General features: G+C 43.8%; 1 protein-coding gene across 1 annotated transcript; it reads left to right on the top strand.

The window, feature by feature from the left end:
- Positions 1-1,137: 1,137 nt before the first annotated feature.
- svila (supervillin a) lies at positions 1,138-39,988 on the top strand (the record flags this gene model as incomplete). Its single annotated transcript, XM_079489818.1, has 27 exons — positions 1,138-1,687; positions 2,553-2,700; positions 7,143-7,275; positions 9,433-9,486; positions 11,232-11,288; positions 11,816-11,981; positions 13,224-13,310; positions 15,683-15,769; positions 17,395-17,572; positions 18,072-18,244; positions 20,036-20,191; positions 21,672-21,808; positions 24,134-24,281; positions 24,711-24,856; positions 26,474-26,649; positions 27,678-27,831; positions 28,249-28,528; positions 29,515-29,669; positions 30,480-30,585; positions 33,271-33,478; positions 34,327-34,460; positions 34,887-35,042; positions 35,544-35,687; positions 36,165-36,286; positions 36,802-36,957; positions 37,769-37,792; positions 39,157-39,988. Coding segments are annotated over 27 exons (4,122 nt in total), but the record flags the coding sequence as incomplete, so codon positions are not given.
- Between the last annotated feature and the right edge of the window lie 16,176 nt (positions 39,989-56,164).

Raw genomic sequence — 56,164 nt, 5'->3', positions numbered from 1 at the left:
GCATTGTAATCTCCATAGGGGGATTTTAGATCGCCTCATATAAGAACTGTTTGAAAAATAAACTGATCACCCCGGCCTTTTCACTCGTATGGATATGAAGCATCGACTGAAGGTGGAAATGTACAAATATACCCAAAGAGTAACAAAATAAGCGTTAGAAACGAGTCAAACAACCCAGAGACTACATTTCCGGTTATGCGGGTGGCTGCATCTGTCCGTCGCACAACAGAAACTGAATGTCAATTACGTTTATTTTTATTTTTATTTTATTGATATTTAATGTTTCGTGGTTCGAGTCACCACCAGCTGAGCTTACGTCAACGAGGAATCTCAGGAACGCAATGCGTTGACAGCTGGGCGTGACATATATTAGCAGCGACATTGCCTTCATATGTAGTTTCAAGCAGTTTCAAGGCTTTTGCGGCCACATTAATTCCATTTTCTCCAGAAACTGGCTGTATCAAATATGAATGGACATCATTAACGACGCACAGCCACTCCCCTGACAGAAAGGCCGGGGGGGTCGGTTTATTTTTCAAACACAGTTCTTATATGAAGCGACCTAAAATCGCCCTATGGAGATTTCAATGCAAATAAAAGAATACATGAACCTGTGTGTTGGTGCCCTCTACTGAAAGTGACGTCAGACTTCGGTGCTCTATTGGAGTCATTTGGCTATATCTGGATGCATTGTGGCCTGTTGGAGTTGTGTTTGTGTGTGTGTGGAGGGGGGGGGGGGGGTGTGTGTGCTGGCATGGCTATTTGTCACGTGGGCTACGATTGACCCGAGTGAACAGGCAGCCTTTTGATGCACAGGAAGTGCGGTGAGTCAGTCAGGCAGCGATTACTCAGCGTGATTCTGTGCCATTGTCTGTCTGCCTTGCCTGGCCCTTTTCTGTGTTCGACAGGATGGCTCGCTGATTAGGCTGCTTCCACCTCCCCAAACTGACCCAGTTCTCTCTGTCTCTCTCTCTCTCTCTCTCTCCCTCTCTGTGTCAGTCGTTCTTTCTAACACTGTTATTCTTAATTTTGTTCTTATTCACTCTCCTCTCTCGTTCTGTCTCTTTTCTCTCTCTCTCTGTCTCGCTCTCTCTCTCTCTCTCTCTCTCTCTCTCTCTCTCTCTCTCTCTCTCTCTCTCTCTCTCTCTGCTACACACTACACAGCTTCACAACGGAGCAGGTGCCAGACTTGGCCACCACCTCCCTTCCTCGTCCTCTTCCTCTGCCTTGAGACAAGGAGGTACCGTCTCCACAGACCACGCTGGGGACATCCACCTTGCCCAGCTCGAGCCCTCCCCTTTCCCTCACAGCAGCAGGCCTCTACCCCCTCAGACCACAGACGGCCCAGGGTGGAGCTCCGTGGACCACCAGGGGGGCCACATCAACCGAGCCCTACCTCAGGGAGAGGAAGTGGACCTGGCAGGGGGGAAGAGGAGGCTGCCCTCCCCTGAGAGTGCGGTGAAGCAGGCCCCTCTCCCTCACCCCCAGGCGGGACGAGTGAGGGGAGGAGAGGAGGAGGAGGGGGAGGAGCAGCAACAGCTCAGGGGGAGGGCGGACGGTGCCGTGTATGGCTCAGAGAACCAGCCTCTCGTGGACAGACAGGAGCCGCGAGGCCATCGGAGGGAGAGGTATTCCTCGCAGGAACTCCATTACCCAGACATCCACAGGAGCAGGGCGGTCACTGAAGGTAAGTCTATCGGACAGGTGGGAGAGTTGGAGGGATTCAGTTCAGTGACGTCTGCTGTTATTTGTGTTCTAGTTCTACCAGCTAACTTTATTCATCTCTCTAATCTCCCTCTCTGTTTTTGCTATCATAATTTGAACAAACTGAACTAGCTGAATATATTTACTCCAATATTATGCTACCTTTACCTGACTCTTCAGGGGGGAAAGAATGCGGTGTCAAAATTGTGAAAGTGAAAATGACAGACAATAGCTACTGTACTATATTTCTTTTGAAACCGAATTTCCTCTTCTGTGAGAATGTTTACACGGACGTCAGGTTGCGGTTTGTGGGCAGACGTGACTAGAGTCCCATCCTAGGTTTGTCTGTGTGCATCGTCCCCTTTTGGCTTATCATTAAGCATGACACAGTCAGATGAAATATGTCACACGCTAGGGAGAGGGCTAATTCTATCCTCCACACGTTGGCGAGCGGGGAGGGACAAAGACCAAGAGAGGTTGAGAACAGTTTTAACCACTGCTGCTGTCTCACAGGGCCGTGAATTGCATGATTTGCATCCCTACTTTGACTTATTAAAAAAAGTTGTAGAAAAGGCTTCCCATTCTGTTCTGTATGCTGCTGAGGTTGTGTTTCTGAGCTGTGTGTGTGTGTGTGGGGGGGGGGGGGGATGTTTGTTGGTTGCTTGCTGCTTCAACCTGCTGCTAGTCTAGGTGTATTGATATACTGTTATTCTCCTCATTATATTTCTCACTGTTTCCGTCTTTGATTATCTTTCTGTCCCCTTTTCTGTCTCAATCTTTGCCTCTCTGTCTCTCTCTCTCTCTCTCTCTCTCCACCTCTCTCTTTCTCTGTGTATTGCACTCTACAGATCTGCAGGAGTCCTCTAGGGCAGCATCTGGTTCACCCAGCAGAAGTGTGTCTCATCCTGCAGCGTTGGACACATACATTGACGACATTGGACAGGGAGAAGAGCTAACAGACGCAATGACAGCCCGACAGATGTCCATCAAAGACAGGTGAGCCTCTTCTCGGGTGTCAGCAAAGCTTCAATCAGCTTGATGTTTGTTTGTTTTTGAGAGAGAGAGAGAATTGTTTTAAGTCGTGTATTTAAAAATATAGGTTTTACTTTTTCAGTTACCATTATTATTTGTCCCCCGGCCATCCTGTGCCTTCCCTTCCGCCCTTCTATCGCTGTGTGATCTCACAATACCACTATACTACTACTACTACTATACCAAAGATGACCAAACTTATTAGGTTCAAATCTAGTTAAGCAGTGTGTGTTGCACCAAAAGCGGGTCACTGTGAACCTAAAAGCCCAATCACTGCTTTTCCTGATGGGGGACTATGGATTGTCCTGCAATCATTTCCCTTGTTATTGCAGCTGTTTATATTAATTAAGGTTCTCGGTTCATTCTGCAGTAGACCAAAAAAAACACACTGGGTGGAACAGGAGGCTGAACCTCCACCTCAACTCTTCTCGTGAGAAGTAGGTTAACAGGAGAATGAGAAGATTTATCACAACGATAACAAACCGTTTAGTTTTAGTCTCAGTAATTGTGGTCAGTGACGGCAGGACAGAGCATTTTATAGTAGAGAACTGGAATGGATGGAACAGACTTTTCCGTTCAAACATTAAATGCTGCTTGTGCTTGAACTACAGTAGGAAGGAAAGAAGCGTTATATTTGTGACAGGTGTGTCCAATTGTTGTTCCCTTGGTAATTATGCAGGTCTTTTCACTTTTTTTCCCCATTGTCATGCATTGCATGTCACTGCAGTTAATTCTACGTGTTTGGATTCTATTATAGTTCTATAGTCCCAGTTTCCTGCACCCAGCTGGGAGCAGAGAATCTGGGTTAGCTTGTCAAGTTGCCTTATCTGCTGCCTGCTATCCCAGAATACTTCAAATACAAATTGTGGTACAGTAGCCGGTGGTACATTGTTAAACACAGGCTTTAAAAAGCTTAATCCTACAGTACAGTATGTGTTCCATGATCTCTGTCGTGTTTGCTAGTATACTAATCAATAAATCCTTAACTGGGTGTGTTGGATTTAGCTGCTCATGCACCAGCATTGATTGCATAAGTACAGTTATGTCATCTCAACAATGTTACCAAGTACAGTCTGCTGGCTGAGCTATTAAGCTACACTCTGGCTGCAAATTGATTGATGTAATGGATTTGTGTGTGCTACTACAGAGACAGGCACGCACACATGCAGCGCACGCTGGCACTGTTTTTCTTTTTTTCTGCCCAATACACATTGCATTGCATGTCTGTGTAGCATGCTGGTCTCACATCTCTCACATTCTTTCGTGGCGTTTTCATGTGTTAATAGATCTCTCTGTGTGTGTGCGCGCAACAATCCCCCTCTTATAGCGCTGTCTCAGATATACAGCTGGCTATGTCCAGTCAATGTCCTTTTTATCCTGTCTTTTGGTACAAAAACAGTCGGAACAGCATGTCCCCTCACTGGGACAGTGAGGCGGTTGTACGATGGGGAGAGAGAAACCCATCAAAACATGCGTCCCCCTCCCCTGATTCTCTCTGTTCAAGCTGGTCTGCTTCCCACTATTAAGAATTAGTGCTCAATGAGTGAACCTCTGTTCTTTAATTATGCAACATGTTTTAGTATGACTGTCTGTGATCCTCATCATGCATATTCAGCATACTGTGTGTAATTACATTTTGCCAGTGTAAGTGCGTTAACCTTTTTTGGGCGGGAACCCCATTTGGTGTTTTAAGCATTGTTATACTTTAGCTATTGAAAAATAGCAAGGTCTGCTATTTTTGTGGCACAAATCTTTGAATATATATTTTTTCATAGAGAACGTTTTTAACTCAAATCATCTTGCTTCTGGGGAGGTCCCTGGAACAACATATTTTCAGATGGGGTTCGGCGGCCACTTACATATAGTTTTCGGGGGTCCTTGACATGAAAATGTTTGAGCACCACTGACATAGAAACATGGGTTTTTCAGGAATTAGAAGACATTTGTAGAATCGTCCTCTGGTTTAAATGGGTTAATCATACCCAGTATAGTGCTTTAATCACATTAGCTCAGTGTAGTGCTTAGAGCTTGAGTTATTAAACTTTTTAAGCTTGATGCCAAAAGTAAAATCCGTTATCTATCTCCCTGGGACCCAAATTGGACAAAGATACTCTACTGTGCGTACTTTATGTTCTATAAACGCATATAACTGGATATTGAAATGTCCATAAAGGATGGATTCATAAGTCTAGTAGTGGACTCAATATTCTAAACTATAAAGCTTAGTACTAACCAGTAGCCTACTGCTTTACTGTTAAAGCCTTCTATGCTTAAATGTACTGCTTTGTCTGTCTGTCTGTCTGTCTGTCTGTCTGTCTGTCTGTCTGTCTGTCTGTCTGTCTGTCTGTCTGTCTGTCTGTCTGTCTGTCTGTCTGTCTGTCGATATACTTAATGTGGTTAACCAGGGTGTAGGAAACAACCTCCTCTTCTGGACAGTATAATGAAGGGACCTGAATGAACTGAGGGCATACTCCCAGCTCCAGTTACACTGACTGACATCTCCAAGTGATGTCTGGTGTGAATGAACGTGCTCATGTGTCACTAGTGTTTAGCTATATTCCAGACGTTCACAGTATTTGTAAGCGTGGCTGCTAAATGACACGCATGCTGGCTCTGTTTAGCGTCCTGTTGCTTCACTGCAGAGAGCCTGTGGACACGCTTGTTGGAAGCCAAACTTGGAAGACCCTGTTCTGTGTTCACCTCAGTGTTGTGACAGAGTGAGGTAGAGAGGCTAATGGGAAAAGAGATTCTTGTTGCAGTAAAATGCAAGCCTAGTTGTGAAAGAGATCCCCTAGCTGTGTAAAGAGATGAACCGTGTGTATAGTATAGACTCTGTCTGTATTCTGGTAATGTACTGTGACTTTGTCTCATTAAATTACCTGATGTACTCCTGTCCTCATCGAGGCCAAAATGTCCACAGTCTTACAGAAACATGAGTGCATCCCTCAAAGTGAAGACATCTTTTTGGCCTTCACTTCTAAGTAACTGTGTTAGGGTTAGGGAAAATTCAATTTAGTACTAGAGGCAAGGCTAGCCAATGTTTTTTTTCTCTCCCATAAATTACCTTGTTTTGTTAAAATGTCATGTTAAATACAGTAGGTCTATATACTGCTATGAATCATTTTCCTAGTGTTTGTTACTGAACAAACACTAGAACAACGATTCCTCATCAGAGGTCTGCGCCTGTCTCTCCATCTCTTTACTAAACAGAAAGTACGTGTTCAGGTTACGATACCAATTTCATACAGTGGGGTCCCATATCTTTCTTCCTCAATCTCAAAATGGTCTCTATGGGTCCCCAGAGGTACCTCTGTTAGACACACCCACAGAGTGGCCCCCAAAGGTACCTACGAGCCAGTGACATCCATGTACCTCTCTGGAAGGAAGGAATGGAACCGGACTGTACATTCAAGATACAGTAACTCATACAGGATAAACAAGTGAAATAGGAAGTGATGAAACACGGAAACAAATGAGCAGATAAATGGAATTGGAACACTATAAAATTGAAGCTGATAATGGGTTCTCTCTCCTGATTAGATTAGATTCACTTTAGATGCTCTTTATTGTCACTTAGTAGATGGTACACTGGTTAGGTATATAGTACATGTGAAAGACTTGCCTCGGAAGCTCCACTACGTATATCCGATGGATGAGTAAACAAGCACAAGTCGTTATTTCCTCTTAGCGTGGCTCCTCATGTGGGAGCGTAGCCCTATCCCTGGGACACAGTCTTCCACAATGCACAATTCCACTACAATAAAACATAATAAAAACAACTTAAATCACTGAAAACATAACCGTGAAAATAACAGTGAAAGTGCATAGTGCAACGTGCCGAGGGTTATTGCACAGTCACTCTTTCCTATTATTTACTGTAAGTGTCTGATGGCCTGTGGGAAAAAAAACTCTTCCTTTGCCTGCCGGTGTGTGCTTTGAGGCTCTTGTATCCCTTCAGCCTTTTGCACCGTAGAGGGGTGAACAGGCTTTTGTAGTGGTGGGTGGAGTCTTTAGTGATCTACAGTGATTTGTAGAGGCAGCGTGGATGTAGAGGTCCTCTAGGCTAGTAGGCAGCTCACACCGATGATGATCTCTGCGGTGCGAATGACCCTTTTCAACGCCATGCGTCCGTACTCTCAGAACTGTCAAATTCATCCTGATTTGGAAGAAATTGGTGACCCACCTGAAAATGTTAAATGATTTCTGTTAAAGAGCTGGGGTGACGAGGAGACCCCTTGCTGTTACGGAACACTCTATAGAGCAATGATAACTATCAGAATATATAGTTTTGCCCTTTTTAACGAAATACTTTGTTTTTACAACCTTACACCACCTTTTAATTAATATGCGGGTGCTGCTGTCTGTCTGTGAGATTTCTCCATCTTCACGTATTCTTCCCTGTCTAGGCTGGCACTGCTGAAGAAGAGTGGTGAGGATGACTGGAGGAACAGGATCAACAAGAAGCAGGAAGGAGTGAAGTTGGCAGTGGCCGAGCGCCACGCTCAGCTCTGGGAGGTGGAGCAGGGCTTCAACAAGAAGGTAACCGCCTGATCCACACATTCAGCCTTTGACTGGGAACATACTGTACAGTATAACAGCAGTGTTTCTCAACGTTTTCACGCTTTTCAGGCCTCATAATAATGTGATTTGAAACGGGAACCTCCTGCCCGGGTCAAGCACGTGGAATCATAGGCAGGAGTTGAGGCATAACATTTCGTTTGGCTCGGTTCCACAGTTAAATATTGTGAAAATAAGCGATCTTCTGCGAGCACGTTGATCGGCCATTTTACAAAAAATGTGCCTCGTTCATAAGTAATTGGGCCAATATTTTACCATTCTTTGTTATAGTTTGTTTTCTTTTTTCCCTGTCCTTTTAGAGTTATTTAATAGGTCTCCTTAACTCATTAACTGTCACTTTAGAAATGTGCAGATCCCCTGTATACACTTATATATTACTGTATGTAGTTGTGTTTACTGTTGAGTGAGAAAACAATCTTGAAATTAATTTGGGGACCCCCCTGGGTCCTGTCCCCCTGGCTGCAGTTGTGGATATATCTAAACAGAGAGGTTGTGTTGTCTTTTGTCCTGATCTGTCTTTCTGTTTCTCTCTTCTGATCTGCACCTTTTGCAACACCTATTTCATGTGCTTGAAGTTGTATTACATGTCATGTGCATGTTCTTGAACAGCAGACATTTAGTATCTGGTAATGGTTTCAGCATTCAGTAGCATTTCGTCGCTGTCGGGCAGAATCGTTGATTCTCTATATTTCATATTTTTATTGTGTTTTGTATGTTGTATGGTAGTGTTGTGGAAAAGTTGCTAAAATAGCCAATTTGCAAGCTCTGTTCGAGGGTTTTATGAATATTTAACTCATGAAAAGTATTAACATGACATGTTAATGCCCAACAGCAATGATTTGATAATCCTTCATAGTGCACCATTCAATAGTATACAGTACTCTTTAATGTGGGTTCTGAGTTACGTACTTGGTTTCAATTCATATCTTTATAAGAAGATATGGCTATAGGCTATACTTAATTTGCTTTTGTTTTGTTTTTCGCTAACCAACTGTATAACTGCTAACTCTTCACCCAACTTAAGCTCTATATTTTCAGTCAGAGCAGACTATAATTTTAACCTTACATCTCATTAGACTGCATGTTTTCTGTAAACCTCTCCATCATTTTTGTTTGCCTTTTCTCTGTTTGCATGTCCTATTTTTCCTTTCAAAATAAACCTCATTTCCATCCCTGCATGTGGAGTGTGGTTCTGTTTCTGAAAGGGCGGGTTGGATTGTGACTACATGACACCTCTCTGTTTAGAACTATTCACAACAACGCCTACTGTATCTTTCCATCCACGACTGTTTTGCTTGGCATTTTCATTATCCGAGTTTGTTCAGCTTAGCTTAGAGTCACAGTGTTTTCCAACCATTTTTCCAACTTCTGTTTTTACTTTGTATAATTAATTTTTGGGCTCCGAAACATGTTTTCCGATGGGTTTTTTATTGTTGTCAACTCCCCTTTGTGGAATATCAGACACATTGGGCTTGGAGCAGCCCTTTCCTGGCCATGATTAAAAAGACAAAGTGCAGGGGGAATAGTTCACAATACTTTAATCAAAGAGCATAAGAAAAGTCTCCTTAATCAAGTTCAAGGCTTGGCTTAGGGTTCAAAATTAGATTAGGAAGTTGTTGTTCTACTTTCTCATCCTCCCATTCAGCGGAGCCAGTGAACCCAATCACTTCCATTTCCTGCGATGCATCAAAGGAAAGGGACAGTAAGGACAGGCTAATGAGACTGGAACAGAATGCTGAGAGGTTACAGTCAATAAAGTCATCTGTTGTTTTGCCCTAGTAGTGTAATGGGCATTCAGACGAAAGGGAACTCATAGTGAGATGAGTGAGATGTTTCTCTAGCAGGGACCACACCAGCGATCAAGATGCGTTTAGTAGATTTTATTGAAAGAAACGTAGATGAATGCAATAGCAAACGGGAGGGAGAGAGGCTATAGGAGAACAGAAGTGATTTGTTTGAGGTGTGGTCCTGCTCCCGAAATTCTACTAATTAGCTGCAAATAGAGATGATGAATGATGATGGTGAGTTTGGGGGCGATCACTCCACGGTGCTGTTTGTTTGGACCGGCTCTTCAGAACATTATGTACCTTTTCTCCCCACCTGGTCACGTGTCTGTAGGACGATGAAGTGCCCATGATGATCGATGAGTATGATGTGTCCGATCAGCATTGGGTAAGAACTTAAGAAGACCAGTCACCAGTATAATAAGGCCACAACACACACACACACACACACACACACACACTCAACACAGAGGAAGGGTATTTATCAAGTGGCTCAAAGTCAGCAATCCACAATCAATAGTTTTCTGTAGAGCATACATCCCTTGATAAATACAACCCTCAGTGTAACACGGGTAGTGATACCCACCGACAGTGGTTTGTGTGTGTGTGTTTGTCTGTAGATAAGGTATTGCAACTAAGTCGTGCTATGGTGTTTGTGTGTGTCCCTTACAATCATGGTGATGGTGTTGTTGCACTGACTGTTTGTGTGAGCTTTTAAGTGCTCTAATCAAAATGTAAAAATCAGGGTTGTATCAAGGCTTTCTCGTCATTGTCTTTACTGTGTGTGTGTGTGTGTGTGGGGTCTGTATCCATGTGTGTGTCTGTGTGCGCGTGCGTTTGAAATAAATGGTCTTAACACATCTTGTGTCCAAGACGTCTGTGGACGTCTTTGGTATTACCGCACGTGCAGTGCCCTTTTTTTTCTTTTTTTTTTAAAAATACGTGGTGCCAAAGTTTGTGTTATTGCCATTGAGAATGCATTGGGCGTTTAAGTTAAATAACTCAGAAACTATAAAACATTTCAAAGTAAAAAGTTCCAGCATGTGTCTCCACAGTCAGCTGAATTAAAATTAATTAATTGATTTTCTAGGTGAAAGTGATTTTCACCCACTTTTGCGTGGGCACACAAAGTGTTAAATCAGAGTTTCAGTGGTGATGAGATTTAGCTCTCATACTATGGCCAAGGCTATCTCTGTCTCTGTTCAGATTTTCTCTTAACTGCATGACTTTGATAAATATAAAGAATGTGGGTGGTGTTGTATGAGACTGGATACACTGACGGCAACGTTCCCTTCTTTCATTAACACACCTCAAGGACTTCTTCCCTACCTGCTGTGGATCAGTCTGGCACACTTGTGCTTTCTTTCCTGTTCTGTTTCCATTCCAGCCACTTCTACTGTTTATTCCGTCCCCATTTGTGTGTGTGTTTTGTGTGTGGGTGTGTGTCTGTGTGTGGGTGTGTGTTATTCCACGTTCTATGGCCGTGCATCAATAGGAGCCAGTCTTTGCCTGTACTTTTTCTCCTGAGCCCCCTGTTCATATGTCTCTCCCTGATGAGCCTTTGAGCCAGGTAGGCAGTTGGATCAGGTGTTGCTGCCATGTGTAGTCTGCTGTCTGCCTGCTCGCTTTCTTTCTCGGACCCCTAATAGTTCACAGCTTAGTTCCATAGATCATCCCTTATTATTAACATGCTCTGTTTATTTATTTTAAGAAACAAAATGGAGAGTATAGGCGTGTCTGTAGAATTTGAAATAATGGGCACATGTCAAGGACAATAGATTTGACCTTCCTGATACAAAAATAGTGAAGAATCCACGTAGCAGCTCCTTTTGCTTATTTTGGTCAAAATATTATGAAATGCCAAAGATGTCTTTACAATATAGGGTGTTCTTGTATATTTTACCACCCATACTATACTTCCTCACCAGCCTGCTCACTGCTTTCCTCACTCTTTCAAAGCTCTGACACATGCCTATATGAAGCTACGTAGCATGACAGCCCCATGGCTTCATGGCCTATATAGCCAACGATCGACATATATGGCTGCTCTCTCATCTCTCCTCCTTATCACTCTCTATCCTGATCCCTCTCTCTTCCATCCCTCATCCCGTGTCGCTCCCTCTGGTCGTGAAGGCCGCCAGCTCCCCCAGGCAACCGCAGGTGGATGAGAGGCATCCCTGGAGGCGGAAGGTGACCGACCACACCTGTCCAAAACTCAGCACTGTATTTAACTTAACAAGATTTAAGTTAAACTATGTTAACACCCCGCCCTTCTTGCAGTCCAATTGTCCAATTAATACAATGAATCGAAAATCCCTAGCTGCTCAGCGATTTGTGTTGCACACTGTGTTACTAAATTACGTTATTGTCACTCTTGTCAGAACTCGTCTGCTTGTGTCATACTTGTCTGCTTGTCTCACTTAAAAACTTAACGTGAAGCAATAAAACAGCAACTTGTACAATTGGTGTGACTGAGTGCTTTTCCATTTTACGTCTGGCTCTGGTGTTGTGAATGACCTCACCGGCAGAGAACTCAAACCAGGCGTAATGCTCTGAATGTTGGGAAGGGACTGCTTTTGTGTTGGGAAAGATGTGTTTAATGCCCTTGTGATGCTTGGCTACTAGTCCTGTGATCGTGGCCCACTTTGGAAGTGTTGTGCCGTCTCTTCCGGAGGTTGTTTTGTAATGACATCGCCTTGTTCTCTGCTCCTCCTCAGCAGAGGATAGCGGAGGACGTGGAGAGCCAGCACATCGAGGCCCAGATGACCATCCAGGACCGGAAGCAGCTCATAGGGTCCCGAGAAGAGTCCTGGAAGTCCAGGGGCAAGGGAGCGGCCAATGACTCCACGCAGTTCACCGTGGCCGCACGCATGGTCAAGAAAGGTCAGTGGTGGTCAGTCATTCCAGTCTTTGATGACAAAATGTATATCTGCTCCACTGCCCCCACGCCTGTGGAATGCCCTCCTACCGACCACTTGAGAGCCCCACAATCTACCGATGCTTTTAAAATCAGACCCGTCTGAAGTGAGTGGTACTGTACTGTGCTGTACTGTACTGTACTGTACTGTACTGTACTGTACTGTACTGTACTGTACTGTACAAGCCCTCCTCCCTGGCCTGTGTTTCTGTGTCTGACTGTGTTATGCTGTGCAACAGTGACACTTGGTGGTGAACAAATGCTATAACGCTATTTTCGTGCTCGGACACAGCCGGACACAGACCCAGGGACACAGCCACACACATAGCTGTCTATAGGAGTGGTTGCACCACTCAAAAATGGACTTAAAACATACATTTTTTTTGGTCCATAGATCAGTCATATTACCCAGAGACCCCCTTATCAACTGCCCCCCTCCAACCCCTCCAACAGGCAGCTCGAAGTGGTCACTGTGTGGTCTTTACTCAGACAGTGAATGCTTTCATGGCTGGCCTGTTATCCTATTAGCGAGGGTCCCGGAGAGAAGGCCAGCTGGTGGTGGGTTTTGTGTTCACATGAAGTGAGAGAGGGTGTTTGGTTTGTGGGCTTAGCAAAGGAATTAGCAGCATGCATGGCTAATGGAAAACTGACACACTTGTTCAATTCCGGGCTGGCAGGATCCGCTAAGGAGCTTGGCGTTTTAAAAACATGTTAAAAACATCTGCAAAAATAGCCTATCTACAAGCTCACAACGCACCACATTGTGGTGACGCGGCCAACGACCTCACGCAGCTCACTGTTGCAACCTGCGTGCGTGGTCAACAAATGTCAGGGGTCACCCCAATCTTTTAACTCATTTTGGGTGGGAACCCCTTTTGGTGTTAGCATTATGTTATGCTTTAGCTATTGAAAAATAGCAGATCTACAAGCTCATAGCGCGCCACCGAGTGGCGCGCTACGAGCTTGTAGGTCTGCTATTTTTGAAAAATCGAAGCGACTGACATAGAAACATAGCTTTTTCAGAAAACTGTCAGGATGTAGAAGACATTTTTAGAATCTGATCTCAGGTCAAAATGGGTTAATGACCCTGTCCGTCCTAATTCATTAAACTTAATTCTGAGTGACTTTTGTCATCAATGATTGTATGAAATGTTATACACAGCAGCACATCGTAGTTATTTGTTTGCGTGTATTTGTTTGTGTACCAGGGTTGGCTGCCCCCTCTGCCCTCCAGCAGGCTCCCTCACCATCCAAACCCAAGACCAACACGCCTGCCATTTCCAAGCCTCAGGAGGGTCAGTAGTATCTCTCTCTTCTTCTCTTTAACTTTCCCACACTGTCTATTTGTAGCTATTTATTTATTTTACTTCCAACTACGTCACATGATAATTGAATACAGGGGGACAGGTTAACTTGTCCCTCCCTTAAGCACTTGAACTCTTTTTTTATTTTAACATGGTTTTTATTGAAGGAATGCCACGGACAGTTAGTCAGCAGTAGAACTCTAATGTGCCATAAAAGGCAAATATTTCATGGAAATAGGCCAACAATTCAATTACGTATATAGGGTTTAAGTGGTTAACCATTATGACTTTAGTACTTCACTGTCACCATTGGCCAGAACAGATTTTACACACAGGTCCCTAATTCAATCTTCCAATTTGATTTATAATTGTCCACAGGTTTGGTGTGCCTCTGATGTACTGTGTGCTCTACTGAATGGGCCTCATTCACAAAACCAATTTCTTTCAATTATTTTTGTTACTTTTGTTAGAAAAGGAGTATGAACCCTAGGTGGACCAGATTATGAATGCCAGTTGCTCCTAAAATGGATACGCATGCCTGCTGATGTTGATTTGCATTAGTGGACATCCTTTCAACACCATAAAAGGCAGAGAAAGCCAGAGACGGAGGTCTCCGCCTTATTAATTAATTATGTTGGATGCCTGGGACGGAGATTAATCTAAAAAACATTAGCACCATAGCAACAGAGCGCACCGCTCTACAGGCTGGAAGCGCCTATTGGGCAACATAGCTACATCTAAGACGGTGCCATGCCACCTTGAAATGGGCTCTGAAGCTGCAAATCGCTGGGCGCGCTGATTTACTGTTTCCAACTACATCCGGGCATTCAAGGTGTTAATGTTTTCAACGCTGACAGCGGAAAGATGCACCATTGTTGAAGCACTAAAAATATGGGTTGACTCATTAGGTGGAGTGCAGGAAACTGGAGCTTTGAATGAGAGATTGGTTAGACTGGCAGTTGTCGAGTATTAGTAGAGTAGATGGAAAATAATTACAGATTCAGATTACACAGCAAAAATGGGGTAGCATTCTTTGGCTACTGAATTCCGTTCTAGGACTAAACAGGAATGTGTATAGTATATTTGATTTGCATTTCATATGTTGTCATGTGTGTACAGGAGCTTTCCACCTGCTGTCTCATCAGCACGCTTAGGCCTCACTCAGACCTTTACTGCATTGCTGTATGCTTGTTGGATGAATGTTGTGTAGTGTCATGGCCGCCCCAGTGCATTTCCAATGGGAGTCGCATGGTTTGACACAACATTTGTGTTGTATGAGGGGGAGGGGCGCAGTCGAAACAAAGCCGAAAGCCATACAACAGCTTGTAATCCAAAATGTGGACTACAAACCATGTGACTTCCATTGGAAATGCATTGGGGCGGCCATGACACTACACAACATTCATCCAACAAGCATACAGCAATGCAGTAAAGGTCTGAGTGAGGCCTTATGGTGTGCTGAAAGACACAGCGAGTGCACACATGGTGCTGTTAATGTGAATATAATAGTTTGTTTAGGCCTACAAACATTCTGAAACATTGGCCTTCGGCACTACTGTAAATTATTTTGCACACAGAAAAGGCAATTCTACAGTAAATCTCATATCTCATCAGCATAATGCCTTCCCATTTACAAACACGTGTACTTTGTGATTGTACCAAAGGAAAGTACTTAAGTATAAGTAATTGATGATCAATCTGATGGTACGCATGCACATTTTGTGAATGAAGCCAATGTCTTACAGTATGTTTGTGGTTCCTAAACATTATTTTGGCACTATGTAATGTGTTGTCTTTGCCCTTTTTTGTTTAAGATGTGGACGAGATCTCTCAAATTGAAGGTGTATTCTAATTTCATTTGGTGTTGTACCGTGTGCATTTTACATCATCATTAAAGTAATGAAACATCATAATCACTAATAGTGATATTTCTATCTGGCTACTAATGTCTGATAGAATATTAAAGCTGTTGGTCTTGCCTATAAAAATGCATGAGCCAGCAAATGTACTATATTGAATGTAAAGTGATTAACTGTGACATGCTTGTGGCTGTTAGCAATCGCCTGCAGATACAATTTGATCTTATTCATTTGAATGTAAGTGGAGAGTCTACCCAGTCGACCCATTCTCAATGCTTGTTCAGAAGTCATTGCTTGGTGAAGCACTAGTGTCAAACATGGCTTCTAAACAATCAAATATCATACCTGTGTGAGGTCCGAGTGAAAAAAACAATGTGTTGCACTAATGTGGGTTTAACGTGTGCGTGTGTGTGTGTGTGTGTGTGTGTGTGTGTGTGTGTGTGTGTGTGTGTGTGTGTGTGCGCGCGTGTGTGTGTGCGTGTGTGTGTGTGTGCGTGTGTGCAGAGATCATAGCCTTACCAGACTTAAACCTGGAAACTGACAGAAAGCTGGACAAACTGGAATCCTTCCTGGTCAAGATCAACAATAAAGGTCAGTAATGTCTGTGTAGTGTAAGTTGATATCATGTGGTAAAGCTCCTTGCTGGAAAGGTGACCCTTGGTTCAAATTCCCACATCACCATTTGTCAGGTGGTGGAATGGATGTGATGGTGAGTGTCTGACATTTGTGATCATGTGGACTTGGTGAGCAGAATGTTCTTGGTTCAAGTCCAGGCTGTGCCAACGTGTAGAATGTGACCACCATTACATTTGTTCCCTCTGCAGTCTGAACAGTCTCAACCTTGAGATTGGGAGGTCGGATTCAATCGTAGAGTCATTCCAAAGACTATAATCTTTAAGAATGGTACACAATGCTCCTTGCTTGGCACTCAGCTTCAAGGGTTTGATTGGGCGCAACAGTTGAATGGGGTGCTATTCTTTGCCTATCGGGACGTAACTCAGACGCGGAGTCGGGTTTGGTCTGGTGGCCTTCGCAACGCTCTGCACGGCGACTCGCTCGGCTAGCGCCTCGCTTGGCGGTGCCTCGCGTGGCTCAAGGCCACCAGACACGGTGCGCCTCCGTCATTGACATCATTGACATAAAAAGCAAACGCTCCCATAGTTTCTCTTCCCTTATTTCCCAGTATGTTGATTATCACATACTGGGGGTATTTCTAAGGTGCTGATTACGAACATTTTCTTGATTATCGGGTGATAACAGTTGAATGGGGTGGCGCAAGTCCCTGTGACATACTAGGATCGTGTCCAGGGGATGTACTCGTACATCAAGTTGCCTCAAACTACAAAAACCGGAGATGGGCTCCTGACCTCCTGACTTACACCTCTGGTAATTAGGATCATGTCGAGACACACGCACACACACACAAATGGTAAATGGAAAATGGTGCATTTATATAGCGCCTTTATCGCTATTAGCGCTTTACATAGATTGTGCATTACATTCACCCATTCACACACACCGATGGCGGCGGAAACCATGCAAGGCACCAACCAGCACATCGGGAGCAATTAGGGGTTCAGTGTCTTGCTCAAGGACAAACAAGTTCAAACTGGCAACCTTGCGGTTGCCATCCAGCCACTCTACCCCTGAGCCACCACCGAATGTAGAATGTGACCACCATTACATTTTGTTCCCTCTGCAGTCTCAACCTTGAGATTGGGAGGTCGTCATTCCAAAGACTATAATAAATAATCTTTAAGAATGGTACACAATGCTCCTTGCTTGGCAACAGTTGAATGGGGTGCTATTCTCTGCCTATCGGGATGTAACTCGGACGGCGCTGGGTCGGGTCTGGTGGCCTTCGCAACGCTCGGCACACACACACACACACACACTCACTCACTCACTCACTCACTCACTCACTCACTCACACACTCACTCACTCACTCACTCACTCACTCACTCACTCACTCACTCACTCACTCACTCACTCACACTCACTCACTCACTCACTCACTCACTCACTCACACTCTCTCTCTCTCTCTCTCTCACACACTCACACTCACACTCACACTCACACTCACACTCACACTCTCACACACACACACACACACAGCGCAATGGTTGTGCAGAATTATGTATTTACTGAGAGGCACTAGTGGTGGTAGTACAGGTACTGTCATTCCACTGTTTTAACCGTATTTTCTATCTCCAGTTCCAGGACTGCCTGAGGCCACCATCACAGTGACTGAGAAGAAGGTGAAGGAAGTGATGAGCCTGGAAGATGAGAACTTCTCCAAGTTCTACCGCCACGTGGACGAGCTCCCCACCCTCACCAGCAAGGTGCAGATAGACGATGACTTTGATGCTATCTTCGGTCCTCAGATGCCAAAGTGAGTACTCGGGACTAAAAGCTGAAGATGTGCTCGCATGCTTTGGCTATACCCATTAAGATCTGGAACGCATCTGTGTCACCTTAGCTTTTGACCACTTTATTATTTTAAACTTTAGCTGTTGAAAGCTAGCAGATCCACAAGCTCATGTGTGTGCCGCGCTACGAGCTTGTACAGTAGATATGCTATTTTTGAAAAATCGTGAAAACGTGTGCAAATCTTTTAGGCTAATATATTATTTCATAGCAAACGTTTTACATCATATCTTTGGGGTCCTTGACATGAAATAGTTTGAGAACCACTGATATAGAAACATAGGTTTTTCAGAAAACTCATGATTTAGAAAACATTTGTAGAATCTGGTTTCAATGGGTTAACAAATAAATACAATGTTGTGAGGTATTCCAAGCGTACGGTATGAGTCAATGTCCTTAAAACCCGCTCTCTGTCAATGATGACCTTCTTCACCCGACTCTTTCACCTCTGATCCCATTCACAGGCTGACCTCGGAGATGGTGCAGCACAGGCGAGCGGTGCGACCTTCCCGCAATGTCCAGGCATCCAGGAACCCTCTGAAGAGTCTAGCTGCCAGGGAGGACATCAGACACGAGTACGTCGAGCAGAGACTCAACGTCGGTCTGCTGGAGAGCAAGAGGATGAAGGCTGAGAAGAGTGAGTGAGGATGGATGGGTTCTTGGGTGGAGTTGGCCTGCGTGTGATTTCTGGTCTAGAACGGCGGGTGCCGGCGAAAACAGCTGGTGTATTCTATTGGTTCACCGATCTGAAATTCTCTGCCATGTGATTTAGCTTAATTTGATCAAATGACTCTCAGCTTTTCTTCTAATCTAATGACACGTCTAATGATCAAGTCTAAAACAAATTTATGAATGAACACGCACAGTTCATTCATGTATAGTAGCAATACTCAAGTTTACGTTTAATTTGCTATTTGTTTAGTATAATAATATTTTTTGACAGAGGACACTGATCTCATCATGGTAGGGTAAATGAAAAGCAGGTGGTCTTTTCAAACTGCTTGAAAGCACTGCCAGAGTTGGCAAAAAGCAATCTTGTGTAATTAGAGAGACGTTTTTGATTGTTTACAGCTATTGTATCTGTCAATTACATCACCCGCCACAGCAGAACCTGGAAATATACCTTCTATGAATACCTCACATACTATTAATCAATTCAATGAATTTGGCCAAATTATACAATCATTCTTTATAATTTCGTTTTCCTACTTCATTCATTCAATTCATTTCCAGTCAAAAGGGAACAGCATTTGCACATTTTCAATAAACTGTAACAGATGTTTTGTTTGCATTTGGCTTTTAGTCAGTAATTTTCCGTTTTTTGATGCTCTCTGATGTTCACTCTGTGTTTTGGTGTGAGAGGTAACTCACACCAAAGCATTTGGAAATGTTGTTTAAGAAACGTCTGCTATAGAGATTTGACACAGCACAAATAAGATGATTGAGAGCCTTTGTTTTTCCTTGATCAGGTTCAGAATCATGCATCATTAAATACAGTAACTGTGTGTATAGCACAGTTACAACGTTTTCAGAGTGTGGCCAAGGGGCCTATTGGAAAGGAGAGGAAAAATAATTAATTAATTAGTTTCCTGCCATTATGCAGTGCAATCCTCAATAGCTTGCTGTTGGTGTTCGACCATTGTGAGCTGCACATGGTCTGTGGGTTTGTTTTGAGAGTGACATCATCACTAGAGTCACTAATGTCAAAGGCGTGTTGCTCACAATTTCCTCTAACATCTCCGGTGAGAGCAATAAAAAACACTGCTCCAAACGACTCTGCAGTGACTCTAGCTGACAAAATGAAGACCGAGCTTTCTGGCCTGAGAGATTGTTGTGCTGGCTGTGAATTACCACACTTTTGTGCAAAGTTGTATCTGTTGGCTGACTGTTACCTTCCATTGTGTAGAGGTGATAGCATGTGGAATGTGGAAGTTTGTTTAATCTTATTCACCTTGGTGTGTGTGTGTGTGTGTGTGTGTGTGTGTGTGTGTGTGTGTGTGTGTGTGTGTGTGTGTGTGTGTGTGTGTGTGTGTGTGTGTGTGTGTGTGTGTGTGTGTGTGTGTGTGTGTGTGTGTGTGTGTGCGCGCGTGTGCGTGCGAATGAAATGAAATGAAATGAAATCTATATTTACCCAGGGTATCTGGGCTAAGCTCAAGAACTTGTTTCCAGCCAGGCCCTGCTCATAGAACACATATTTCATCGTAGTGGTTGATGCCTTGTTCAAGGGCACTTCAGCGGTGGTAATTTTTAACCGTGTCGGACGGCTGATTCGAACTAGGAACCTTCCGGTATCAAGACCGCGCCGCTATCCGTTCGGCCACCGCTGCCACTATGTGCGTGTGTGTGTGTGTGTGTATCTGTGCGTGAATCTGTGCGTGTGTGTGATTTTATCTGTGCATGACCCACTCTCTCTCTCCCTGTGCTGCAGTGAACAAGAACTCGGGGTTCTCCGAGGTGGCTCTGGCTGGCCTGGCCAGTAAGGAGAACTTCAGTAGTGTCAACCTGCGCAGCGTCAACATCTCCGAGCAGATGTCCAACAACAGCGCCGTGCCCTACAAGAAGCTCATGCTCCTGCAGGTCAAAGGTCAGTCGACAGACGTGTCGTGTAACAACAAAGGGATCTATAGAGGTTTTTTCAACCCTTTTCATATCAAGGCCCATTATTTATTTGACATTTGATGGGATGCACTTGATGGGATTTAGCCTCGCAGACCCAAAACTAAAGAACTGAAGATAAGATTTTGTCCAAAATTCCATGCTGTGTTGATGTCGGATAGGATAGATCACAGGCAAACTTTGATCAAAATAACAATTCTTCTACATTCTCTAATTGTGTTAGACCTCTTGTAAATTAAGTAATGCAGATGTTTAACAATAATTTCACTCTTGAGAGCATATAATGGGGTCCATTTGGTTTCATTTTACACTCAAGAGTTAGAGATCTCTAAGGGTCCATTTGGTTACCAACTCCATCATTTAGCTAGGGACCACCTGGAACTCCTCAAGGACCACTGGTGGAGAACCACTGCTTCAGGATAAAAGATACTGTAAAATAGGATTATTCCTTCTGTTGCTATGGGCATAAATCAGTCAATGATGACAAGCGTGATCCCTTCTAGGAGTATGCTGTAATTCCAACTGTTGTCACCTCTTCTATCTTGCCAACAGGCTGTCTTTTCAGGCATGGATAATGCCTGAAAAGACAGCCTGCGCCACTCGGTGGTGCGCTATGAGCTTGTAGATTTGCTATTTTTCAATAGCTAAATTATAACAATGTTTGAAACACCAAAAGGGGTTCCCGCCCAAAATGGGTTAAAGAAGCAGTTGTGTACGATCGCACGCCTTACCGATTGTTGTTGCAACACACTCAGAGGACTGAGTGCTAATTATCTGTTAGCTGCATAATGATAATGGCTGTCACACACTGCTGAGAAATATCTCCTGCACTGCCCTAGAAAAGTCCCCTGGAAGAGACACAAAAGGCATCTTGTTGTTTGCTGTATGGATCAGTAGATTTATGTAGTCTAACCAAGCAGATCAGTCCGCTAATTATCTGTTCACTTCATGCTGATGTTTTGGATTAGTTTAATGTCCCTCGGATGTTTACAAGGATTCCCCTTGTCTGGCAAATCCAAGCTAGTCTAGCAAATCATACTGGGCCTGTTGCTTATAGGGGTCATCAAGCTACTTGTCGCAAACCTGGTAATTGGCATTTTTACAAAGCTGTGGAGGATGCTGCTTCAAGGGTGTGCTCTCCAGAGGATGTCTAAAATGGTAGATGAGAGAAACGGTCTATTTTTGTCTCTCTCCTCTGTGGGTGACAGCTGCAGTCCGATATCATGCCCACCACTCCTGGATCCTGGCTGATCCATGCAGCCTCTCCAGGCCTGCTATCTATAATCCCAGACGAAATCCACTAAATCGGGGGGCTACCTCTTTATTGTGGGGGTTTAACTATTGTAGTAAACAGTGACTCCTGACTTGACTCGACATGTGATGATGATCCATCAAGTGCTAAGCCACCCCGTCTGTCTCTCTGTTGTTGTTTGTCTGTGGAACACCAGGCCGACGGCATGTCCAGACCAGGCTAGTGGAGCCCAGAGCGTCATCCCTGAACAGCGGAGATTGCTTTCTGCTGTTAACCCCGCATCACTGCTTCGTCTGGACGGGAGAGTTTGCCAACGTCATTGAGAAGAACAAGGTCAGTCTGACTATAGAAGTAGGCGAACAAACATTCTGTGAAAGTAGCAGATCTACACATGTTGCAACGGCGTTGCAACATGTGTAGATCAGTGTTAATTTTTTTAATTAGTCTTAGTCTTTTGAATAACACACCATTTAGTCTTAGTCTTTTGAATAACACACCATTTAGTCTTAGTCCTATTTAGTCTTCTGAAAAACCTTAGTCGACTTAGTCTTTAGTCTTAATGCAATGTTAATTTTGCCAGAAAAGATTTAGTCTTAGTCTTTTGAATACCACACCATTTAGTCTTAGTCCTATTTAGTCTTCTGAAAAACCTTAGTCGACTTAGTCTTTAGTCTTAGTCTTAGTCAACAAAATTAACACTGGTGAAAATCTGCTATAGGGCTGAACTGGGTCAAAAATGCGGCCCTGACATTTGGGCCGAGACCGGCCTACCACAACCCCCACGCAGATAGCACATACTCTACCGCCGTGCTCCATCGAGGCACACACACACAAACAAGCCCTAATACCACCACATTTACTGAAAGACATCCCACCATGTTCTGATAATTACTGTCTTTGTATTTGCTCCAACACACTTGGTGAATAGAAGGGCCCTGTGAACGTTGCTTCACAGCCTTGTGACCATGTGTGTTCAATGCCGAGGCACTCTGACACCAGCTTTAAAGGCTCTGTTGTTGTTAAGGGTGGGCTTCACGTGCAGGAAGTGTGTGTCTGTGTGTGTGTGTGTGTGTGTGTCATGTGGAGGGAAGTGAACAGCTGCAGGAAGCTCTACTCGGTCACAGTGACCAAGGCTATTGTTCAATGTTTGCCTGGCTGGCCCGATGGCCCCCAGATGACTGAGAGGGTCATTGACCTCTATCTGAGCGTAAGCCTCTTTTCCACTGCACCATAGAATGGTTCTGAGAACGGTACATAACTGTTGTATTTCTATTTACACACCGTTTGCCGCCTGAACCAACTGAACCCCAACATGCCTATTCTGGGGCTAACTAACATTCAGCAAAGATATTTAGTGTAGAGCGAAAACAATAAGAGACGGCCTAGTATAGAGAGCCGTCGGGAACCCGGTCAACTTTATGTATAGGGTTTAAGTGTTTTAACGATCTGGTATTCAATTAGGGCCCTAACAAAGTCAACTTTATGTATAGGGTTTAAGTGTTTTAACGATCTGGTATTCAATTATTGGTTTTAGGCCCTGCGGTGGAAAATCACTCCAAAGGCTTTTCCAAATGCATGTCTGAATATTTATTACTGCTAGACAGTTGAGGAGAGACGATACATTTTCAAATCCGCCTCTATTCATATTAGAATACAGTAGTTGTATAGACAATTCATTATGTTATCACATGGTTGATTAATGATTATAGACTATTTAAATCCCCTCCATGGCAATGCAAAATTAGGGATCTGGTAAAGGTATACAGTATTTTAATATTGGTCTCTAATGATGACTACTAGAGGTTCACGCGCCTTTCGATGTGCATGTCACGTGATCGTCCATAGCCGATTGGAAGTCCAGTTCCTGTTTCTGGGCCGTTTTAAAAGGCTGTTTTCTCTGAATCTAGGCGGCATCCACGGTGATGAAACAGAACGCAGACGTTCTGGGATCATTTCTGATGTTATGCTGTGTCAAGGTTACAATATTAAAGTTGACCTACCAGGTCAGTGTGATGCATTGCTGAGGAAGCCTGCTACTAGGTTACCTGGTCAGTGTGATTCATTGCTGAGGAAGCCTGCTACTAGGTTACCTGGTCAGTGTGATGCATTGCTGAGGAAGCCTGCTACTAGGTTACCTGGTCAGTGTGATGCATTGCTGAGGAAGCCTGCTACTAGGTTACCTGGTCAGTGTGATTCATTGCTGAGGAAGCCTGCTACTAGGTTACCTGGTCAGTGTGATGCATTGCCGAGGAAGCCTGCTACTAGGTTACCTGGTCAGTGTGATGCATTGCTGAGGAAGCCTGCTACTAGGTTACCTGGTCAGTGTGATGCATTGCCGAGGAAGCCTGCTACTAGGTTCAGATTATTTGCCTTTGGTGTCTTCGTGCATTAATCCTTACTGTAGATTACTAGACAGTAGGATTGTTATCTAATAAGAGTTGCACTCCATAATTACATACAGTACTCTCACAGAATGATTGATGGCACAGTATAGGCTACCAAACAACTATAGGCCAGCATTTTGAGGGATGCCTATTCAGAATGAAAGTAAAAGAGTAAATCAATCAATTTCTCAACTGAGTAATTACGTTGAAGTTACTTCTAATGGAATCAGAGAAAGCTAGGAATCTATAATCAAGTTAGTCTTATCTTCTGTAGGCTAAAGAGCTGGCCAACTTCATCCAGACCAAAAGGGACCTGGGCTGCCGTGCCAACTACGTACAAGTCATCGAGGAGGGAATCAACACACACAGTCAGGGTTCCAAGGAGTTCTGGAAGATTCTGGGAGGACAGGGCAGCTACCAGTGTAAGGATTTCAGCCTGTAACAGACATACAGTATAGACATAACATGCTTGAAACAAGTACGCTGTTTTACTATAATTTACTAGACGCCTCTACCTTTGGAGGGATGTTTTCATGTGAAGGACCCCCAAATTAATGTTTTGGGAAGGGCATACAGTATGTGGGTGACCAGTGACCACTGATGCCCATCTGAAAATATTTTGTGCCAGGGACAAGATTTGTAAGATAAGAAAAAAGGAAATAAGATATTTTTAAAATGGATCTACAACATCAACATGTTGCATTGTGACACGTTGAGCTTGTCGATTGACTATTTTCAAATAGCCATTTATATGGTTAAAGTGGTTAAACTGATTTTGATGGTATATTAACCAATTTTAGAAATTGTCTTCTTGCAATCAATCTTAAACCCTTGTTCTTTGCACCTTGTAGCAGCAGGGACACCAGATGAAGATGAACTGTACGAGGTAGCCATCATGGAGACAAACTGTATATACCGTCTGATAGATGACAAGCTGGTCCCTGATGATGACTTCTGGGCCAAGGTCCCACGCTGCTCCCTGCTCAGCTCCAAAGAGGTACTGTAAGACTTCTGGATGAAAGGCCCAGGTTGGACCCAAATTGTCGACACTAATTTCGTACTGTATAAGTGGTTCAGAGACGTGGGTTGACCCAGAGCCATTGAAAGGAGAGTTCTGCCAATGAGGGAGCAGAAAACAGCCCGGTCATGTGGTTCATGTAACAGCATTTGTCACTGAAAAGCCTATAGACTCCAATGCATTCCGTAAACTTCCGGTTCAGTCCTTTATCACACTTTGCCAATAGAAGTCTATGTAGAAGAGCCGCCATTGGACTGACCCCATGAAGTGAACAGAGTTGTCGTTACTCTCAACTATACGTCACTGGGTTGACCCAGTTAGACACACAGAATTAGACACACCCAATCTGATGATGTGTAGCATGATTGGATTTGGTTTGATTTTTGAGGGGCGCTAGCCCCTCCTATATACAGGTTTAAAGGTGTAGTGAAATGAAAAATTCTCATTTTTGTGTGTTTTTATATCAAAAGTCCATAAAAATATATTTTTTTATTACTTCCTGAAAACGAAAACGTGCTGCGTGATGACGTGTCGAGGCCCACATCGATAAAAGCCAATACAAATGAAGCTCACCCGTATCCTCTCCATATGTGCGCATCCGTGCAGCACAGATGCTATTGATTACAGAAATTCTCAGTTTTTATTCCCATTCCAGATAACATCCAGACAGTGTATTACTCGGTTTCAACTTAATCATCACGCTAAAATATGTATCTGAAAACATTATAGCGTAGAAATAAGCCACATAACAGGAAACTGGTACAGCTGGCCGTCTATTTGATTTGTAAACAAACACACACCACGCTGCTGCGTATAGCATAGCAACAGTCCCTAGCTACCGTCCCATCGCCTGAAGGGATGCGACGCTCTGATTGGTTCAGAAACTTTAGCCCGTTGTTTCAACTTGAAACCATTTGAAACTTCAAAATAAAATGTCCACCATTTCCGTTTCACTGCACCTTTATTTTTTTTGTTTTTAGTTCAATGTTTGTTTTAAAAACGCTCATTCCATGCCACAGGACGCCTTTGGACCCTCCCCTTTAACAATGAAGGGAACATTTACGTCATATTGTCTCTTTAATGTTTGTGTTGGCACAGTTTGTTTTACATCACCATTACATCACCTAATCAACATGAGTTAGACTTTAATGGCGCCCCTCACTTCACACGGATGTGATTTTTAAATCTATAGTTGCAGCCCTGTTGTTGATTAGTTTACAGTTCATGTTTTACAGTAGGTTTTAACAGCGGGCGACAGCCTGGCGTATTTTCCGGAAGTGCGTTATTGGTCTATGGGACCCGGCAACTACTGGCGATAGCAGGTGAAGAGGCGACAGACGGAAAGGGGGCGGAGGAATGTTGTTCAAAAACATGAAAATATTCTATCTTTTGGACGACATCGTCCGGCGATAGCCAATCAAATTCATGTGTTGCTTTGTTTACCCTCCACACGGTACCGTAATGACAGCAGGAAAGCCCACTATAGGAGATTTGTATCGCCCAGAGTCGCCACTGTTCGCCCGCTGTTAAAACGTAGGGTCAAAGTCTATCATTAGGAGAAAATGACACGTTCACTGTTGTTGGTTTCCTATGCAGGTTCTGGTGTTTGACTTTGGCAGTGAGATGTATATATGGCATGGGAAGGAAGTGACGTTGGCTCAGAGGAAGGTGGCCTTCCAGCTGGCCAAACACCTTTGGAACGGCACGTTTGACTACACCAACTGTGACATCAACCCACTGGACCCTGGAGAATGCAACTCGCTCATACCCAAGTATGAAAACTACAACAGATCTTACATTACATTACACACACTACTGAAGGTCATTCATGCCATGCTAAAAATACATACAGTACACACACACACACACACACACACAAACAAGCATATGTATTAATTAAGTAACTCCAAGCACAGTATGTAATCAAGTGCATTAATTGATTCATACAGTTAACCCAAACACGCGCCAGGTCCTTTATGTCAAGTCATATTACTTAGAGAAATGCATACGGTTAAGTTTGCATCAAGGACAACCCCCGTCAACTACTCCAAGGGCAGTAGCTCAGGCTGTGCATTCCCATGTTACATTCTTCCCTCCCACCACAGTGTCAGTGGTCAACTACTACTGTACACGGCGGTAAACAGCTGCTGTGTAAACGGCTCAGCATGTACAGCATCACAAGCTATAAATGGACAGGCTTCATCTCACCACTGAGGCAAACTGTCTCTCTCTTAGCTCCATGGAAAACTTGTACCGGTCCGTAGCTCCTAGTTAGCTACAGAAAAAAAAACCAATACAATAATGTATATTTAACAGTAACCAGATGCACTGCTTTATGCACACCACAGAACCACTACTATATCTGTGTGCCTGGTGCATCAAGAGGACTTCAATCAAATACCCTCTTATAGAACAAAGCGGAGATCCGGGCACACTTTCAGGCCTGACGTCGAAATTTAAAAAAAAACGTTTTCTAAATCATGACAATTTTCTGAAAGATTTGAGGCACATTTTAATGATTTTTCAAAAATAGCAGACCTACAAGTTCATAGCGCGCCACTCGGTGGCACGCTATGAGCTTGTAGATCTGCTATTTTTCAATAGCTAAATTATAACATGTTTAAAACACCAAAAAGGGTTCCCGCCCAGAATGGGTTAATGTTAAAAAGGAAGAAAACTTTATTGAACCGACATGTTTCGACCTATACGGTCTTCATCAAGTACCCCTTTGGTTGAATTGTTGAATGAACTTGTATACTGTAGTTGCGTGAACAGTCTCTCGTTTGCTCTATACCTGTAGGAAAGGCCAGGGCCGTCCCGACTGGGCTGTGTTTGGCAGGCTAACCCAACACAATGAGACAACCCTGTTCAAGGAGAAGTTCCTGGACTGGAGTGACTCCAGGAAGACACCCAGTCCCACTAAGAACGGCAACGACCACGTGAATGAACAAAAGGTATAGTTCTGACTTTTCTCCTAGGTGATGATGTGGGAGCAGAACACATTTAGTTCTTAGTTTGACATAAGTTAGACGATATATGAAGAAGTTAGGTTATGGCTGAACGATTTTGGCCTTTTTTTGTGACCCAATTACTGAATTTAACCAGGTAATCTAGGGACCATCATTGACAAACAGAATGAAAAGGGTATCTCTTCCCTGGGGAGAAATAATGTAATAATATAATATGTGTAGACGTCTTCTTGACTGGGACACAGGAAGCAACAGAATTAGAGATGCACAAAAAAACCTTCCCTCTCCCCACTATTTGACATTTAATTCCCTCTCCCTCCTATGTCTTGATTGGTCAATATATCCTTGGGCAAACATTACGGGTCCCCCCCCACGTTTTTAAATCCGCCGCCCTGTCATTAGGAGCAGTCCTGTTCGGAGCAGCCGCGGGCATACAACGCCTCCCTGATGCTGCCCGTCCGCCAGGCGCCGGTTCGCACCGTGCTGGACGGAGTCAACGTGGGGCGGGGCTACGGCCTGGTGGAGGGCGAAGAGAGGCGGAACTACGAGATCAGCACGCTGGCCGTGGAGGTGTGGCACATCCTGGAGTTCGACTACAGCCGCCTGCCGCGCCAGAGCATCGGCCAGTTCCACGAGGGAGACACCTACGTGGTGAAGTGGAAGTACATGGTCAGCGTCGCAGGTCAGTGACACGGCTACCATGGAAAAAGTACTCCATTGTTTTACTTGACCCATTTAGGACTGAGGCCGATTCTAAAAAAAATCTTCTAAATCCTAAAACCTAAAACCCCCATCTGAAAATAATCAAAATATGTCCCCCCCCCCCCGCCCAGATGCAAAGATTTGAGATAAAAACGTACGCCCTGAAAGAATATATATTCAAAGATTTGTGCCACATTTTCACGATTTTTCAAAAATAGCAGATCTACAAGCTCGTAGCGCGGCACTCGGTGCTGCGCTATGAGCTTGTAGATCTGCTATTTTTCAATAGCTAAAGTATAACATAATGCTTAAAACACCCAAAGTGGTTCCCGTCCTGAATGGGTTTAAGTAAAGGTATCAATACTGCTTTATCAAGACATGGTAAAGTGTAGTAGGTGTACAGTGTACGTCTACCATAGCCTGACACAGTCTGAGGGAGATACTGCACCTCCCACATGGTGAAGTAGAGTTACATGTTTAGTGAAATGTCTCCCATTGCCTGTACCTACCTGACCTATCTTAGCCCCATCTGTGACCTCCCCCTCTGCTGTAGCTCTGGGACTTGGTCACATAGCCCAAAGCCATTTAAAAAATGAAAATCGCTGGGAAATAACCTTTTAAAGAATATTTCTTTGACAGGCCATTCTGAAGGTCTATGACCGAAAGCTTGCTATACAAATATAAGAAAATCAGATGACACAGACGTGTACCTGGTAGGTCTGCTGAACAGATGCTCTCTTAGTTTTGGTCTTTGCAGGCACCCAACCTCCTATACTGTAGCTAGACTGGTGATCTAGTCCCCATATAAGAGCTTGGCTAGCGATGATAGTAATGTCAATCACCTCTCCTTTTTATCTACACTAGTATCTCTCCTGTTACCACACTGCACTCTCATTCTGTCTCTTTCTGTCTTTTTGTCATTGCTCTTTGATGTTTGCTAATGATCTGTTTCTGCTGATCTCTCAGTGGGGAAGAGACATAATCCAGAGCAGATGAGGACATCGGGAGCCGGCAAGGAGAAGTGCTGCTATTTCTTTTGGCAAGGACGCAACTCCACCGTCAGTGAGAAGGGGACGTCGGCTCTTATGACAGTGGAGCTGGATGAGGAGAGGGGAGCGCAGGTACGGCTGCACATACAGGGTTTCCGACCGAAGGAACCATATCTGATTTAACCCATTTAGGCCTGACGTCGAAATTAAAAAGAAAGTATTCTGAAAGAATATATATTCAAAGATTGGTGCCGCATTTTCACGATTTTTCAAAAATAGCAGACCTACAAGCTCGTAGCGTGCCACTCGGTGGCGCGCTATGAGCTTGTAGATCTGCTATTTTTCAATAGTTAAAGTATAACATAATGCTTATAGTTAAAACACCAAAAGGGGTTCCCGCCAAAAATGGGCTAATGTACTGCTGTACTGTTATGTTACTGAATGTAGCCACTAGATGGCAATGTCAGTCTTACATGCACAACCTCAGGTACTCGCTCATTTCAACTCCAATTAAGTAATAATTCATGGAATTACTCCATGAATTATTATTCCCATGCACACTTGATGCACATTTCATATCTGTTAACTTATTTCCTATGTTGCACAACAGACTGTGAAAAACAATGAGACTGTTGGCCTCATGGCTCGGCAAGGCTTAAATACTTTACAAACTATTTTTACTGTGAAACACTGTCACACACTTTATATTCGATTTGTTCTTTTACATTTTATATTGGTATATTACTAGAGCGGTGCCCGGGGGGGGTGGTTCTGGACAACCGTGGGTAGTGTAACTGCAATTCATGGGAAGCTTGGACAAAATAATTTCACACTCCTTTGTGACGTGGCAATAAACTGAAATGGAAGTTGTCTATAATTCTCTATCTGTTTGTGTGTGTGTCTCTCTCATGAACATGTTTGTGACCTCTCTACCTCCTTCAGGTGCAGGTCCTGCAGGGCAAGGAGCCACCATGTTACCTTCAGTGCTTCAAAGGAGGGATGGTCATCCACTCGGGCAAGAGAGAGGAGGAGGCGGACAGCTCCCAGAGTAAGAGCACGTCATGAATGCATTGAATTTATGAAGGCTATGACTTGTCAATTCAGCAGTGGTGTATCGCTATTAACCCATTTTGGGCGGGAACCCCTTTTGGTGTTTTAAAGCATTATGTTATACTTTAGCTATTGAAAAATAGCAGATCTACAAGCTCATAGCACGGCACTGAGTGCCGCGCTACGAGCTTGTAGGTCTGCTATTTTTTTTTAATCGTGAAAATGTGGTGCAAATCTTTGAATATATTCTTTCAGAGCGAACGTTTTTAAGTCAAATCTTTGCTTCTGTGGGGTCCCTGGAATAATATATTTTCAGATGGGGGTCGGCGGCCAATTACAGATAATTCTTGGGGTCATTGACATGAAAAAGAAGACATTTTTTAAATGTCGACGTCAGGCCCTAAATGGGTTAAAATTAGTGTACAGCAGCAGGTAGTGGAACTGGAAGGGATGGTGTGTTCCTCGACGTGCATTGCATCCTCCTCACTGTCAGGTGAAAATAAACTGCATGTGTATAGGAGGAGACTTGTGGTTGTCTCACTCCTCCCCAGACTAACTAGTGGCGATAGGTGTTAATTTCTCGAGAGGAATTTGCATAACGTCTAAATTGGTGCAGAAATTGACAAATGTAAAATAAAGTGTAAAAAATGATTAATCATCTACCTCGCTAGATGGTAGTAGGTAGGTGTACAGTATAGCTATAGTTGGCGTTAAACAGTACTGACTGACAACTTTTGGCCATGATTCAGTCCCTTCCCTTCTATCACCTCTCTGGGCCCCTCATTGCTAACATCCACTCTCATCAGCCACGAACCTTGCTGTGACTTTTGTCAGTAATTTCAAGTTTGACAACCAAATCAGTTCTGTGGGCAAACTCAGTTTCTTTCAACTTAGGCTCTTGGCTAGGATAAAGGCCTATCTCTTGACCTCTCAGAGGCTCCATTACTGCAACTCTCTGTATGTAGGCATCGATCAGGTGACTGCAGCTCGTGCAAAATGCTGCCGTCCCCCACCACCGCACTGGCAAGAAAAAGCTCGACCACATCATCCCGGTCCTCCCGTCACACCATTGGCTTCCCGTCTGTTTTAGAATAGATTTTATTATGTTTACTTTTAAAGCAATATGGTCTGCCTCCCCATAATCAGAATGTATACAGTCTCACACCCCAGCCAGAGCCCTGAGGTCGGCTGCCCAGAACTAGATACAAGACCAGAGGTGACCGAGCCTTTGTAGCAGCCAGCCCCAGACTCTGGAACTCTCTTAAATAAAGATCATTGTTTTCATTTTTCACCCCAGCCTTTATCTCTGCTTGACTGTGTAAACCCTGGCCTTTTTATACAGTTGTGTAATGTTTTCATGTGTTTGCCTCTTTCTTTTTTTTTTTTTTACAATATTTATTTTATTTGGAAAAAGCAGTACAAAAACATCATTTATATGCATACATAGGACACAAGTGCAGTTTCCAGGATTTTTTTTTTTTCACCCCTCTTCCCTCCCTCCCCCCTCCAAGTGACTCCATCTCCAGTGTCTCTGTGTCCTTGCTTTCTTCCGGACTACATATGGCGTCAGGTCAACACTTGACAGGGGCAAAGGGCAATATTGCTCCAGAGTGTACATTTCAGAACGCGAGAAATAAGAAAGAGCGGGCAGACAAAAAGAGTAAAACAGACAAAAGAAAAAGACAAAAAAAACAATCAAGAAACGAAAGTATTTACAACATTGCTGAGGGGGACAAAAACAAAACAACTTTGGATTTCGACCATGAGAGGAGGAAGGGTGTCTTAAACATTTTCTACAACGATCATAAAGCAGGCTATTAGGGCCAGTGAGATCACACAAAGTCAGCTCTCAGAGGTGTTTGCCTCTTTCAATTCTTCATGTTTGAATCTTTTCTCTCATTCTTGTTAGTTTGTTTTGAAATTGACCTTGGTTGACGTAAATGTGCTTTATAAATGTTTGTGTTGAGGTACAGTATGTAGAAACAATATGGCCCTTAGTCTGTCATATATTGTGGAAGGAAGAAACAAATGTACAATCTAGCCTGCAAAGTACTCAATGAGGTGACGCCCTCTGTTCATTTTTTCCTGCACACAATATGTTGCACTTCCTAACATGATTCAATTTCAAGCGCAATGTAACATCGCGACAATAGCAGAATGTTATTTCCCCATCTAGGTGAGACACTTCATTTGATTTTAACAATGAACTGTGTGTTTTGTATCCTGTTTATGCAACCAGTGCTCATCCCACACAAGTACAGATGATCAAATCGCCTCGTGCATTCAGCTAGTGATCTGTGTCTCCTTGTGCCCCCCCCCCCCCCCCCCCCCCCATAGCTCTCTACTGTACTATGAAATAAAGCAGGTGTGCCTTGAAATGTCAATTTAACCCATTAAGACCTGAGGATGATTCTACAAATGCCTTCTAAATCAGTAGTTCTCTCACTTTCAAGATATTTCAAAAATGTAAAAAAAATAAAATACAAGGCTTTCCAGGTTAAAGAAATATTGATTGAGAAATGTTTGAGGTTCTGTTTACCTCATACTTCCAATATATAAATAATTACGATCGTCTGTCATTTTTTTCCATGATTTGTTTGATCCATAAGTTTTATCATTTATCTGTCGATTAATTCAGAGATGTATTAATATTAAATTCCGTCCCTCTTCCTCCCCCGTGCAGATGACTGGCGCCTGTACTGCGTGCGGGGGGAGGTGGCAGTAGAGGGCCACCTGCTGGAGGTGGCGTGTCACTGCAACAGCCTGCGGTCGCGGGTCTCCATGCTGCTGCTGAGCGTGAGCCAGGCTCTCATCTACCTGTGGCACGGCTGCAAGTCCCAGGCACACACGCAGGAGGTGGCTCGCACCGCAGCCAATAAGATCAAAGAACTGTGAGTAGGACACGCACGGCAGCCAATAAGATCAAAGAGCAGTGAGTAGGACACTCACGGCAGCCAATAAGATCAAAGAACAGTGAGTAGGACACGCACGGCAGCCAATAAGATCAAAGAACAGTGAGTAGGACACGCACGGCAGCCAATAAAATCAAAACTGTGAGTAGGACGCGCACGGTAGCTAATAAGATCAAAGAGCAGTGAGTAGGACACGCACGGCAGCCAATAAGATCAAAGAGCAGTGAGTAGGACACGCACGGCAGCCAATAAGATCAAAGAGCAGTGAGTAGGACACGCACCGCAGCCAATAAGATCAAAGAACAGTGAGTAGGACACTCACGGCAGCCAATAAGATCAAAGAACAGTGAGTAGGACACAGATATACGCTTTTTTCCCTCGGCAAAAAAGAAAAAAAAATTGACGTGCACACTGGGTTAGAAAACTGTCATCCAGCAGAGACTTCTAAAAGTATCTACTGGTGAGAAACTGATAATAATGATATTAAATATAACTTTATTTGTATTGCACTTTTTTAAACAAAGTTACAAAGTGCTTGAACAATCAAAACGGTAATGAAACAACAATAATGCAACAATAGTAGAAAAACAACAGGACAATAAAAAACAAGATATATCTTGTGTCTGAACTTACAAACGATAACAAGGAGATAAAAGGCCATCCTGTAGAAATGGGATTTTAAGAGGGTCTTAAAACTCGTTAATGATCTGGTTAACCCGAGTTCCTCTGGTAGGCTGTTCCAGAGTCTGGGGGCCTTTATGAGGATGATGAGGATGAAATGTCTTTTATTAGAATTCAGTGTGAGTGACACTGTTGTCTTTGTTCAGCTGTCCGCTAGAAACCGGCTTCCACCCTAGCAGCAAGGTGACCATCCGTGAATTTGATGAAGGAGCAGAGTCCACGGGCTTCTGGGAAGCCTTGGGGAGGAGAGACCGGAAAGCCTACGACTGCATGCTGCAAGGTCGGTGGATCCACTGTTGATTTCGTAAACTACATTTTTTCACTGATGAAAATTAAATGAAAACTAAGCTATGATGACTGTCTAACTGTCTATAACTAACACAATTTTCATCAACAAATAAAAACTACACTAAAATGTTAGGAAGGGACTAGTGGACAAGAGATCTAGTATAAGTAAAATACACAAGTCATGGTTGCATGCTGAAAATAGCCAATCTACAAGCTCACAACACGTCGCACAGGTTACAAGCGTCCAGGTAAGAGTAAGAAAAAGTACTGTTGTGTATAATACAGATCAATGGTAAACGACGGTAAAAAACAACAAATTAAGTGTCCATTACAGTCAGTCAGTGCGTCATTAAGTGTCTCCCTGTATCTGGTCATAAGAAATAAATACATTTGTAAATCTGACCTTTTTGACCCTTAGACCCTGGGAGGTTCAACTTCACGCCACGCCTCTTCCTGCTGAGCAGCAGCTCAGGGGAGTTTTCAGCCGTGGAGTTCTTCTACCCTGCCAGAGACCCACAGCTGGTCAACTCCCTGCCGTACCTGCAGGAAGACCTCTACACAGCCTCACAACCAGGTACACACATTTCGATTTCTTTATTTGAATCCACAAATTACAATTCATTTTACAAGGAAACAAATATACAGTAACGGGGTTGACAGTTCATGTTCACTTAACCCATTTTGGGCGGGAACCCCTTTTGGTGTTCGCATTATGTTATGCTTTAGCTATTGAAAAATAGCAGATCTACAAGCTCATAGCGCGCCACCGAGTGGCGCGCTACGAGCTTGTAGGTCTGCTATTTTTGAAAAATCGAAGAACGACTGACATAGAAACACAGCTTTTTCAGAAAACTGTCAGGACGTAGAAGACATTTTTAGAATATGATCTCAGGTCAAAATGGGTTAAGGATACACACACACACACACACACACACACACACACACACACACACACACACACACACACGTCCTTTGCCTGATGCAATGAACAACAAATGCTGACCAGCCTAGTCGTGTATATATATGCATCATCAGGTTGATCTTACTGTCCCCATTTCTCTCTCTCCGTGTTCAGCCCTGTTCCTGGTGGACAACCACCATGAGGTCTACCTGTGGCAGGGCTGGTGGCCCCAGGACAGTGAGAGCACTGGATCGGCACGCATCCGCTGGGACGCGGACAGGAAGTGTGCCATGGAGACTGTGCTGCAGTACTGCAGAGGTATGCAACATGGCCACGGCAACGTTGTGGGTCACACGACTGTCCAAGAGACATGCTGTCTGTGGCATGACTAAATGAAAATACAGTCACTGTAACTCACGGTTGATACGTTACAATTACATGTTCGAGTCAAACACTGCAGTGAAACGTTAACGGTGAAATGTTGCAGCGAAATGTCGCTGTGAAACGATATAGTCGATTATTACAGTGAAACAGCTTCAGTCTAAAGTTGCAATGAATCACTGTAGTGACACATTTGAGTTCTTTGACAAATTTGACAATGTGTATAGCAGAATGCACCCAATCCCAGCCAGGCCATAAGACAAAACAAATATGCACTTGTTTTCCTTTTATAATGTGTTTCTGTTGCACTTTGTCTTAGTCGGCTTCATTTTTTTCCCCAGTTTGTTTTTGTAAGGCACTTTGAATTGCCATTCAATGAATGTGCTATACAATCCTTGTTATTATCTTCCACAGAGAAGAATGAGAAGAAGCCTCCCAAATCCTATCTCATCCATGCTGGTCTTGAACCTCTGACTTTCACCAACATGTTCCCTTGCTGGGAGCACAGGGAGGACATCGCCGAGATCACAGAAAGGGTAGGTTGTTGTCTAACACTGCAGGCTATACTGGATGTGCGCTCTTGTAGGTGATCTGTAAACGTTGTCACATGGTAGTGATTTGGGTTTTATTCGAGATTGGAAATAATACTTAAATATGGGAAATATCTTCTTACCGGAAGAAAACTGTGGTAAAAGCAGAGGTATTGCCCTTCTAGCATTGGCCAGGAAGGTGCTAGCATGCTACTTTGGCAGACTTTCAGTAAGTCCAGCATCTTCCAGAACAGGATCCCATCAAGGAAGTCTCATTTGTCTGGTTTGGAAACCTGGACAAGAAACACCCAATAATCCTCCTTTGCAACATCAAATGATCAGCATTAAGTCCCTGCTAAAGAAAAAGTGACATACATTGTTAATTGTAAATTCATTATGACCATGGATATGCTCTAAAAGTGTGTAAATACGTTTTTTCTTTTTAGATTTCAGCTGGTCTTTAATGTCTGAAGTATGCTACTGTATATAAATGATGTGTGTGTGTGCATGCACGTTACCAGGAGGCAGAGGTGTGTAACCAGATCATTCTGGTAGAAGACGTTCTCGCCAGGCTGTGTAAGACCACCTACCCACTGGCAGACCTGCTGGCTCGGCCGCTGCCTGAGGGAGTGGACCCCCTCCGGCTGGAGGTCTATCTGACCGATGAGGACTTTCAGGTGAGACCCAGCATTTTGGTGATTGATACTGATGTAACCTATAAGGCCCAAACCACACCAATGCAACTACTTGCAACAAAACAGTTTTAAGGACATGTCACACCAATGCAGCTCCTTGCAACTGCCATTGGGGATAATGGTTGCACAGGCCCGGCCCTTCCCATCTGGGGGCCCAAAGCTGGGGGGGGGGGGGCATTTGGCTGTAGCTCAAAGTGAACATTACTCGGGTATCTAGTCTGACCTTAGCCCGTGTTAATAAAGAAAAACGTCCAAGACTCATTCAAAAATCTATGAAGGTGGCTGTTATCTCTGGAACGGAAAGTCCAATCTGCTCAGTTCAAACTTGTTGGATGCATGTTTTAGAGGACATGTTCGGGGGTGCCTCTAGCAACTGCCGGGGCCCTAGGTAGTCGCGTAGTTTGCATATACGGTGGGCCGGCACTGTGGTAGCATGCAACTACTCGCAAACGTTTGGTTGCAAGGAGTTGCCTGGCGAGTCATTGGTGTGGTTTGGGCTTCCTGGAATGCACCTGTGTACATGTGTCAAATGTGTGATAACAGTTTATGATATAATAATAACTGTGTTGTCCAGGTGTCATGATGGTACTGTACATGTCTTTGCTGTCTCATGTGGACTGGACACCCTTTCCTCAAAATATCCCCTTTCTCTCTCTCTCTTTCTGACTCCCTCTTTTCTGTGTCGGATCATGGGACACCACACATGTGACACATTTCCTTATGTTTTCAGTCATCCTCTCTCCATTGCCTGTCTCTCTGATACTTAACCTGTTTCATTCACTCCACCCTCCAGGGTGTTGTAGGGGCTGATGGGAAGGTGAGTCCTCTGACGTGAGCATGGCCAGGCCCGACAACAAGCATTCATTCAACCTCATCACCCATAATTCTCTTTTTTTTTTTCTCGAATCTTAACGTACTCTTCCGTTTCTGTCACAAATCACATTTAAGCACTTTCAACCTGCTGTCTAGTATGTCATTATAGGCAAACATTTTCAAAAAATATTCACAAATGGCAAAAATAGCCAATCTACAAGCTGGGGCTTGTAAATGGGGTATTTGTGCCAAGCAACACCATCATATGACAAAGTGTAAGATAGGGCTTGAGTGGTTATGACATCTCACTTGTGAATGTTGTTTTTTCGGCATGTTGTTCACTCACAGCCAGGCTACAAAACAAGTTGTGTGGTTTCACTTTTCTGAATGTGTGATAATTACTCTTTGGTCCAAGCTGATGGGACATTGTTGTTGGAAAGAATGACGTGTGGTTTTCATCTGCATGAGTGTATTCTCGTAGACACTTCTTACATCATTGCATTTCTCATCTGGGAGATGAGAGACAAGTTTTGGGAAGCATTCCCCAAATTGGGTTTGTGAAATACGGTATTAAAAGACAGACTATACTCATCCATAACACCTGTGTTATTGTGTAATGTAATTAACATTTTTTTTAACGTAATCAATGAATCTGATATTATCGTACGACGTATGTAGACCATAGAATGATGATAAACTTTGGTTATAAACTACACAATTATGGTAATCTGAAGCCAAATGGGCATCTTGAAATTGCTTAATATTTTTACGCAGCAGTCAAAAACCTAAATAAATTGTATAGAACAATTGAATGCAGAGTCACAGACAAGCATTCATATTTTGGTGAACCTTCTTTACATAATGCATAACTAAACCGATTATTTAGTTGATCACATTCTTTATGGATTATCCTATGAATCGTTTCAGACCCCGTGTCTTAGTGCAGGGGTTCTCAACGTTTTTGGCCGGGGACCCCCGGAAATGCTTTGGCAATGTCTCGGGACCCCCGCCCCGCCCCCTCCCGACCCCCAATATAAATTGACTGCTACAATAACCTTAAACCATTTTGGGCGGGAACCCCTTTTGATGTTTTAAGCATTGTTATAATTTAGCTATTGAAAAATAGCAGATCTACAAGCTCATAGCGCGCCACCGAGTGGCGCGCTATGAACTTGTAGGTCTGCTATTTTTGAAAAATCGTGAAAATAAAATTTTAAAAAAATCTTTTTTTTCTTTTTTTTTTGGAAAATATTTTAGGGACCCCCCAAAATAATTTGGCGACCCCCCGAGGGGTCGCGACCCACGGGTTGAGAACCCCTGTCTTAGTGCAGCGGGTTCTGAATATCTTGCGTGTTTGTACTCCCACAGAAAGCTTTGGAGATGACAAGAGAGGAGTATGAAAGTTTGGCCAGCTGGAAGCAGGGTAAGCTGAAGAAAGTCAAAGGATTGTTCTAAAAGGTCGAGACAGACGACCATGACGACATCACAGACCACTGATGTGCAGATATGTTATGTCAGACTGGAGCGGGACGCGCCGGGCCACCGCTTCTGGACTACTCGATCTCCCTCCTCTTGTTCACCTCTGCAAAGGTGAACAAGAGCCTTCGGGTCTGCCTCTCTACTGAACAAATGCTGGGAGAGAAAAAAAAAACTAATAATGGAGGGATGAGGAGGAGAGGAGAAGAGGAAGCGGTCAATAAGCGGAGGTGTGTGAACCTTTCGTGTCGGTTTTCCATCGTTATCCTTCCTTTTTTGTGTTGGGTTTTCTCTGCGTAGGACTCGGATGTACTGTAAATGGATGCTCTTATAAATATGTACATGTGTGTGGGAGGGTGTGTACTGTGAATGTGTGCGTGCGAGTGTGTTAATGTGGCACTTTTTTGAATGGACTGTAGTTATGTTTGTACATATGTGTATACAGACCAACCATTGCCCCTTATAGGACTCCCTAAAACCAAGTGTTTTCACCTGGACGGGCGTGGTTTTTGCAGGACGTCGTGGCGTACGCTTTGGCGAGCCCCGGCATGGCCGTCTCGGCCACGTGCTCCGAGTTGCACGTTCATGAGTTTTAGTTACGTTAGTTTTGTAATACACCAGTCATGCTAACATTTCAATCATGTCATAACATGTGCCCCATATCATGTGCCATGAAAATATTGGATGAAATAAAGAATGTTTTTTAATTCAACAAAAGCATGTGTTTTTTTACATCACTTGGCAAGAGAGTGCATGCAAAAGTGGGCCGGCCCAAGCAAGGCATGAGCCGAGTGGTGCAATGGCCGTGCTGCTGAGTCAGCGCCAGCGGCGGACACAGTATTATACTCAATAATTTGTACTCTTGAAAGCTTGATTATTTACTAAAGTATATTTTCACACACCGAAAATGGCTGATCTGCACGCTCGACGCGTTGTGACGTTCATAAAAATAGCATCACCGTCCTAAAATGATGATGTCCTCACAAATTGTGTGTGTGTGTGTGTGTGTGTGTGTGTGTGTGTGTGTGTGTGTGTGTGTGTGTGTGTGTGTGTGTGTGTGTGTGTGTGTGTGTGTGTGTGTGTGTGTGTGTGTGTGTGTGTGTGTGTGTGTGTGTGTGTGTGTGTGTGTGTGTGTGTGTGTGTGTGTGTGTGTGTGTGTGTGTGTGTGTGTGTGTGTGTGTGCGTTTCACCGTTTGAACACTGCCGCTTCAATGTAATGACACACATGGCAACACAATAATAGCCTCTAGTCTGTCATGGCCAGACTAATGTCATTCTATTTCATTTTTTTGTATATATTTGTTTGCACTGGCACATTCGTCTGCTTTCCAGGCTTTGATTGATTGATTGATTGAAGAATTTATTAACAGTTTGCAGAATTTACAGTACATTTCAAGCACAAACTCAATACAAAGGCTGTTAACTGTGAGTGGACGACCCAATTAAGCATTACACTTGTTTCCAACAGGGTCCACCATGTTCAAATCATCAAAACATTTAGAGACGTACAAATAGACACTTCTATAGACAGAACAGGAATTCATCAAAAAGGAGGTAAAAAGGGAAAATAAATATATACAGTGAGGGGAAAAGAGGGGGGGGGCGGGGGGGGGGATTCAGATTTTACGGGGGCCAGTTTCGAATTGCAGCCATCCGTAGGTGCCCTTTGAGAGCGGTTTTGAAGGAGTCAAGGGATTCGCATGTCTTAATGACAGTTGGTAGGGCGTTCCACATTTTGGTGGCATAGGAGCGAAAATAATTTAGTCCCTTGTTTGTGCCGAATCTGGGTTGTACATGGTTCGTTGTACTCCCTCTGGTGTTGTGGGTGTGGACTTCGTTAACATTAAGGAAGTATCTAGACAGGTACATGGGTATCTTGGTGGTGTATCTAATCTTGTGGACCAGACCCATTGCAAGTTGCTGTACTCTGTCGTCGACCCTAAGCCATTCCAGCCTGTCGAAGTGGGCAGGGGTGAGGTGGGTTCGGGGGGCTAGATCAAGTAGGAGCCTGACCAGTTTGTTTTGGGAAGTCTGGAGCCTGGTTTTAAGGGCCTTTGAGGTGCTGTGGTACCAGGAGGTGCATGCATAGTCAAAGAAACCCTGTACAACATAATAGCACAGCCTTTATAATCAGAATGTAATGCATAACAGTTGGAATATTTGAACACATTTAGACCTGAGGCCGATTCTAAAAAAAAAAAAAAAAAAAAAATGGCTTCTAAATCCTAAAAGTTTTCTGAAAAACCTATTTTTCTATGTCTAAAAAATAGCAGATCTACAAGCTCGTAGTTGTTCCGCGCTAAGTATAACAATGCTTAAAACACCAAAAGGGGTTCCTGTCCTAAATGGGTTAAAACCGCTTATTAGATATGAAAAATCTACAGACAACCATGCAGCTTCATTCTGATGTGCTTTATTGTGGTTTTGTGATTGATTCAGGTGCTCAGAGGGGACAAATATCATGTTGTAGAGGCCTAGAGAGAGAGAGCAGTACTTTCTTTTAAAACGTCTATGGTGCCTTGCATTTTGTTTTTAGCCACAATAACTACACATGATCCAAGCACTAATATCCTATAACTTGGGCGTTCTTTATGCTTATGAGTGGCTGTCAAACTCATAATATTATAACGATAACCTAATAAGTATTGTTTTAATATCTACCCTTTGTTTTATTCAGTGGAAGTAGTGTACAATTACATCAATTGAAGTACTTCCCCAAGCATCCTCTAGAGGTCATTATAGTACCAAATATTGTTTTTCCATCAGCCAGAGATGTGACTGCCTCAATGGGAGATGAAATGGACTGAGTCATAGTTGAGTCATGTTCAATTCCTGTACATACTGACAGGGATATTACACTCGACCCACCTTAAACTGTGCCAGCATTTTATGACCACGATGTATGATGCAGGCTTTTGCAACAATTAAAGCCAGGTTAGAACTTCCTTCCAAGTTCCAACCCCATCATGCTGAGCTCAAATGTCATTATAGCATATATCTGTAACCTCACCCAATGCTTTAGTGCAAAGTGATGGGTGCTAACGTCCCCTCAGCCCTACTGCATATCCAGAAAATAGCTAAACAGACCAGCTGAGAACATAAAACAACTTCACTTAACCACCACTACGGATGTACTGCTGCTGCGCAAGGCACTAAAACCCATTACAACTCCAGCTGAGTTCCTCAGTGGCTGAGTAGAGGACTCTACTCAACCAGGAAAACACCCTGAATGCCGGAAAGAATAAAGAAACGAGTGTTGACTTCTGTAGAGGTCTTACACGCCTCTCTTGATAAACGGGACACCAGTGGTGACTTGTGAGGCCGAGGCTGCTACAGTACATGTACCTCAGGGGGTGCACATCACAGAGGACCTGACCTGGAGTATGCATGCACACAGAGACTGTGGTGGCAAAGAAGGCCAGAAAACTCCTATATAGGCTATGTCACCTTGGCTTGGGTAGAAAAGGTGGTCTCCGAGAAAGTCCTGAAATCATTCTACTCTGCGACCACCCAGAGCATCCTGACTGGAGCCATCACTGTCTGGTATGGGACTATTCAGTAGTTCTTCCCAGGATCTGCAAGCCCTGATGAAAGTGGTAGAGGAAGCATAGGACAATAGGTGCTTGATCGGGGAGAAAAGGCTTATGAAGGACAAACGTCACCCCAGTAGAAAACTGTTTGTGACTTAACTGGCAAGAATCTGAGCTGTGAGGTTTTTCCACTTTCAAGGGATCACAATGGAAATATTAATAAGCCTTTGGCCTTTGTTGTGTTTTATCCCTTTGATATTTAATGTGTATAGTATACTTGTACAGTATTTTCTCATGCATTGTTTTTCAATAAATACCTCAATCAATTACTGTCAGATCAAGGACAAGGGAAAAAAAGCACTTTGACTAGTGTACTGTGTAGAATTTTAACTCTACATTCTACAAATCCCCCATATTCTGCACATTCCACATTGCAAGGTATATCTTACCTGTACTACTGCCAACTTAAATAAAATGATCTGCATGCTAACGTTATTTTACCTGGACTATTGACATATTTGTTTTTGTAATCTTTATTCTTATTTTATTATTTTATTACATCCAGTATTTCCACTATCTTGTATTTCTGTTAGCACAATTTTGCAGAACATCACACCAACATTTCACTGCTTGCACCTGTAATGAGTGAGTGAGCAACAAATGCAACCCTCTTGAATCTTTATATATAGTAATAAATGTCACTGTATGAATATGAAACGCAACATTAGAAAAGAACACCCATGGGTCAGCCGACAATCAACGAAGGTAAAATGCTTCTCTAAGTTCTCATTTACTTGGGTATTCTACATCTAATAAATGCAATCACATGGAGTAAGGTGCTGGCTGTGATTGTGCTTTGCCATTAGCAGTACCTTCTAGATGGAGAAATCAATCTGTGCATCACATCATTTGCACTGGTCCTCTTGAGATTTTACATTTAGCAGAGTCCCACCAAGCAGTCTGCGTGACCTCCATATGCCAGGCAAATGTATGGATTCCGTTAAATGGATTTAAAAGGTCAATTACACATGTGGAGACGCGCGCGCACGCGCACACGCACACGCACAGGTGAAATGAAATCTACACTCCCATCTAACCTATCAGATCTCATGACCCCATTTTCCACCCCCCACACACACACACACACACACACACACTACTGAGAGCTCTCAGATGTTCTCAGTATCACCCTGGACTGTGTGTTGAGAGAGGAACCAGGGCAATTAGAAGGGAGTTACATGCAATCACAGAAGAACAATATACACCGCATGGTTTTGCTCCACACACAAGGGGACATGCTGTGTTCATCCAAGAGGCGGGGCGTTGTTTGAACGAACATTAAGCCATATACTGACTGACTGAATGCTATGTTTGGTTGCCAGCCAGTGTTGTGCACCTAAAATAGCAGATGTCCAAGCTCAAAATGTCTATTTAATGTTGTAAATATGATATTTGTATGCATTGCAAACATATATCAATACTTAATTATATCAATACTGGCAGCCTTACGTTTGAATCAGACTGGGGAGGCAGTGGCTCAGGGGTAGAGTGCCTGTTTGGCAACTGGAAGGTTCCCAGTTCAATCCCAGGCTCTGCCAGAGTTAGTGTCGAAGTGTCCTTTAGCAAGACTCTGAAGAACCCCCTAATTGCTCCTGATGTGCAGGTTGGTGCCTTGCATGGTTTCCTCCGCCATCAGTGTATGAATGTGTGCGTGAATGTAATGCACAATCTATGTAAAGCACCTTGGATAAAGGCACTATATAAATGCATAATTTACCATTTTACCCACTGATAGCTTATCCTGAGGAACTGTACCTACAGTATATAATGTAAGCTGTTGTTGTGAAAGCTGTTGCTTTCACAAAAGGTTGTGTGATTTTTGCTGCATGCTGTTGTTCCTCTGTTCTCTTCTCCTTCCTCCTCCTCCTCCTCGCTACCGTTGCACGCTATAGGCGGATGGATGGATCCTGTGGTTCTTCTGGTGCGGTATGAGGTTACAGAACCCTCTGGACTGGGTGGTGTAATGTTTGATGTGAAAGTACAACGTGAACCCGTCCGCCCACTTCTCCCCACACCCACTCGTTGCAAGATGCTCCAACCTTTCCCTCCCTCTCTCTCCTCTCGCTCAATCTCCATCCCTGTAATTCTTCTCTTTCTGCTACCCCTCTCTCTCACTCTCTCTCTCTCTCCCTTCCTTCAACCCCCTCGCCTCTCCCGGTGTGTCTCAATCTCTATGTTGCAGGCAGACACACAGATGAAGGTGTACAGTCGACGGTTGCCAGTTGCATAATACGGTATACAGTCTGTGTGCCAGGTTTGACTGGGAGCCCAGAGACTACGATCCAGCCATTTCTTTACATTTAAATCCTGTTATAGCCATCACAGACACAAATGCAAAATCACACAGTACAATACACCTAGGGCGTTTCACAGAGTCAAATTCTCAGGTACAAAGTGATCAAAGCAATGGCTTCTATTCAGGTACATGTGTAATTTAGTATCGGCTCAGTTGTGAACAAAAAGGAAATTGGGTTGAGGAATCGCAACAAAATTCAATGTGATTTGTTCGTGAAATGCCAAATAAATTAAAGGTGAAAAGTGGCTATACTAGAAGGTATCATCCTAATGCTCATAACCATCTGTCAGTGTTGATGTTTATAACAGTGTTAATGCAACACACAGGCTTAGATGCATAGTGTCACCGTTGAGCTTTAGCACCAATAAATCCACAATTCTGTATTTGCATTTGGCCCAATGCCCACCTAACAGTGAGTGTACCTATTCTGCTCCCCTCTCTCCTCCACGTAGAGAAGATGACAAGCATGGACAATGGGAGCCGTAATAAGGCTTAGCACATATTCTTCTGTGTGGATCCATTTTGTTCATGAGTTTCTATTTATGTGTGGATTATCGCTAGCTCTCGGCATCACAAAGGAACTGTGAGGGTTTTGGGCTATGTCTCTCCTTCCCTGATTTCCTCTTCTCTTCTCTTCTCTTCTCTTCTCCTCTCCATTCACATCGCTCAGGTCTCTTCTTACCTCACGTTCCCTCACTCCTCTGGTTGGAAAAAGCCCTAAGCCCCAGGTTTCCTGTCCAGAAACTAAGAAAGCCACTTCAAAGGCCCCAGTCCTTGATGATTTATGGGAAATGAATTTTGGAAAGGGGACCTTTTCTCCTCTCTCTCTCGCTCTCTCTTTTCTGCTGCCCTGGGTTCTTAGCGGTGAGCTGTGCTTATTAACCCAGATTTAGTCTGCTATCCTAGAGGAGCCCATAAAAGTGGTGTGGATTTATAATACGTGGATAGCTCCATGCACGGCTCAGGCCCTGCTGTGTCTCTAGTCCAGCTCAGCCTTGGACCTTCGCTTTTGAGACATATGGGTCTATTCAGACGGGACACGATAAGGGACCACACACACACACACAGAGCAGTCACCTTTATTTATGTACACAGTAAAATCTGTAGTGTTATGCCTGATTTATACTTTGTTGTGTGCAGTGTCGCGCACCGAAAATAGCTCACAACGTGCTATGTTCAGTATGTGACACCACACCAGCAACAAACTATAAGTCACCCTTTCATTTAACTTGTTTAAAAAAATGACCCCTTACACTTTACGAGATAAATTAACAATTCAGATTTTACTGTGGAAAACTAAATACTGTATAATATGAATAATTAAAAACGAATTTTATACATGATTACTAGAGAGCACTACAGCTCTACAGTCTACTGCTTCAGAATGGAACAGAGGAGGACGGGTTTGTCGCAGTCTGCTTGATTCCACCCAGTCAGGTTCCAGCGTGAATGATCCAGCAGTGTGCCAATTACCAAACCCATCGAATGCATCTTTCATAGGGGCACCCCTGTCAAGCACTTCACCATCAGGTAGGGGGGGGGGGGGGTGTGTGTGTGTGTGTGTGTGTGTGTGTGTGTGTGTGTGTGTGTGTGTGTGTGTGTGTGTGTGTGCGTGTGCGTGTGTGTGCGTGCGTGCTGCGCACATATGTGTGACATGACTGTATAATGGTGTCAACTCCTCACCAACTGAAACCTCAAATTTCTTGGCATATGTTTGTGTAGATCTATCAATTCAATTGTATCCCTAACAGGTGACCAGCAGAAAGCATTAGGATGCGTGAGTGTCATATGGGCACAATTATAGCAGCTTTATTTTGTGACTATCTGCAGCCTCTTTATTTCACCTTTCCTTTCCCCAAACCTCTGCGCAGTAACACATTTGACTTTGTATTAGTGCTTGGGCTACTTGATTTACAATCCTTCTGGGGAGATCATTTGACACAGTTTGGCATGTATTGCATGTTGTGTATGCATACATGCAGTTCCAGTTCTTTTGTTGCTCAGATGAGAAACATGCCATGTCCGAGACAAACATCCAATCCAGATGTATTCCCAGTAGTTGTGTTCTCCTTTAGCTGCTCTATTATCCCCTCTGCACTCCTCTTCCTCCCAGAATCAACTACCATCACTTTGGTTTCCTTCATTATTAAGCACAAGCTTGTTGAGAATATCCCGCTCTATAAGTCTGTCAAGGTCCAGCTTCAGTGCCTCTTGTATTTCACCGTTTGAGTGCCCCGCAGCATACTGTTACATGTGCACTTGGTTAAATCCGGCCCTTTGGACTCCTGTCAAGAGGCTGCCTCCCCCACTGCCACCTGGCATCATTAGATGGTCTGATTCTCTAATCAACACAAACCAAATGGATGCCCTCCCATCTTCCAGGCAGCATCTTCATCCATCCTCCCAAACCTCTCTCCACCCTGCAGGTTGCCCCGGGGTGCTGTGGGGTGCAGGCTAGATGTGTGTGGGGTGCTGGGGTTATGCACCGCTTACACAGGTGGGCGATGATGAAAGCAGATCCCCAGGCAACACGTCGTTGCATGGGGAAGTGAAGATGAGAAGAATTCTATAGAATTACAACGTGGGTTGTTATTTATCAGGAAAACCTAAAGGAAACAAATGGTGCCCATGGGTTCTTTTCTGTTCCTCTAAAATATTTTGGGGCAAGGATGTTCTTTATAGAGTAGCCCACTGGAGCCTGGAGTTCAGGATTTGACGAGAGGGAGGAGGTTATTTGTGTCATTTAGAAAACATCTGCATGATCTTTGCTGTTCCCCAAATGAGCCTGCCTGGCATCAAAGGCTTTCGGCGCGTGTTAGCAGGGAATAGAGGCGAGTCAGGTGTACAATTTGAGATCCAAACACAAACACAAAGCTTCGTAACCAAGAGGAGAGAGTGACTCAGGCTGGGATCACTCCCTCCCTATAGCAGCCAGCGCTCTCCAAACCCCAAAAGCCAGGGAAACAAAAACATCATCCTCCCCTCTCTAGTTGCTGTACTCCAACCGCAGCCTATTTATTTAGAGAAAGGAAAAGAAAGGAACGTAATTTAGGTTATAATTCCTCTCAAATTGTGGGTATAACACCACTGACTCAGAACTGGCTTCTATAAGAGATGCGGGGAGAACTAATAAGTATGGCACGCCACGCTTAGTGCAACGTGTACCACCCCTGTTCACCCTCAGGTGACAAACAGACTTGTTTAGTTTTTATTTTTATCTCACTCCCTCCTCCTAAAACGGGAGAGAATGATTGGGTGCTGCTGCGATGCCAACAGCTGTGAGCTGTCTGAAGCGTAATTAGCGGCTAATAAAACAGGCTAATAAGGACCTTTGCCACTCCATAATGACATTAAGTGTGGTGGGGAGGAGGGATCAACAAAGTCTGGCTGTGTGAATTCACTGATAATGTGACCCGGCCTAGCCTGAGCTGTCCTTAAAGCTACAGGGTTATTTCACTTTCAAACATGTTTGGGGTCATTTTAATGTCTATTCGGGCTTTTGTGTGCACCTCAGATAAATTTCAAGTTGCTTCAGTATTTAGACATTTTATCAGACATGCCCCGCATTGCAACTTCAAATTGTAAACATGTTGCTCATTTATAAAATATCTAAATACTGCAACTGCCTCGTCGGGTGTACGCAAAAGCTTGAGTAGACGTTCAAATGACTCCTAACATGTTAGAAAGTGAAATATCCCCTTAAATTCTATGGCCATTGTCTCCCTCGCCCTGTCCCTACTGGGGGGGTAGATTACAAAAGTAATAGCCTACTTCTTGCAATGAAAACATAACTCAATGTAACATTACATCACTACTGAGGCAGAGAGATACCGTAACTATACTAAGGTACTAGGAGCACCAAACTTTTAGCTTCCCAGAGTACTGACACGGCAGCAGCACCCTGGACAGCTTGTGCACAGCACGGTGAGCACTGAGCACAGGTGCTGACACTTATTAAATAGTGCTATGACAAAGTCAAAAGTCAAAGTCGTACGATTAGTCACAGACGTTACCGCAGTGAAATTTGTTCTCCGCATTTGACCCATCTCTTGGAACGGTGAGCCGCAGCGTGCGCCGCGCTCGGGAATCATTAGTTGATTTGACCCCCTATCCAACCCATTGATGCTGAGTGCCAAGCAGGGAGGCATTGGGTCCCATTTTTACAGTCTTAGGTATGACCCAGCCGGGGATCGAACCCCGACCTCCCAGTTTCAGGGCGGACACTCTAACCACAAGGCCACTGTCTGGTGGCGGACAGCGGACAGCCCTCCTCCGATGATTGGTCCAGCTTGATAGGAGGCGGCACGCAGGTAGGTCTCCTCCCACACACACACATACACACACTCAAGCTGTTGCCAGACCTACCAGACAGGCGCGGCCGTTTTCTCTGTCGGCCAGCGTCTTTTCCAGGTTTTTAGACAGCTGGTGGATGGAAATTAAGGTGGGGGCAAGCGTTTCCGGAAATCTGGCCCTCGCGGCATTCAGCCGCGTGGGTGGAGCTTCTTTTCCTGGCACAGAGACAGCATTTCCAGACCTGAGCCGACAGCCGCGGCCATTTTCTCTGTCGGCCAGCGTCTTTTCCGGGTTTTTAGACAGCTGGTGGATGGAAAAGAAGCTCCACCCACCAGATTCCCGGAAACGCTTTCCCCCGCGGCAGTCAGCCGCAGGGGAAACTAGATAAACGGTTGGATGGCAATTACACCCGCCTTCTAATGAGAGCGCAAAATCTGTCTTGGAAGAGCCACCCATCGACTAATCTAATATACGGCAACCTTCCCTGTGTTTCTTCACTAGTCCAATCCAGAAGAACACAGTTTGCCGGCCACTGCTACAGAGCTGACAATGAGGTTTTATCTTCCTTTCTTCTCTGAAGAAGTGGAGTCGTTCCCTGATGTCATCACTAGGGACACATGCATCAGTAAGCAGGAACTGGGGGTGGCAATGAAGGACCGGGAAGTCTGGCGTGGCATTGTGAAATCCATGATCTCGACCGCGGTCGAAAAATGATGATGATGTGTGTGTGTGTGTGCAGCAGTTATTCCCTTCAACATTGGTTATTTGAAAGGAGTTGTAAGTGGTATTTTTGATTAATCTCCTTTTTTTTGTTAAGTTAAAGTTCTATAGTTCTATTGTGAATTTCTGATAGTAGCCTAATCATTGCTTTTGGAGGTGTCGTTGCATGTTGTTCCCACCGGAGGGAACCCTACAATTGTACACTATATATTCAGAAACCGCTTCCTGTTCTGTAAACTTCACTTAACTGAGAACAAGCTGTGAACAACTAACTGGTATGAAAAAATACACAGAATAAATATTTATTGTTTCCATAGTAGCCTACATAACGGTTTATGAGCCATTCTGTTGTTGGAGCAATGAGAATTCACTCAAAGTTTAGTGTTTTTGTGAAACCACTAGGCCCCAAGCATGTTGCTAATGTTAACCATGTCATAACATACTTTATTTGCTTGTTTGAGTCGAGATACTTTATAAAAACCAACCAGGGTTTGTGAGAATGTTGTCTTGGTGTTTTAATCGTACTTTAGTACAACACTGTAGCGTTGTTTATGATATGAATACGTTTGATGCTAACCAAGATGCTAACATAACCACTAAGCTAATTAGCTGCTTGCCTTGTTTACTGAGGCACAGAAAGGCAGGACATGGCAAAACATTAAAGGGTAATTCTGCTTATTTTGTAGACATGAACACCATTTGTTTGAGTGTCTTAAGACACTAATGGTTTGTAGTTACAAGTACCTGGAAGATTGGAATGTACATTATACAAAATAAAAATGTGATTATATTAAAATGGTAATTTAAAATGTTGAGTATTATTTTTTACAGTTAAAAGCTGAGGCGAGGCCACAATAATATATAACGTGGGGAATCATGGGGAATTGTGGGAATTTTCCAAACTTCCCACGTTTAGTAGTCTGATTCAGTCATCTTTTTTTGTCTGTGAATTTTGCGGAGGGCCGCTCTTTCTCATGTCTGCTTGGATGTAGCCCCTTTTGGGACCCTCGGCTACCTTTTCTGAATTTTGGACGGCGGTACCCTAGGGTCCCTCGTAGGTTATTCCCATATATAGTATATAAAGGATAGAGACCGAACTGGAGTACTAGCCCCGCCCCCAAGCTATTAATTTCGATGAAGTTGCTCAGTGGCGTTTTGAAGCACCCGGAAGACTGCCGGAAGTACCTCCTCCGGACCTCAAATTTGAGGTCCAGGGTGACGTATGGGTGACGTAGGGAGTGATGGTCCTACGTGTTAAAGCACGGGTCCGCCTGCAGTCCTTCCTCTTACCACTAGGGCCCAGTGCTTCAACGTTGGAGCGCCTCACTGGCCCCTTGGTTATTCCACTCTCTTTACCTACTGTCTGTCATGTCCCGCCTCCCACACCGCGACTGGCTGGCTGCACGTCCTAGTTACTGCCTCTGATTGGCCGACCGCGTACATGCAGGATGTTTTTGGGCGGGACATGGGAAGTGAGGAAGAGAGAATTTCAGAGAAGCCAAAACTTCACAACATACTTAACGGCAACTCCGATTAGCGCTGCTTCACATACGTTTCTCGTGTTCTCCTACTGCTGTTGGATGCATCCTTGAAACATCTCATCAACGCTCAAGCGACCCTGCGGGTCTCCGTGAACAGACAGTAGGTAAAGCTGCGTCCTATGGAGAGTGGAATAACCTTCGAGGGACCCTAGGGTACCGCCGTCCAAAATTCAGAAAATTGCTTTACACATAAAATATGGGTGCAAACAGCTCAGTGAATTCGAACTCATTGTCATTGTACAGACCTTGGATGGTGTCACATGGGAGGACCACATCAGACTACAGAGGCCTCCTGTGGGTCACGGACAAGGGAGAGAAGGATGAGGTACCCAGAACTGATGGTGAGTGAACTGACACAATAGTCTCTTTTTTTGCAGAGCTTGGGTTTCGATGCGCACTGATATGATGGGATGCTTGTTTTACAGCGCCGGCTACTACTAGTAGTGCGGGGTTATATAACCTCACCTAACCCTAAACCTAACCTCACAAAACCCATGCCTAAACCTAACCTCACAAAAACTATGCCTAAACCGAACCTTAACCCTAACCTGTAAAACAAGTGCCCCCTCAGCGACTTTCAGGCTCCACCAAGGACAGTGTCCTGAACTGACACTGTAGGATCCATTCCAAGCCAAGTTACTCAAGGCATAGCTAAGAGGGGAAAGGTGCACTTCTAGAATAATCATTTTGTACTGCAGTGTAGATTTGTAGGAAAAAAAAGTGTAGAAAAAAAAACGGATTAAAAAAAGTCACGGAATGTAGCTTTAAGGCAAACAGGGCAGTGTGCATAGTGTGTGTACACTATCAATGTTACAGCCCAGCTGCACAGGGTTTCCCAGTCATGAATCCACGGGTCCGCTTGTAGTCCCTCCTCTTACCACTAGGGCCCAGTGCTTCAACATTGGAGCGCCTCACTGGCCCCTTGGTGGCAACGCACAAATGTGCGTAGGGCGGAATCAATTGAGGAATAACGACTAAATTGTGGAGAAAAATGTATAAAGCACAAAAGGAACCTGCCTACAGTAACATCATTAGAATGTTTGTTAATTTCAAACAAACAAGATTAACTTCAGGAAGGTTTATGAACTGCATAGCCCTGAGACGGAAATTGTGTCATTGTATTATGAGCATAATGAAGATAAGGTTGGAAAATAGAAATGGTTGAAGTGCTCCTTTAATGTTGACGTCGTACTTTCTCGCTTTCTTTCTGACCGTATTAGTTTATAAGGCAAGTGGAGACATGCTGAGAAAGTGGAAAAAGCTTGGAATATACAATATTCAATCCTTAAATGACCTTTTATGAATAAAGTTATACAGATTATTTATGAATAAATATATATCTAAATTTAAAGATTAAAGTATTTTGTACCTGTATACCATAATTATAATCAAACCTTCCTAAACCTGATGTTTCTACCCACATTGTCCTCGATGACCTCTTCTTTGCTGCTCCTCATGTCCATATTCTGTACGTTTTATGTTTGTATACCTGGTCAGTGCTTCCCTGTATTGTTCTGGGCTGGCGTTAGCCTTCCCCTGCATTGTCAGAACCTCTCTTTCTTCCAGGATGATGGCCAGAATGATTTATCTTCCATTCCTTGGAGCCAGAGTAGATAAATAATATATTTAAAGCCTGTAAACTCCTACCATCCATAAAAATGATTAAAGTGCCTATTTTGGTTAACTCTGTGCCCTCCCGCGACTGGCTTTGATTTGCTTGTGCAAACCAGATGCAGGTGATGTTCCGCGCGCCCTTCCAGGGATGCCTTAAATCAAAACCAGAATGGGAATGGATTTAAGGAGCTTTGAGACTAACTTGATACCCCGTTCTGCTTTTGGCCTGGATATTATGTGTACACATACAGTACCTGTGGGGTCTGGACTATTTATTTATGGACTGTAGAGTACATACAACACAATAGATTGCAGAGGGGCCTTCTGCACTGTGTCCTAACTCGATGTTACTGCACCCATCTGCGGCATAGCATCTGTCTACACAATAGACATTATTTACATGTAAGGGTATATGTACAAGGTTCAAGGTTTCTTTATTTTGTCTCCCGAGGGAGAAATTTGTCTTGGACCCTAAGGACCCGCCCTGCAGCATACAGATACAGATACAATACAATGCAATACAGACAACAAAGGCACACAGTGACCCGTACATCTTTTTTTTTAAATTTAAGAATTTTTTTGGGGCTTTTTCTGCCTTTATTGATAGGTTGAAAGTAGACTGACAGGAAATGGGGAGAGAGATGGGGGAAGATGGGCAAAGGACGTCGGGATCGGGAGTCGAACCTGCGGCACGCCGACAGGCTGGCTTAGCAGCCTAGGTGCCCAGACGGTTGAGCTAACCTGGGCCTGACCCGTACAACATTAAAAAACCACACACCACCATACCTAGTGCATGTAGAGTTTGCAAAACATTCTGTGAGTATTGCTTTTGCCTTGGGAGCATACGGGAGTGGCTTCTGCATGCGGAATTATTATTTTGGGGCATTTTATTCTTTATGCAGAGAACTATCTAACAGTGAGATGGGAATTGCAGGAGAGCCAGGCGTCCGAGTGTCCGCACACCACACGTGAGGCCGATGGCCTCACGTGTTGAAGAGCGTGCTATCCGTTGAATTGACAAGCCATGGTGGGCGGAATAGGTGGTCTGTTAAGGCGACCACCGTAAACGGTGGTTAGTAAAAACAGAGACGTGTTTGTGTGAGCATGAATTTATTTTAATTTTATAAATGATAGAAAATATGTTTTTGAACGGTTTTAAATATTATGTGTGTGTGTGTATATATATATATATATATATATATATATATATATACACATACATGTACTGTATATACACACAGTAACAAATGTATATATTTCTTCATTCATTTTCAGCAAATGATCTGGCCGGTCAGGAATTGAACAGGGAACTTTACTTATCAGGGGGCATTGCGCCTAGGGCTGCATGATTAGGGGCCATGTCCACAGAAAGTGTTTTTGGAGCTGCCAGAGCCTTGGTAAAGACACACTGTGGTCAATCACCACACTACAGCATCCTCGGCGTCCAGTGCTTATTGCGCTTCAAGCAGAAAATATTGTATCACAGGTGTAAGGTGATGAACCCTACTGTCAAACTTATATTGCAATGTTGGCAACGGTATAGATGGATTTGACCAATGCAATTCATCGGTTATCAGACACGATTATGGGCGGCGGTGGCTCAAGGGTAGAGTGTCTGGATAGTAACCGCAAGGTTGCCAGTTTGAACCCGGGCTCCCCCAGAGTTACTGTCGTAGTGTCCTTGACACTGAACCCCTAATTGCTCCCGATGTGCTAGTTGGTGCCTTGCATGGTTTCCGCTGCCATCGGTGTATGAATGGGTGAATGTAATGCACAATCTGTGTAAAGCGCCTTGGATAAAGGCGCTATATAAATGCACCATTTACCATTTTCCAGACAGATATCGGCCAAAGTTTGATATCTTGCATCCCTAATTGACTGTGTCTATGTGGTATGCGGTAGTAGCGGCAGCCACTTAGATTAGGGGTCTTCTATTTGTTCCGGATCCCCTACCACTACTATGTTCTCTCTACCCATGTGTGTTCTGCCTTATTGTTGATCCACTGCAGTTCATGCTTACTCGCACTTGTAAGTCGGTAAAGTCGCTCTGGATAAGCTTCTGCTAAACGCCTAAATTGTAAATTGAAGGACCATGTTGCATGCGCTCCCACTTGTCGAGGCACTGGCGCACCCTGTAAGTGGTTTTTCCACATTAGAATATTGGATTTAAAAAATGTGGTATGGCCTAGAGAAGAGCAGAGATTAATTTCTTCATATCAGAATAATGACTACCGTTTGTGGCGGCCCGGTTGGAGCACCCTGGTTGTGTGTGCTCTTCATAATGATGCTATCCCGGCTGCTTTTGAATCCGGCTGTGAGAGCTGTGTTGCGTGTCATCGTCCCTCTTATTTGCTCGCGCCTTCCCGCCTCTCTACTGTTGTGGCGTTCAGTGAAGCAGAAAGGGCTTAAAACTAATCTTTGTGAATATTCTAAACATGAGCCACAGAGTCTGAGAGCAGAGAGGATGTGTAGTGTAATGACCTTCAGTGCACAAGAAATGTTTTTTACATATAAGGCTCGCAAGTAATGGATTCGTTCCACGAGTGGCTCTTCATGCAGTAATTATAAAATGGCCACTGGGTGAACATCATGACAATAGAGCACTGAGCATAGAGGATCCTAATGCTGAATTCCAATACCCAACATCTCGGCCACTTGCTCACTCACACCGTGTTACGGACGGTGAAATTGGTGACCTGCTGAAATAATGTGACAATCATAATAGACATGTATCACATAACGTCAGTGTCCGAACGTAAATCATTGTGGTTTGTTTTATTAGCCGAGTTCAATCTAGCGCTATTTAGGCCTCATATTTAAAGACCTCCATGTAAGTTATGTGAATA

The sequence above is a fragment of the Electrona antarctica genome (genome assembly GCF_951216825.1).
Source record: "Electrona antarctica genome assembly, chromosome: 20".
Taxonomy (NCBI): Eukaryota; Metazoa; Chordata; class Actinopteri; order Myctophiformes; family Myctophidae; genus Electrona; species Electrona antarctica.
Note: the sequence above shows the minus strand (reverse complement) of the source record. Positions and strands in the feature narration are given on the sequence as shown.